Raw genomic sequence first — 72089 nt, 5'->3', positions numbered from 1 at the left:
ACGAGGAGGAGGGCTAATCAGCCGAGGAGAGGGATAAGTGCAGCGAGATGTGGCAGTTCGAGAGAGAGAAAGCCACATGCAGCTGCCATGTGTGTGTTTGTGTTGAGTGTCTTTTTGTTTCATTAAATATTATTGTTCAGCCAGTTCCCACCTCCTCCTTTCCAATTCTTAACCTTTGTGGCTTGGTGCTGAAACCCGGGAAGGAGGAGGGATGCGCTGTCGTGGAGTCCTCGCCACTGCCATCCATGCAAAGGAGTAGCTGGGTTCCCCGGCCTGAGGCAAAGGAGGGAGGAGTGTGACAAGGAGGAGGGCAAATCAGCCGAGGAGAGGGATAAATGCATTGGAACGCGGCAGTTCGGGAGAGAGAGAGCCACATGCAGCTGCCATGTGCATTTATGTTTTTGTTTCTTTTTGTTTAAGTTCTTATTAAAATATTATTTTGACTGTTCAGCTGGCTCCCGCCTCCTCCTTTCCCATCCTTAACCTTTGTTACAACATAATTACATGGAATATTTTGTTTAGTGTTTTACATAAGATGTCAAAAGAACTTGATTAAGAATGCCATCAAATGGGGGGGGCCTGGGTAGCTCAGCAAGTATTGAAGCTGACTACCACCCCTGGAGTCAAGAGTTTGAATCCAGGGCATGCTAAGTGAATCCAGCCAGGTCTACTAAGCAACCAAATTGACCCGATTGCTAGGTAGGGTAGAGTCACATGGGGTAACATATCACGAAGACCACAACAAATATATATATATATATATTTAATCACATTTAGCGCCCACTATTACCCCTCCCAAACTTCCCTTCTTATCACGGATGCTAATGGTTCCAGGGCAAGACAGAACAATAATGGGCAAAGAGAACAACCCTGCTGGGTGCCCCTCTCCAGAGTAAAATAATCTGAAATTAACCCATTTGTTTGTATCGCTGCTACCGGGTGTCTATAAAGTAACTTAATCCAACCAATAAAAGTATTCCCAAACCCATATATTTCCAAAATCTTAAAAAGATAATCCCATTCTACCATATCAAACGCCTTTTCAGCGTCAATTGAGTTGGCCAAGACCGGAGTCTGACCATTCGCCACTGACCACATAATATTGATGAGACGCCTTATGTTATCAGAAGAACTGCGGCCCCGAATAAACCCCACCTGATCTATATGTATAAGAGATGTCATAACTTTTTTTAATCGGTTAGCCAGAATTTTTAACAATATTTTAACGTATAGCTGGATTGGGGAAATTGGACGATAAGTCTTACACCCACTTTTTAAGAATCAAACTGATCCAGGCTTGTCTCATGGTTGGCGGAAGCTTTCCATTCTTTAATGATTCCGTATAAACTTCTAGCAAAAGTGGAGCCAGTTCTGTAGCATAAGATCTAAAAAATTCTGCAGCAAAGCCATCTGGCCCTGGATTACCTCGCCAAGCTCCTCTGACGTTATCTCAGAATCAAGAGTATTGTTTTGCTCATTCGTCAATTTAGGGTGTTCTAATGGTTCCACAAAGTTTCTAATGTCTTCATTAGTAGACGAAGATGTGGAACTATAGAGATCAAGATAGAAATCTTTAAAAGCATTATTAACATCAATAGCTGAGGTAAATATTTCACAACCAACAGATTTCACTGAGGGAATGGTCAAAATCTAGCCAAAAGCTTCCCTGCTTTGTCCCCCGACTCAAAATATGACTGTCTTGCCCTAAATAGCCAAAACTCCACCTTCAGCGACAAAATAGTATTGTATTGTATTTCAATCGGGTCAATTAAATTAGACGACAATTAGACGACATTCGGTGCTTCAGCTCTGCCTCTGCACTTTTAATATTCTCTTCCAACTCCACGAGTTCTCGTGCTTTAGATTTTTTTGATGAATGAGGCATACTGTATGATCCGACCCCTAAGAACCGCCTTAAGTGCCTCCCGAGCCACGGCCACAGAGGATACTGAGGACCAGTTGGTCTCCATGAAGATATTGATTTCAGGCTTTAGCATTTGTTGGAATTCAGGATTTTGCAAATGGGATACATTATAGCGGCAACTATATGATTTCTTTTTCTCCATATGTGGCAACACCTCTAAACTCACCAGGGCATGATCTGAGACTAAAATGTTCATTTGAACAATCAACAACAGTTGAAATGCGGGACTTAAATATATATATATAAAATCTATTCTAGAATGAATCTTATGGACTGATGAAAAAAAATTATAGTCCCTACCAGATGGGTTCAAAAGTCTCCAAATATCTGTAAGACCAAGATATTTACACATCCTGTGAAGAGTCACTGTTGCTCTAGGTGGCTTACACACTTTTGCTTCACTATGATCAAGGACTGAGTCTATCAGTAGATTAAAGTCTCCTCCCAATATTATATCATGAGGGGTGCCAGGGGCTTGCAACATCCCTTCAAGATCTATAAAAAAGCCCTGATCATCAGCGTTAGGTGCGTAAATATAAGCCAAAATCAACCTTTGCCCCTGAATTTCTGCTAAAACAATAATGACTCGACCTAATTTATCTTTAATCTGTTTGAGACATTTGAATTGTTGATGCTTACTTATCAATGTAATGACTCCCCTGCTCTTACTTGCACCAGTACTTAAGAAAACATGTCCACCCCATATCTTCCCAAATGTTTCAGCTTCCTGCAGGGAAAGATGTGTTTCTTGAAGAAACACTATATCATATTTCTTACGTTTAAGAAAATAAATAACCTTCCTTCTTTTCATGGGGTGACCCAACCCATTCACATTCCACATGGAGAGAGACAATCCACTCATATTAACATTTTACATTTTGACATATTAGAAAAAATAGATTGTGTGTCAAAAATAAAATTAAAATGACCACATTCCAACATTAGTGAAACAATCAAACCCCGAACTTCCCCTCGAACAAAAAACACTGAAAAAAGAAAAACATGCGCATTAACCCCACGCACGACAGCGCCAACCGGCGTCCATCCCTCTAAACTCAAACAGTCCATGTATGCCTACGAGAGCCCCTGCGACATATTTGCCATCGGATTGCTTAAGTCCAGTGTTTCTATACAAATTTTGTGAGACAGAATTACACAACAGAAAATAATCTATAAAACAAACTCCAGCCAATAGGAGGCATAAGCACAAAGAACGTGTAGATTCATCCACATAACTGTTCTGAAGGTGTGTTCCTCCACAAAACAAACTCCAGCTGCTAGGCGGAACCAGCACAAAAATAAACAAAAAAGGCGCCCAGTTTCCTCGGACAGTCAAGTGAATGTTCAGTGAGTCAGGCCCACTCGGCTGTTACATGAGTGCAACAGATGCCCTAATCACTCCAATGTTTTGCAAGAAATATTCCACAAAACAAACTCCAGCCAACAGGAGGTGTAAGCACAAAGAATGTGCAGATTCATCCACAAACTGTCCCGAAGGAGTGTTATCCCAAAAAACAAACTCCAGCCACTAGGTGGAACCAGCACAAAAAGAAACAAAGGCGCTCAGTTTCCTCGGACGGTCAAGGGAATGTTCAGTGAGTCAGGCCCACTCGGCTACATAGAAAGTATCACACAATGACCTACTCACTCCATTGACTTTATGAAGGATATCGCTTGCTGTGGGCATGTAAATATTTTGTGGCCATCCTTAGTATCTATTCTCAATTTGGCCGGGAACATCAGTGCAAAAGCGACCTTCCATTGATGTAAGAGTTTCTTGCATTCCTTGAATTGATCACGTTTCTCTCTTGTCGAATTCGCAAAGTCTGGGAACAAGAAAATGTTGTGGTTCTTCCAAGAAAGCCTTCCTTTACTCCTTGCGTAACACAAGATCTTTATCAGATGATCTCAGAAATTTGGCTAGAATTGATCGGGGTTGATCATGCGTGGGGTTAATGCGCACATTTTTCTTTTTTCTGTTTGTTTGGTTTTGGGGGAAGTTCGGGGTTTGATTGTTGCTCTAATGTTGGAATGTGGTCTTTATAATTGTATTTTTGACACACAATCTATTTTTTCTGATATGTCAAAATGTCAAATGTTAATATGAGTGGATTGTCTCTCTCCATGTGGAATGTGAATGGGCTGGGGCACCCCATAAAAAGAAGGAAGGTTATTTCTTTTCTTAAATGAAAGAAATATAATATAGTGTTTCTTCAAGAAATGCATCTTACCCCACAGGAAGCTGAAAAATTTGTGAAGATATGGGGTGGACATGTTTTCTTTAGTGCTGGCTCAAGTAAGAGCAGGGGAGTTATTATATTGATAAGTAAGCATCTACAATTTAAATGTCTCAAACAGATTAAAGGTGAATGAGGAAGAGTCATTATTGTTTTAGCAGAAAATCAGGGACAAAGGTTGATTTTGGCTAATATTTACGCACCTAACATTGATGATCAGGGCTCTTTTATAGATCTTGAAGGGATGTTGCAAACCGCTGGCACCCCTCATGATATAATATTGGGAGGAGACTTTAATCTATTGATGGACTCAGTCCTTGATCATAGTGAAGCAAAAGTGTGTTAACCCCCTTGAGCAACATTGATGCTTTACAGGATGTGTAAAAATCTTGGTCTTGTAGATATCTGGCGACTTTTGAACCCATCTGGTAGGGACTATACATTTTTTCATCAGTCAATAAGATTGATCCTAGAATTGATTTTTTTTTTTTTTTTTATATCTAAGTCCCTCATTTCATCTGTTATGGATTGCTCAACTGGAAACATCTCAGATCATGCCCTGGTGAGTTTAGAGATGTTTCCACATACGGAGAAAAAGAATTCATATAGTTGGCGCTTTAATCTATTCCTTTTGCAAAATCCTGAATTCCAACAAATGTTAAAGGCTGAAATCAATGTTTATATGTAGAACAACTGGTCCTCAGTATCCTCTGTGGGCGTGGCTTGGGAGGAACTTAAAGTAGTTCTTAGGGGTCGGATCATACAGTATGCCTCATTCATCAAAAAATCCAAAGCACGAGAACTTGTGTAGTTGGAAGGGAATATTAAAAGTGCCGAGGCATTTTTCAGGTTACATTTCAACAAGTTACATAGGCCGATTGACATAGGTGGGCTAGGCTTACCGAAGATTTTGTTTTATTATTATGCATTTGGTCTCAGACATCTGGCTCATTGGTCACTTCCACCTGAGAGAGCCCCTCCCTTGTTTCATATTGAACAGGAAGTTCTTGCCCTTATTTCACCATTGCAAAGCCTTTCTATCAAACTAAGCGAAGAAGTTAAGTTACACCCTGTTATCTCTCATTTGCATGTGGTTTGGACAAAAGTCTCCAGAGTGTTTAATTCTGACATTTATTTAAATGTTGCCTCAAGCATATGGATGAACCCTAAATAACATATTAATAAGTCACCTTTCTGTTTGTCAGAGTGGATTGTGAGGGGGGTTACTACACTCAGTGACCTATATGAGAGTGGAGTGTTGAGATTTTTTGAGAATTTGGTTCAACATTTTGGGATTCCCAGATCTCAGTTTTATAGGTATTTACAGCTGCGCCACCTGCTCTGTATTGTTTTTGGAAGTAGCACACACCCCCCTAAAGCGGCAGATACTTTGGAAGAGGTGATTACCCCTTTTGGAAAAGGACATGAGGCATCAGTGTATTACTTCCTGCTAATTCAGGGTTTGGAGGACGGAGCTTCTATCAAGAGATTATGTGAGAAAGATTTGAATTTGGTATTGGAGGATGGAGTGTGGACTAGGATTCTAAAAAATGGCAAGTCTGCATCTAGAGATGCAAGGGTTCACCTTATGCAGTTTAAGATTTTATATAGATTTTATTGGACCCCCTCTAGATTATATAGGCTTGGTCTTAAAGACACACCCACTTGCTGGTGATGCCAATCAGAAGCTGGAGACACAACTCATGTCTTTTAGGGGTGTGTTAAGATTCAAGATTTTTGGTTGAGGTTTCAGAGTTATTTGTGTGATGTTTTGGGCACTCAAGTTTTACTTTGCCCCAGATTTTGTATTTTGGGCGATGGGGCAGTCATAAATTTGGGGGACAAATGTATAAAAAATTGGGTTCTGACTTAGTGTTATGATTGGCAGACAAGTTATTTTAAAAGGTTGGAAGTTGGACGGATGTGTATGCGGGTATTTATCACTTTGTAGGGACCAAATGTCCCCATAGGGATAGTAAAACCCGAAATGTTTGACGTTGTGGGGACATTTTGTCAGTCCCCATGAGGAAAACTCATGTAAATAACACTATGTTTTTTTGAAAATTTAAAAATGCAGAAAGTTTTCTTTGAGGGTTAGGTTTAGGGGTAGGGTTAGGGGATAGAATCTATAGTTTGTACAGTATAAAAACCATTATGTTTATGGAAAGTCCCCATAAAACATGGAAACCAGTATGTGTGTGTGTGTGTGTGTGTGTGCACGCGCGTGTGCTTGTGAGTGTGTGTGTGATTGTGCGTGCGTGCGTGCGTGCTTGTTGTGCTGCTGCTCTCTAGTGTCAGTCAGTCATTATGCAGGTCTGTATGAACTGAAGATCATTCACTGTGTCATGAAGAAAGGAGAGTTTGACAGACACGGGAGGTTTTTAGGGAAGCTTTCCTTTATACTTCTGTGGTCAAATGCTTCTACTCTCATCAACTGATCTGTATATATGCTCTTGGAATCTGAGTGTTTCAAATGAGAAGCAGATTCAGCATCAAACAGACAGAGTAGACACATGATCTGTCACTTACTCAGGCAGGATGTCTCACTTGTAAGTTGTGTACATTCTTTAAAGCTGAAGTGTGTTTTCAAACACATTCCAGCTTTTTACAACACACATCGTTTCCAAACAGCTTTACAGGACATCATGCTGTAGTGTCTGTAATGTCTTAAATTTCCTTCATTGAAAAACTTCACTGAAAATCATGCATTCAAGTTTTAAGGGTGTCATTTAGGCCCCAGCAAGCAAGCCAGCGGAAGCTGTGGCAAAGAACAAAAACTCGAATAAAAACTCGTAACTCTTACAAAACCTTTACAGAATCAATAACAAATGCACTTGATACATTTGGTAAAAAAACTGTATGCTTGCTGAAAAAAACCCAATCCATGCAGTAGCACAATATATCATAGCTATCTTTCCTCTGAAATTATTTTCTGTCTATATTCAGTCCATCTGTTTAACAGTCATCCATCTTCCTCAGGCTGTCAGAGAGATGTCGTGAGGGGTTTATTAGCTCGTCCTCTTCATCCCTTTCACGAGCACTTCAAAAGAGCAGGACTGCGGTGGGTCATCAGCCTTTTCAAATGGACAGTAGAGAAATGCAGACAGAAAGGAGTGTGTTTGTGCTCCTGGGTTGGAGGAACAGGAACCATCTGTAGACCTTCAACTAGCAACAATTCCTGCAGCCTTTACATGTTACTTGTCTCATGACTGTAACTTTTCCCCTAAACAAACTGTAGAGCAGTTTACTCTTGCAGTTCATAGTTCACTTGTATGACCGTTGCAAAATACTAAACATCCACTCAATGGTGCAGTAACTAGTTTTAGTGTTCATATGTACCTGTACATCATGCGAGGATGTAACCTAATATTCCAGATTGGAAGCAAATGCAAAAGTTTAAGCAATTATCACTGAAAAAAAAAATATTTTGATGAAGTACTAATCTGAATATTGTGTAGTGGATGCATTCGCCTCAATGTCTATGGTGCTCACGTCTCTAATGCGTGAGATTAATATAATTTTTTTTAGCTACTCGTGAAAATGTTTTGATGATTTAATCAACACGGATCTGGTTTACATACACATTCTAGACCCTTTTCACAGACTGTGATGATGTGTTTCTGCCATATTTAGCAGTGTAAATCTATCAAACTTTGATATTTTCCATTTTTACCTTAAGTGTAAATTTATAACATTATGCTTTGTGATATCGGTCCAAACTTCGTTTTAAAAAACAAGTTACCACAACTGCGATGAGGTTTATAATCCAGCTGCTGAACGAGTGACAGTAAATTTGTCATCTTTCTCTCATCTGACTGTCATAATCCAGCCAGCGCTCTCTATTTTTCTTTCTTTTGGAAAGTTGTGGAAATCTAATAGTACATTTTTTTTATTTTGCTGCTGGAGCAAACGGGAAAGCAGAAGTAATATTTGCTGTGGTTTCTCATTCATCACTAGAAAGTTTACCTGCTTCTGCATTTCATAAGCTGGAAATGTGAAAAGGGTCTATCGTGCTTAATAAGCCGACAATGTGTGCAGTCATGCAACACCTTTAACTGTGTTCCTTTAATGGGGTAATGGTTTAAGCAGAAACTGATCTGCTCAGGTAGATTTTTACCCATTACCCAGATTTTGCATTGCATGAAAACAGTTTTACTGGCATTCTTATCGGCTTATCCAATGTACGGATGTGTTGTGCGCATTTACTGTATGTACTGATGTCAACAGCAGAGAATAACCCGATGATTTCAAGTCTAATTTAAATGTGGCTTTCTTGTGTTGTTTTTTTAAATAAGCTGATATTTGGTAGTTATCATCAGTGTACTGGTGTGCATGTAAAATTGCTCATGGATGCTAACGGAGCTGTCCAGGTCTATATTTCCCATCACTTTGTGTACAAGAACCATTTAGTGGCAGTGAGCAGAGCTGAAGTACCGGGCCGTTTGTTTGAGTTTACAGTCTGGACAACTGCTCTTCATCTAAAACTAGTCTGACAGGGGGAGGTGTCTCAACAGGACGATAGGTAGCCCCGCTTGCTTTTCCCCTCTCAATGAGGGCCGGAGCTCAATTAGCATTTCACAAGTCCCTTTTTCCTTTTCTTTTGCAACCTTCCCCGCGGTGCCAGTGCTTCTTGCGGGGATTGTCCTGTTTGTGGCCCTTGTTGCCGTTGGCAGGGTGACAGTATTTGAGTGTGCAAACTTGTGCTATTGTCCCCAAGCCAGAAGGAGCCATGGAGACCCACTAATATGACACAGGAAAATGTTTGCTGATGGCGATTCTATGGGCTTTGTCTAACTCTTTCTCTTTCACGAGGACTCGATTTAAGTCTCCAAATGTTTGACTACAAATGCGAGAGTGCTATCCAGCTCTTCCGCCTTTGTCCCGTGAGGTTTGAATGAGTAATTCAGCTTTTGTGGCGCTCGATTGAGAGGGCAAACAGAAAGACAAGATTCTTGAGCGCTCAAGCCCCCTTTCCATGGTTATGTGCACATCTCTTAGTGTCCCCTCCCCCTCCAATTCTGCTTCTCTTGACATCACTCTGAGGTAAAGAAGAGAACTTAAGATCAAAATAGTTAAAAGTGACCCAAAACAAGGCCTGAAAGCTCACGTTATCCTGCTGCAGCCAAGCATGGCAGTGGCCCAGCTTACAGACCGTGCGGCTGTTGTCAAAGCACCCATCGCACACCGTTTCCTGGCATCTTTAGAAACTCTGACAAATCAAAAACAGATTTTGCCCAAGAAGAATCCGGCAAGCGCGGAGAGGATAAGACAGCAGTCTCTACGAAAAAATATTGCATCTGGTCGCTATTTTCCCTAAGGGATTTCCATGACAACAATTTGGGATGGTGAGGAATTCAGCACTGGGGATCTCGGTGGCTCATTGGGGTGCATTGTGAGGAAAGTGAGGTTGCTGATTGGTTCGAGGAAAGGACCATAACTACACTGAGTGTATATTCATTCAGCTTGTTTGAGTGTTTTGACTATTGTAGAGGCCAGGCGAGCTGGACATTACTTCAAGAGCTTCTCTCTGCAAATATGGAAAAGAGGTGCTTCATGAGACGTGAAATACTCCTAATTCTTCATTCTTCGATGGATGACTTTTGACAATTTTACTCTAAAAATGGATGAAAGGATGTCACAGTAATGTAAATTACACAAGTAAATGCACCTCTTTAAAAGACAGAAGGAGGTGACGAGATGGCAAACTCTGACAGCGAGGTGAAAACACTTCTGAACTTTGTCAATTTGGCTTCGAGTGACATCAAGGCAGCGCTTGACAGATCGGCACCCTGCAGAAGATCTGTAGACCACCGAAAGTACCTGCAGAAACAACTGAAGCGATTCTCACAGAAATACTCCAAGATGCCTCGCTGCTATTCACACAGGACCAATGACTCTTTGACTTTTACGAAAACATCAGAGGATAAAGCTGCTGCGTTCATGCATGAGGGCGTTCAGGGAAACTTCCGGCAAAGAGAGTTAAACTTTGCAGAGGAACATTTACACTTGGATTTGAACCCGAACGTGGAGAATGAAGCGTGGTCAGGTCAGGTGCCCATGCGCAAACGGCAGCTTCCCGCGTCTTTCTGGAAAGAGCCTCAATCTTCACCGGGCAGCCGAGAGTGTTTGGAGCATTTCCTTAAAAACAATACGAATGGAACCGGCAGAGATCCAGCCATGAACGGTGAGAAAAGAAAGATGATTAGTGACGACTTGAGCCCAAACCTGTTTGGTGATGTGGATCCACTGAGGAGTGTGATGTGCACGTGCTGTCCTCTTCAGTTCCACGGGAATCACGCGCGTCATGGCTGCTTTATCGTCCCTTACGTGAACGCGGCAGCGTTCCAGAACAAAACGACTGAGACGAATATTGAAATATCGCACAACATTATCGACGGCATTCACAATAACACCTCACATGTGGTTGTCAAGCCAATTCCCACTAAACCAGCCGTTTCCCCCTCCATTTTCAGTGTGTTCGGGTTTATCTAGCATTCATGTTGGATAGTGGACTACTAACTCCAAAACTTTGTCATTATTGTTGTATTATGCTCACATTAATGGACTGTTTTTGATGTTTTAGGTTGTTACTTACATGTTCCGTAATTGAATGGGAAGGTTTTAATTAGCGATCACTTTGAAACACTTAAAATAGAAATGTAGCAACAGTAACGTGCATTACGAGGATGTGATTTTGATTTTCTATGGGCTTTTGTGAAGATAATGCTCTTTTAGACAGTGAGTTGAGTTTCTATGATCGCTTAAACAGGCTTTCAACTCTAATTTCATGCAAGAAAGAAAAAGTAGGAATTTCAAGCTACACTATAGTATGATGTTATGGTTTTACTGCAGTTTTGACGAAACATTTGCGTCAAACTGTTTTGATCTTCTTAACAACAGGTGCAGTCACCTTCTGTCAGACAGTCTTTGGTGCATTTATGTATCTTACATAGCCTTTTTATTTAACAAGCTAAAAGTCACATTTCCGTGTTCCATCATAGTTCATACAGAAATCTGAAATATGGCAATACCGATATGCTAAACACATATATGAAATATATTTACATATATTGTTTTCACTGATATAAAAAAGTCGCATACTTGTACGTTACATACTTTATTTCAAAATACTACAAAAACTGTCGTTTTCATATATGTAACCTTTTCCCAAATATGAGTGGAATTATTATAAATATATGCTCAAATATTTGAACTGTAATTTTTGTTCATATATGGCCATATATTAGATTTCTGTATGGGCATTATTTCATTGTGATGTAAAGATTTATTTATTATTTTTAGTTTTGATGTTTTTTTTGTCAAATTAATAAATCTGATTATAATCCTGGTCTTGTGCATTAGCTCATTAAAATATAACAATTGTTCCCTAAACGCCGAGCACGTCTGTGAAATTAATTGATCTTCATATCAGACACACTTAAACCAGCACATGAACAACAACATTACTGTACATAAATAAATACTGTAATCAAAGAGAGGATAAACTCCAGCACTTTTACTAATACTGTTCACAGTAACAGTACCTCCAGTGTGTTTTTAGATTTACATCTTTTTTTAAAAAACAAACCTGATTATTATGTTACAAAACAGTTATAAGTAAACTTAATAACACAACACATAAACAATCCCTGATTAAGAAAACAGCACAACATCTCATATGCACCAGTCATTTTTCATGACTTTGTTCGGGCTTCATTTGAATTAAACGTGCTGTTGCACTGGACTGTGTTTGTCCATGTCAACATAAGCCTGGTTCCCTTACGACTCAGTACACTTGACATTGCATGCTAATGCATATGGGGAGTTGTCCTTCCACACGACCTAGTTGAAACCTCTCTACAATAACGCCAATATTCTAATATTGGATATGGTGTTTGAGTCCGCCCTTTTAGGCGCAAAGCTGTCTGCTATAAAAGCAGGTGCACAAACACCATTCCTATAAATTTTCTTCAAGACAGTGATTCATCTCTCGTCTAGAAGCCCTCTACTGCTTCGCCGTCGACTACACGAGTCAGCGGGTGGAATCTTCATGGCAACGAGAAGAATCTCTGCTCCCCTGTGGTGTTCCAGCGAACATCACTCCGCCTCGCCGCTTCGCTGGTGAACAGGCCACTTCAGCATCCTGATTCCCCACAGTGCTTCAGCAGGTGTTGTGTATCCTTACAAAGCAATGGCATATTGTATATTGTGTGAAATATAAATATTTATATCTTTCTAAGCCGTGTCGACTAACGTCCGCACTGGCTGGAAGAGCATACTCAGTGGCGGGCCAAACTGGTTCAGCACTCCATGTGATGATGGTGCTCCAAGTTTTCCAAGCTAAGCTCCTCAAACAAATGGACAAGCAAGGCTACAATCCAGAGACGTTCAAAGAGCTCCACACCGCTATGGACTTAGCGCTGCAAGCCACGAAAGTCACTGCACAGGCCATTGGCAAATCAATGAGCAACCTGGTGTTTTTGGATCGTCACAGCAGGCTGACCCTCACGGAAATGCGTGACATGGGAAAAGCCTCTCTATTTGATGCGCCGGTGTTTCCAGCCGGCCTTTTCGGAGGCTCTGTGAATAGAATTGCTGAGCGCTATGTCTTGACTTAGCAACAATCACAGGCTATGAGACATTTTATGCCAAAACGGAGCAGTACTTCATCACAACCGGCTCGCTCCTGCTCTGTCTCGGTCAAGCGCCCAGCTTAAAACCCCACACCAGCTGTCTCAGCACCGCCAAATGTTGCCGCTGAGTCGCTGGTAAAGCCACGGCCCAAACGTAGGCAGCCACCTCAGCGCAAGCCCTGCGCCGACGGGAAACCCCCCCCCCAGCAAAGTGCTCCTGACACAAAATACTGTTCCCCTCTTCCCCACTGCTGTTTGTTGGGAAAGGAATATTGTTGTTCAAAACATTGTTCAAAATGTTGTTTTCTGTGTCTCACATTAATCACTTGCAATAAAGTTTGCATATTATGCACAACCACTTACCAATGGTGAGCGGCACATTATATCATGTATGAGCATACAAAGATTGTAAAAGAGTACAGCGACTGCATGAGATGCTCACACTTTTTCAAAAAAGGGCTTTCCCACTTCAAAGCCCACATATTTTGCACAACCGCATCTCAATGGTGAGCGCCGCATTATATCATGTTATGAACATACCAAATTGCCCTCTGTCCCGTTACACGGACGTGTGGTGAGCTCTTACTGGCATTCCGACTGGGTGCTTCTGTCATCAGCAAAGTCCTGGTGGACATGGAAACAGTTCCGTTAATTGCACCGAAATGGCCCAATCAGCCATGGTTTCCAGAAATGATAGAGATCGTTATACAGCTCACCATGGGAAATACCACTCTCCTCTCTCAGGCACAAGGCACAATCTGGCATCCCCAGCCCAAACTGTGGAACCGGCATGTGTGGCCCCTGAATGGAGCACACTAAACACATCAGAACTGATGCATTCAGTCATGAACACCATTTTACAGGCCAGAACACCATCCACAAGATGCCTCTATGCGCTAAAATGGAATGTGTTCACTGATTGGTGTCTTTCACATGGCAAAGACCCAGTAAACTGCCCCATCCATGAAATTCTCATATTTCTTCAAGAGCGATTAGACGCAGGACCCACTCCGTCAATGCTCAAAGTTTATATGGCAACTATATCTGCGTATCACGCACTTGAAGCCAGTGTCACTACAGGCAAGCATGATTTGATCATAAAGTTCCTTAGAAGAGCAAGACAATTAAATCCACCTTGGTCAGCTACAGTCCTGACTTGGGACCTAACTTTGGTCCTAAAAGCACTCACAGGGCCCACCTTTGAGCCTTTGGACTCTGTTGATTTGCGCATTCTTTCCATTAAGACCGCACTACTGCTGGCTCTGGCCTCAGTAAAATGGGTCGGTGACTTGCATGCACTATCAATTGACAATTCATATCTAGAATTTGGCTCCGGTCTTTCAAAAGCCACTGTCAAACCCAGAAAAGGCTAAGGTTCTAACCACGCCCTTCAGAGCGCAGGTGGTTCACCTTCGAGCTTTCTTCTCTCCTCCATTTATTTCGGATGAGGAACAATCCTTGCATTTGTAATGCCCTGTGCGGGTGCAACACGCATCCATTGAGTTAACCCGCCAGTTCAGACTGTCTGATCAGCTCTTTCTAGATCAAAATTTCTCAAGCTTGTTTCTCCAAGCAAAGACTTTCTCACTGGATAACTGATACGACTGCCCTGAGTTGCAGGGTAAGATCTGCCCAATTGGTGTTAAAGCACACTCAACTAGAGGCATGGCCTCCTCATGGGCATTGACGAATGGTGTATCTTTACAAGACATATGTTTTGCAGCAGGATGGTCTTCTCAAAACACATTCGCAAAGGTTTTACAACCTAGACGTAACGTCTCTCTCTTCACAAGTCCTCTCTGTTTAGAGCGCTTGCTATTTCGTTTGCCAAACATATACTTATGCCATTCCCCTTAAGTACGGGCTCCCCATCATTTTACACAACTGCCTGCATCAGGTAATTTACCATAAAGTCACAAGCACTTTCATTATAAATAACTCCCTTACCGACTGGGTTCGTGAAGGGGTTAATTCATACTATATGACTATAGTTCATATATTCATTTGAGTGCTCCCCTCCTGTCCCAACATGAGGGTCACTCACTTGCGGCATACTCATGTCGGTCGCTGTCCCGCGGGACTGCGGTGTCATGTTTCCTCTCTGGAAGGTTATGTTGTGTAGTGTGCTGTGATGGGTTTCTGTTCCCCATATACGTTAGCACGCAATGTCAAGTGCACTGAGTCGTAAGGGAATGTCTCGGTTACGTAAGTAACCTCGGTTCCCTGAGACGAAGGGAACAAGACACTGTGAACGCTGGCCGCACTACAAGATTCAGAGTTCTTCTGAGGTGCGAGTGATGTGCCCCTTGTCCCTCAGTCAGAAAATTCTGAGGAATGGTGTTTGTGCACCTGCTTTTATAGCAGACAGCTTTGCGCCTAAAAGGGCGGGGCTCAAACACCATAGCCAATATTATAATATTGGCATTATTGTAGAGAGTTTTCAACTAGGTCGTGTGGAAGGACAACTCCCCATATGCGTTAGCACGCAATGTCTCATTCCCTTCGTCTCAGGGAACCGAGGTTATGTACGTAACCGATACATTTTAGTGTGTGATTTGAGCCGGTCAGCTGGTTTGAGGGGTCTCTGATGGTTTTGGAGCTCAAGTAATGCAGTAGTCTGTCCAGCAGTGGAAGTGTGTTTACAGACGGTAGTCTTTCACTTCCCATCTGCTCTTGGATCTTCAGTCAACAGAGATGCATTAGAGGTCGAGGAGATGCTGTTAAAATACAAAACTGTCATGTTAAATCTGCTCAACGTGTAGAGGCATTAGAACTGTAGCAACATCAATCCTTTAATCACCTTTCCTTCACCGTTAAACATTCTGACCTTCAGAAGCAATTCAATCATTTACTGTATAATGCGAATGTAAAATATTTTAGGGATAATGTACAGTTAGCTGGATGTTATGGCAAAATAATCCCTGACAGGCTGATCGGAGGACTCTTATATCACCCTGTTTATTTTGTAATTAATAACCGTGTGACTGCTCATAATGCCACTTACTACAAGACTACTTTACAAATATATACATAAATGGACATAAAATATTGATTTGAGTTAAAGTTATTTTATTATCTTACTTGTAGAGATCACACAGTGACATAAGAAGTAGGAAAGATGACTTGAAATACCTGAATGAGCGGTCGTTATTAAAAAATATCAGACTACTGGATGGCGTTATTGACCAATCACTATCAAGTATTCCAAAGAGCCATGTAATAATTTAATTAAAATAATTCAACAATTACATTTTCCGATTAACATTTTTTATTGATTCGTACATACACTACCGGTCAAAAGTTTTGAAACGCTTGACTGAAATGTTTCTCATGATCTTAAAAATCTTTTGATCTGAAGGTGTATGCTTAAATGTTTGAAATTAGTTTTGTAGACAAAAATATAATTGTGCCACCATATTAATTTATTTCATTATAAAACTAAAATGTAATTAAAAAAAAAAAAAAACATTTTGAAATTGATGACTTGGACCAAATAATAAAGAAAAGCAGCCAATAAGTGCCCAACATAGATGGGAACTCCTTCAATACTGTTTAAAAAGCATCCCAGGGTGATACCTCAAGAAGTTGGTTGAGAAAATGTCAAGAGTACATGTCTGCAAATTCTAGGCAAAGGGTGACTACTTTGAAGATGCTAAAATATAACACAGTTTTGATTTATTTTGGATTTTGTTTAGTCACAACATAATTCCCACAGTTCCATTTTTGTTATTCCATAGTTTTGATGATTTTACTATTATTCTAAAATGTAAAAATAAATAAATAAATAAAAATATAATAAAGAATAAGTGTTTCAAAACTTTTGACCGGTAGTGTATAACAAAGAAAAACAAAACTGAATCAACATTTACCCCCACTAATACCCCTCCCCAATTACCAACCCCACCTGACCCTCAACGAACATCCCTGTGGTCACATATATGTATACACACACACACACACAAAAAATATATATAGATATATAGATATAAACAGCATTATATATATATATATATATATATATATATATATATATATATATATATATATATACACACACACACTGTATATATATATCACTGATGCATCACTGACAATGATGAAACAGCCTACAGAGAGGAGGTGCACACTCTGACACACTGGTGTCAGGAGCACAACCTCTCCCTCAACGTCAGTAAGACAAAGGAGCTTGTGGTGGACTTCAGGAGAAAAGACAGAGAACACAGTCCCATCACCATCAATGGAGCACCAGTGGAGAGAGTCAGCAGCTTCAAGTTCCTGGGTGTCCACATCACTGAGGAACTCACATGGTCCGTCCACACTGAAGTCGTTGTGAAGAAGGCTCATCAGCGCCTTTTCTTCCTGAGACGGCTGAGGAAGTTTGGAATGAACCGCCACATCCTCACACGGTTCTACACCTGCACTGTAGAGAGCATCCTGACTGGCTGCATCTCCGCCTGGTACGGCAATAGCACTGCCCACAACCGCAAAGCACTGCAAAGGGTGGTGCGAACTGCCAAACACATCATCGGAGGTGAGCTTCCCTCCCTCCAGGAAATATATACAAGGCGGTGTGTGAAAAAAGCTCGGAGGATCATCAGAGACTCCAGCCACCCGAGCCATGGGCTGTTCTCACTGCTACCATCAGGTAGGCGGTATCGCAGCATCAGGACACGCACCAGCCGACTCCATGATAGCTTCTTCCCCCAAGCAATCAGACTTCTGAACTCTTGATCTCCCACGATCAAAATACATCATCCCTGCACTTTATTACTCTTATCTCACACCGGACCGTCATAAATTATATTACTGTCATTATATTATGTCTCTCTTAACAACTGACTATCAACCGACAGCCTGAATGTCAATACAGTACAATACTGTACATTCTATATATATACTTTTTTCATATATATTTTAATTTTTATTGAATAATGTGTATCTATATAGTATCTATATAGTAAAAAAACAACAAAAAAAAAAAAACAAAAACAGCATATTGTATACTGTGCAATGTATGTTATTATTGTATATTGTTGAGTGTAATTGTGTATAACAGATGTTTAAATTGTGTTGTGTTAATTTGATGTTTTAAGTTGTGTAATTATGTATAACAGATGTTTAAATTGTGCTGTGTTAATTTGATGTTTTAAGTTGAGTGTAATTATGTATAACAGATGTTTAAATTGTGCTGTGTTAATTTGATGTTATTGTAAATTGGTACTGTCTCATCACTGTCACGACTGCTATGTTGATCGGAACTGCACCCAAGAATTTCACACACCATTGCACTTGTGTATATGGCTGTGTGACAATAAAGTGATTTGATTTTGATTTGATTTGATATATATATATATATATATATATATAAAATCATACACATTTAAAACTATACTTCTCTCTCCACAGCCCCTCACCGGGAGTCCCCCAAAAACACCAAATAACTGCTCCATTTCCCATCAAACAAATCCCAGATCCCCAGCCTTCTACATGACACCTCCTCGAAAGCTGCCACCCCCCCCACCTCCGCCCACACTCCCTCTTCCAATACCAAGTTTAAATCTTTCTCCCATAATCTCTTGATAGAAGTTAAAGCTCCATCCCCCAGACTCTGAATTAGCAGGGAGTAATACACTGATGCTTCATGACCTTTTCCAAAAGCAGTAATCACCACTCCCAGAGTATCTGCCGCTTTAGGGGGGTGTATGCTACTCCCAAAAATAGTACAGAGCAGATGGCACAGCTGTAAATACCTAAAGAACTCAGATCTGGGAATCCCAAAATGTTGAACCAAATTTTCAAAAGGATATCAACACTCCACTCTCATATAGGTCACCGAGCGTATTAACCTCCCCCACAATCCACTCTGACCAGCAGAAAGGGGACTTATTAATACATAATTTTGGGATCAGCCATATGCTCGAGGCAACATTTAAATAAATGTCAGAATTAAACACTCTGGATACTTTTGTCCATACCGAGTGCAAATGCGAGATAATGTATGTAACTTAACTACTCCGATTAGTTTGATAGAAAGGCTTTGCAATGGCAAAATAGGGGCAAGAACTTCCTGTTCAATACAAAACCAGGGAGGGGCTCTCTCAGGTGGAAGCGATCAATGAGCCAAATATCTGAGACCGAATGCATAATAATAAAACAAAATCTTGGGTAGGGCTAGCCCAAGTTTGTCAATCGGCCTATGTAACTTGTTGAAATGTAATCTGGGGCATTTACCATCCCAAATGAAGGTCTTTGCTACGCTATCAAATTGCTTGAAATAAGAGAGGGGGACATATACAGGGAGAGATTGTAGCAGGTAGTTGAATTTTGGAATACAATTCCTTTTAATAACATTAACCTTCCCAATCATAGATAAATGTAATGAAGCCCACCAGCCCACATCACTCAAAAACCTTTTTATTAAGTAAATAAATTAACTCTAACTAAATCACACAAATTTGCTGGGAAAAAAATACCCAAATACTTAATGCCCTGTTTGGGCCACTGGAAGTCTTGGTTCCAGGGCAAGTCAGAACAATAATAGGATAAGAGGGCAACCTTGCCGGGTGCCCCTATCCAGAGTAAAATAATCTGAAATTAATCAAGTTGTTTGTACCGCTGCTACCGGGTGTCTATAAAGTAACTTAATACAGCCAATAAACATACTCCCATACATTTCCAAAATCTTAAAAAGATAATCCCATTCTACCATATCAAATGCCTTTTCAGCATCATTCGCCACTGACCACATGATATTGATGAAATGCCTAATGTTATCAGAAGAGCTGCGGCCCCGAATAAACCCCACCTGATCTATATGTATAAGAAATTTCATAATTTTACTTAATCGATTAACCAAAATATTTGACAATATTTTAACGTCTAGCTGGATCAGGGAAATTGGACTGTAACCCTTACACTCGCTTGGATCTTTGTCCTTTTTAAGAATCAGACTGATCCGGGTTTGTGTCATGGTTGACGGAAGCTTTCCAATCTTTAATGATTCCGTATAAACTTCTAACAAAAGTGGAGCCAGTTCTGTAGCATAAGAGGGAATGGTAGAAAAAGACTCTCTCTGCTTTATATATCTAGCCAAAAGTTTTCCTCCTTTATCCCCCCACTCAAAATATGACTGTCTTGCCCTGAATAAACAAAACTCCACTTTCCGCGACAAAATAGTATTATAACTGTATTTCAATCGGGTCAGTTCTCTGAGGCCATCAGACGACATTCGGCGCTTCAGCTCTGCCTCGGCACTTTTAATATTCCCTTCCAACTCCACGAGTTCTCGTGCTTTGGATTTTTTGATGAATGAGGCATACTGTATGATCCGACCCCTAAGAACTGCCTTAAGTGCCTCCCAAGCCATGCCCACAGAGGATACTGAGGACCAGTTGGTCTCCATATAAACACTGATTTCAGCCTTTAACATTTGTTGGAAATCAGGATTTTGCAAAAGGAATACATTAAAGCGCCAACTATATGATTTCCTTTTCTCCATATGTGGCAACACCTCTAAACTCACCAGGGCATGATCTGAGACCAAGATGTTTCTGATTGAGCAGTCAACAACAGATGAAATGAGGGACTTAGATATATATATATATATATATATATATATATATATATATATATATATATATATATATATATATATATAATTCTATTCTAGAATAAATCTTATGGACTGATGAAAAAAATGTATAGTCCCTACCAGATGGGTTCAAAAGTCGCCAAATATCTGCAAGACCAAGATTTTTACACATCCTGTGAAGCATCAGTGTTGCTCTAGGGGGCTTATACACTTTTGCTTCACTATGATCAAGGACTGAGTCCATCAATAGATTAAATTCTCCTCCCAATATTATATCATGAGGGGTGCCAGCAGCTTGCAACATCCCTTCAAGATCTATAAAAAAAAGCCCTGATCATCAGCGTTAGGTGCGTAAATATTAGCCATAATCAACCTTTGCCCCTGAATTTTAGATAAAACAATAATGACTCTTCCTAATTTATCTTTAATCTGTTTGAGACATTTGAATTGTAGATGTTTATTTATTAATGTAATGACTCCCCTGCTCTTACTTGAGCCAGCACTAAAGAAAACATGCCCACCCCATATCTTCCCAACATTTTCAGCTTCCTGCGGGGAAAGATGTGTTTCTTGAAGAACCACTATATCATATTTCTTACATTTAAGAAAAGAAATAACCTTCCTTCTTTTTATGGGGTGCCCCAACCCATTCACATTCCACATGAAGAGAGACAATCCACTCATATTAACATTTGACATATTGACATATTAGAAAAAATAGATTGTGTGTCAAAAACAAGATTACAAAGACCACATTCCCCATTAGTGCAACAATCAAACCCCGACCTTCCCCCAGAACCAAACAAACAGAAAAAAGAAAAACATGCGCATTAACCCCGCGCACGACAGCACCAACTGGCATCCATCCCTCTAAACTCAAACAGTCCATGTACGCCTACAAGAGTCCCCGCAACAACTTTGCCGTTGGATTGCTCAAGTCCGGTGTTTCTATACAAATTTTGTGAGGCATAATTACATAACAGAAAATACACTGTAAAACACACTCCAGCCAATATGCAGAATAAACACAAAGAACGTGTAGATTCACCCACAAACTATCCCGAAGGAGTGTTATTCCACAAAACAAACTCCAGCCACTAGGCGGAATCAGCACAAAAAGAAACAAAACAGGCATCCAGCTTCCTCGGACGGTCAAATGTATGTTCATCGAGACAAGCTCACTTGGAGGCAACGTGAGAAACACACCATGACTTCCTCAGTCCATCAATTTCGTGAAAGACATCGCTTGCTGTGGGCATGCAAATACCCTGCGGCCATCCTTAGTATCCATTCTCAATTCGTACGGGAACTTCAGTGTAAAAGCGATCCTCTGTCAATGCAAAAGTTTCTTGAAGGAGTGTTATTCCACAAAACAAATTCCAGCCGCTTGGCAGAACCAACACAAAAAGAAACAAAAAAGTCACCCAGCTTACTCAGACAGTCAAGTGTATGTTCAGCGAGACGAGCTCACTTGGGGGCCACATGAGAAACACCAAATGGCTTACTCACCCCATTGTCTCTATGAAAGTCAATGCTTGGCCGGAAACATCAGTGCAAAAGCAATCTTCCGTTGATGTAAGAGTTTCTTGCATTCCTTGAATCGATCACGTTCCTCTCTTGTCGAATTCACAAAGATTGGGAACAAGAAAATGTTGTGATTCTTCCAAGAAGGCCTTTCTTTGCTCCTCGCCTCGCGTAACACAAGATCTTTATCAGATGTTCTCAGAAATTTGGCCAGAATTGATCAAGGCCTGTTTCCCTCAGTGGATCTCCGAGCTGGGACCCTGTGAGCTTGCTCAATTTCCAGCTTATGGCCTGTTATGTTGAGCAGACTCGAAAAGAGCTCATCTAGGAATTTCACCATATCTCGGCCTTCTTCATGCTCAGGAATTCCAACAATTCTGACATGTTTTCACCGATTACGATGCACCAAATCCTCCAGTTTTTCCCAAACACGTTCCAAGTCTGTCTCGGTTGCTAGCAGATTAGCAGCTAATTCCCTCTCCGATGACTCCGGATAATCTATCTGCCTCTCGACGTCCGACAATCTTGTAACCAAGAATTTTGCCTCCATTGCCGTAATCGATCGACGTATTACAGCAAGATCCTCCAGGTCAGCAACAACCTTCGTCAGCATCACAGACATGCTCGCCAGTTGTCGCTAGATTTCTCCCATCCAAATTGAGTCCCTGGTCTGCGGCCCTGTCTGGAGTATCAGCTTGAGCACGTAAGTGTCTTTTAATATCTCCAGAGCCCGAGGATTTTGAATTCTTTGCCATATTGACTTCATAGAACAGTTATGTAGCAGGGTGTATCGAATCTCACCGGTTTATGACATAAAAATAATTAAAAACTAGCAAAGTGTGCAGAGCTTGCTGTTTACACGTCCAACCCCGTATGGTGCCACGCGACTCTCATGAAGATGCAATTTCAAAACAACTTAAAATATATATATATATATATATATATATATATATATATTTGGAGAATGATTGCAAAAAGTCTTATCTAAAACACTTGTGTCACACAAGCCTGTCCTTTTACCATGTTTGTTTACTCACAAACGTCCAATACTGAGTGAAACACTTAAGATGTTTCTAATGTCTTCAATCGTTCTAATCAACCCGCTTCAGTCAGAACGACAATACTCATTATTAAAATACTCACTGAAAGATTCAACAGATTCTCAGGCATCTGCACTTTGTCAACTGACAGAAATGACACACATCGACACAGTAACCGAGTACTACATATGAACATTTATTAATGTCTCTAAAAAAAAACTTTGCAGTTGAACAAAAACTGCTTTCTCTAAAACTGGAAATAAATGGTAAATTGGAAATAGGTCTAAAATTGGATAAGACTGTCACATTGAGATTTGGCTTTTTAAGCAGGGGTTTGGCAGATGCATGTTTAAGGTATTCCGGAGCAGTCCCTGCAAGAAGACACTTATTTATTATTGCTAAAATACTAGGCCTGACGACGTCGAATACCTGAATAAGAAAACGTGTTGGAATGATGTCAAAAGGAGACATAGTGGGTTTTAATTGCTTAATTCATTCTTGAAGTGAATTCATTAAAAAAAATGATGAACAAGGAGAAACAGATGGATCATTACTAGAAGGAACAATGAGCTGTCTAATATCACTTATTTTATCTGTAAAAAACCTAAGGAAACTTTCACAAGCTGTAGCTGATGCGATCACGCATGAAACACAGAAACATGCGGGATGCTTGAAAAAAACTGTCCGACAGTCTCCAAATAATTCCAGGAAAAAGAATGAACATCCACTCAAGGGAGAGATAAACAGATTTATTAAAGAAACAGAAAATATCAACAACTGTGAATGGAAGTGAATAATAAATCACTCGAGTCAAATGAGTTTAAAAAGCTGCTGCTGATCTGCCAGCAAACAACTCAAATCAATGAAAATCATGAAAAATCACAACACCGCTGCAGTCTAGCACAGTGAACAACTGAATGACACAAAAACAGATTTCATTTCCCAATGTGCACTGGACACTCATATGATTATACAAAGTCATCATTATTTTAGATTATCAGTTTTATTTACTATATTTAAGTGCATTATTAAGTGTGAAGTCATCTCGCCTGTACACGATCTGTGAGCCCTTATTTTCATGCTGATCTCCATGAACAACAGACACACGATGACGCAAAGGAATCCTGTTGTCAGACTCAGCTGTACACATCCTGTACGAGTGCAGTCATGTGTTCTCTCTGTAGTCCGTTAAATGTGGCCAGTCAAACAGAGAGTGAAGCGGATTAGAAATAACATCAGATCCTGGTGCAGTCGCGTGTAATGCTGGTAAAGACGGGGAATTCACTACAGTCCACAGACAAGAATAAAAAAAACCCTCAATGGTCCCAAACTGAGTGACGTCAGCTATAGAACTTCCTCCTTATGTGAGCCACTTCCTGTCTGTGTGCAGCTGTCGTTACACTGCACATCACGAGGGGATGAAAGATAACTGATGAAACACACTGAAGGCCAAACGAGACGTGTTTGGAATGTAACGCTCACCCCCTGACAGAGGTCACGTGAGGTCAACTTAAGTCCAGGAGTCCATCGAGACTCAGAGAGAGTTTGAACAGGTTCAGTCATGTGACATCATCACTGGTCAGGTTTGGTCCCGCTGTCCTTCAATCCACCTGAGAACAACAAAACCACACGTGTCACGACAGCTGAGCAAATCAGTGTACACTGTTCACTTAAATATCACCTAAATTACAATTATACTGATTATAAAGATATTATTTCAGTTGTAAAAATAATAGTCATGAAAGTTCATATTCTGAAATCTTACATAAAGTAAAACAAGGAATAACAGGCTTGAATAGACAGTTCTATGACATAATTGAGCTACAGCGCTTCGTTTATGTGTTTTTGAGCTTCAAATGTTTGAAGAAAGGACGTCACTCTTCCGTTAAGAATTATCTTTAAGCACAGTACAGTTCGGCAGTTCTTTTCCATTTTTTGAAGCTGTTCATTTGGCTGAGTCTCTCTCTTCCATCACTGACATATGCAATGCAACGTAATGTTTTATTGCGGCGTAAATGTACTTACACAGGAATCACAACAGTGGGGAACAATTATCATGCGGCACGCTCGGATGTTATATTTTTGACACAACACTGCAGTTTTAATTCTAATGTAGTAGTGGTAGTGTGTGTTTGAGAACCCATTTCTCTCGACTTGTTTTCCATTCTCACAGCAATTCTTAATTAATTGACAAATGAATGTGAAGATAGATCAAATGCGAATCCTAAAACATTTTTAGCTTTTTAGAATGCGAGACGTGAAAATACGAGACAAACACCGTGCCGTATGGATTTAATATGAGAAACACTCTTGTTTTCTTAAATACAGGATGACGCCATAATACGCTGGACAACTGGCAACACTTATCATGTGCCGCCTGTCTTTTGGGGGAATGTGTACAACGGCAAGACCGTGTAAACATGCTGGATAAGGTCGAGCTTCATCACATTAAGTCCTGTTAGTCAGAGTCTGCAAAAATCAGACTGGAAAGATTTCAGTCGGATTAAAGTGTTTACATGACATTTTAAAAAGACAAATGATAGTTTTAGACCGACTGATAGTGAACTTTTAAAGTGCATGTAACGGGCAGTGACATAGTGTTGTTCAGGTATGTTTGCTAGTAATATGCCAAGATAGTGTTGCTATCCGGTTGTGAAGCATCATTTGTGAGTAGCATCTGTTCTAACAGGACACTAGGTGAAGATAAACAGACTAGAACACACTTTTGCACAGTACTGTCTGTGAGTGTAAGAATATTTCAGTTGCTGCTCTGGTCAAGCTTTTCACCATTTTAATCCCTTTTTTTCCAGTTCAATATCAACATTAAAAAAAAGCAGAAAATGCAGGTCAATATAGTATCACAATAACTGTTCGTTTAGATACTGAATCCATAAAATGACTATGTCAAATAACATTTTAAACATCCTAAATGAAATCACTTAACATCCAGCAGCAACAGGATTCATTTTATTTTCTGATGTTAAAGAAATATCCCAGCATGCAGCTGTGCTGGAGTCACTGCTGCAGTTTCTTGAATCATGATTGAATTGTGATGAATTGAACAAGTTCTTACCAGCACTTTGACAGTCATGAGCAGCAGAATGAGGGAGCTGTTGCCTGTGTCCAAAACACACATTACACAATACAGCAGGACTTCATCAATCGATCAATCAATCAATCAAAATTAGACAGCAAAGGTTACAGGACTTTATCAATTAAACCTGCTAGTACAATGTGGATTATACAGCGCTCACCTGTCAAAGTACACCTGTCTCCTCCGCCGCAGCTCTTCTGCAGTCAGTGTCTCACTGCTCGACGTGTCATGTGATGAGCCAGCTGTCTCACTGGGGCTTCTGGGACTAACACTGCCTACAGCCATTTAACATTATACAATACCATCACATCAGATGATGTTTGGGCTTTTACCAGTGTTAAACTGTGTCATCTACAGATGTGTGTGTATCTCTCTCTCTCTCTCTCTCTCACCCTGCATGCTGAGTTGAATGGCTCTGCGCAGATCTGCTTCTTCATCTTCCACCTCCATATGCTGTCTACTGAGAGCCAGAGCCTTCCTCAACTCCTCCTCATCCTCGTCCAGCACGCCTTCATCTGTAGTGTGTGTGGTGTCTAATACCTGCTGCACGGACACCCTAAACAACATACAAACTCATTATATGACATACTAACTCATTATACTGCACACTATTTCATTATACTACATACTAACTCGTAATACTGTACGCTAAGTCATTATCCTGCACACTAACTCATTACACTGCACAATAACTCATACTACACTATTTAATTATACTGCATACTAACTCATTATTCTACACACTATTTCATTATACTACATACTAACTCATTATACTGCACATTAACTCGTTATACTCGATATTACCATCATGATGGCGCCGCGGATGGCCGCCTCGGTGTGGAGCGCTTCTATTGTTTTGTTGTTTTTGTTTGTTTGTCCTGTGTTTAGTAATATTTTTCAGTCAGTTTTACCAGAGACGAACTGCTGAACATTCGACAGCATACACCAGTCAATATTTTCCTGGATTTTGAATATTCTGACATTTTGTTTGACATTCTAGTCTGAGGTTGTTTTGTTTAAACGCGCTATGAGACGCAGGCGAGGGAGACGAGCAGGCGCGCTGGTCAGGCTCTGTGGGCGCGGCTTTCGAACAACACTGCCGAGCATTCATCTAGCAAATCTCCGCTCTCTCCCTAACAAAACGGACGAACTACATCTCCTCACCTGCACAAACAAGGACTTTCAACCTCTGCTGCCTTGTGCTTCACAGAAACCTGGCTGAGTGAAGCCATTCCGGACAGCGCGTTACATCGGCCGGGCTTCCAGCTGTTCAGAGCGGATCGCATCGTGGAGTTAACGGGGAAAACGAGAGGTGGTGGAACATGCTTTTACATCAATGAAAGTTGGTGTACAGATGTAACAACGTTAAAGAAGATGTGCTGTCCTAATTTGGAAGCGCTCTTTATTAACTGTAAGCCTTTCTACTCGCCGCAGGAGTTTTCCTAATTTATTCTGGTGAGTGTGTATATCGCACCAAACGTGTGTTTGAATGTCGCGCTGCAACAGCTAACTGATCAAATCACAGACATGGAACAACAATACCCGGACTCAGTTATTATAATTCTTGGGGATTTTAACAAAGCAAACTTCACACGTGAACTGCCCAAATACAAACAGCACATTACATGCCCCACCAGAGACAGAAACATACTGGATCATTGTTACACAACAATAAAGGATGCACATCGCTCTGTCCCTAGAGCAGCTTTGGGACTCTCTGATCACTGTCTGGTTCATCTTCTTCCAACCTACAGACAGAAATTAATATCTGCTAAGCCTGTATTAAGGACTGTAAAGAGATGGACCAACGAAGCAGAGCAGGAACTACAAGCCTGCTTTGTCTGCATGGATTGGAGTGTTTTTGAGGCTGCAGCCACAGACCTGGACGAGCTCACAGATACTGTTACATCATATATCAGTTTCTGTGAGGATATGTGCATTCCTACTAGGACTTATTTAAAGTTCAACAATGACAAACCGTGGTTTACAGCAGAGCTCAGGCAGCTTCGTCAGGCCAAAGAGGATGCTTACAGAGTTGGGGATAAAGTCTTGTACAATCAGGCCAGGAACACACTGAATAAGGGAAGAGTGGCTAAAAGAAGATACTCCGAGAAGCTGAAAAACAAGTTTTTCAACACTTGAATGTGTTCTACTGCAGATTTGAAAGGCCCAATCTCACACCCCACACCCACTCTGACCTTCAATTCACACAAACACCAACACCTCCTGCAACCCCCCTCTTCCCCCCTCCTGCTACTCAACCTGCACTTAAGATCTGTGAAGATGATGTGAGCCGCATCTTTCAGAAACAAAGGAGATGGAAAGCACAGGGCCCAGATGGCGTCTCACCTGCATGTCTTCGATCCTGTGCTAACCAGCTGGCCCCCATCTTCACACAGATCTCCAATAAATCACTGGAGCAGTGTGAAGTCCCATGCTGCTTCAAATGCTCAATCATTAATCATTAAATCACAGGACTTAATGACTACAGACCTGTCGCCCTGACGTCTGTGGTCATGAAATCATTTGAGAGACTGGTGTTGGCCCACCTGAAGAACATCACTGGACCCTTTCTAGAGCCCCTTCAATTTGCTTATCAAGCAAACAGGTCTGTGGATGATGCAGTCAACATAGGATTGCATCATATCCTGCAACATCTGGACAGACCAGGGACATATGCAAGAATCCTTTTTGTGGACTTCAGTTTGGCTTTCAACACCATCATCCCAGCTATACTCCAGAATAAATTACACCAACTCTCTGTTCCCTTGTCTATCTGTCAGTGGATTACCAGCTTTCTGACAGACAGGCAGCAGCTTGTGAGACAGGGGAAACTCACTTTTAGCACCTGTACAATCAGCACTGGTGCCCCCCAGGGATGTGTGCTCTCCCCATTACTCTTCTCCCTCTACACCAATGACTGCATCGCCAAGGACCCCTCTGTCAAGCTCCTGAAGTTTGCAGACGACACCACTGTCATCGGCCTCATCCGAGATGACGATGAGTCTGCATACAGAAGGGAGGTTAAACAGCTGGCTGTCTGGTGCAGTCAAAACAACCTTGAGCTGAACACGCTCATAACGGTGGAGATGATTGTGGACTTTAGGAGGAACCCCCCAACACTGATCCCCCTCACCATTCTAAACAGCACTGTGGCAGCAGTGGAGTCATTCCTGGGCACTACCATCTCACAGGACCTGAAGTGTAGACCATCTCACAGGACCACGGCGAGTAGAAATGCTTACAGTTAATAAAGAGCACTTCCAAATTAGGACAGCGCATCTTCTTTAACGTTGTTACATCTGTACACCAACTTTCATTGATGTAAAAGCATGTTTCACCACCTCTCATTTTCCCCGTTAACTCCGCGATGTGATCCGCTCTGAACAGCTGAAAGCCCGGCAGATGTAACGCGCTGTCCGGAATGGCTTCACTCAGCCAGGTTTCTGTGAAGCACAAGGCAGCAGGGGTTGAAAAGTCCTTGTTTGTGCGGGTGAGGAGATGTAGTTCGTCCGTTTTGTTAGGGAGAGAGTGGAGATTCGCTAAGTGAATACTTGGCAGCACTGTTCGAAATCCATGCCAATGGAGTTTGACCAGCGCACCGGCTCGTCTCCCTCACCTACGTCTCATAGCGCATTTAAACAACACAGCCGTGCTAACACACTAACTCATTATACTGCATAATAACTTATTATACTGCACACTAACTCATTATACTGCATACTAGCTTATTATACTGCACACTAACTCATTATACTGCACACTAACTTATTATACTGCACACTGACTCATTATAGTGCACACTAACTCATTATACTGCACACTAAAACTCATTATACTGCACACTAATTCATTATACTGCATACTAACTTATTATACTGCACACTAACTCATACTGCACATTATTTCATTATACTGAATACTAACTCAAACTGAACACTAACTCATAATACTGCACACTGGCTCATTATACTGCACACTAACTCATTATACACTAACTCATTACACTGCACACTATTTCATTATACTGCATACTGACTCATTATACTGCACACTATTTCATTATACTGCATACTAACCCATTATACTGCACACCATTTCATTATACTGCACACTAACTCATTATACTGCACACTAACTCATTACACTGCACACTAACTCATTACACTGCACACTAACCCATTACAATGCACACCATTTCATTATACTGCACACTAACTCATTACACTGCACACTAACTCATTATACTGCACATTATTTCATTATACTACACACTAACTCATTATACTGCATACTAACTCATTATACTGCACACTAACTCATTATACTGCACACTAACTCATTATACTGCATACTAACAGCTGAAAGCCCGGCAGATGTAACGCGCTGTCCGGAATGGCTTCACTCAGCCAGGTTTCTGTGAAGCAAGGCAGCAGAGGTTGAAAAGTCCTTGTTTGTGCGGGTGAGGAGATGTAGTTCGTCCGTTTTGTTAGGGAGAGAGTGGAGATTCGCTAAGTGAATACTTGGCAGCACTGTTCGAAATCCATGCCAATGGAGTTTGACCAGCGTACCGGCTCGTCTCCCTCACCTACGTCTCATAGCGCATTTAAACAACACAGCCGTGCTAACACACTAACTCATTATACTGCATAATAACTTATTATACTGCACACTAACTCATTATAGTGCACACTAACTCATTATACTGCACACTAAAACTCATTATACTGCACACTAATTCATTATACTGCATACTAACTTATTATACTGCACACTAACTCATACTGCACATTATTTCATTATACTGAATACTAACTCAAACTGAACACTAACTCATAATACTGCACACTGGCTCATTATACTGCACACTAACTCATTATACACTAACTCATTACACTGCACACTATTTCATTATACTGCATACTGACTCATTATACTGCACACTATTTCATTATACTGCATACTAACCCATTATACTGCACACCATTTCATTATACTGCACACTAACTCATTATACTGCACACTAACTCATTACACTGCACACTAACTCATTACACTGCACACTAACCCATTACAATGCACACCATTTCATTATACTGCACACTAACTCATTACACTGCACACTAACTCATTATACTGCACATTATTTCATTATACTACACACTAACTCATTATACTGCATACTAACTCATTATACTGCACACTAACTCATTATACTGCATACTAACAGCTGAAAGCCCGGCAGATGTAACGCGCTGTCCGGAATGGCTTCACTCAGCCAGGTTTCTGTGAAGCAAGGCAGCAGAGGTTGAAAAGTCCTTGTTTGTGCGGGTGAGGAGATGTAGTTTGTATGTTTTGTTAGGGAGAGAGTGGAGATTCGCTAGATGAACGCTGCACAGTAACTCATTATAATGCACGCTACTTCATTGTACGGCATACTAACTCATTACACTGAACACTATTTCATTATACTGCATACTGACTCATTATACTGCACACTAACTCATTACACTGCACACTAACTCATTATACTGCACACTATTTCATTATACTGCATACTAACCCATTATACTGCACACCATTTCATTATACTGCACACTAACTCATTATACTGCACACTAACTCATTACACTGCACACTAACTCATTACACTGCACACCATTTCATTATACTGCATACTAACTCATTATACTGCATACTAACTCATTATACACTAACTCATTACACTGCACACTATTTCATTATACTGCATACTGACTCATTATACTGCACACTAACTCATTACACTGCACACTAACTCATTATACTGCACACTATTTCATTATACTGCATACTAACCCATTATACTGCACATCATTTCATTATACTGCATACTAACTCATTATACTGCACACTATTTCATTATACTGCATACTAACTCATACTGCACATTGTTTCATTATACTGCATACTAACTCATTATACTGCACACTATTTCATTATACTGCACACCATTTCATTATACTGCATACTAACTCATTATACTGCACACCATTTCATTATACTGCATACTAACTCATTATACTGCACACTATTTCATTATACTGCATACTAACTCTGTTTGATGTACTGAAGCACCTGGACATGACACTGTTGTTTGGCAAATTCGACAAGCTGTACCACAACAGTGCAATCTACTTGCCGTTTGCCATCGATCTTCTCGCCTATGTACTGTAAGTGTTGCTCTGTTTTCCTGTGAGTGCACAGTGCCATCTCTCCAGGGAGGAGACTGTTCCGCAGCTCTCAATATTGCACTGCTTGGTTTTAATTACACTATAATGTGTTTGTTTATGTATCGTATAATACATATGGTATTGTATAGTGAGCGTTGATTCAATACAATACAATATTTTTTTATACCCCTAATGTTAACATGTTAGGTTTTTCTGTGTGTTTTTGATTTTATGTTTTGTGAAGCAATGTGTGTTAATCACTAAAAGGTGCTATATAAATTTAAATTATTATTATTCATGCATTTAACATGAATGCAAATGTGATAAATCATAAGATGAATGTATGATTCTGCGCTTCTGGCTAAAGGTTGAGAAAATGTTCGTAACATATAACAAAAGTCTTTCATCAGGATCTTGAATCAAAAAAGTGATGGTAAATATCTAAGTGTTTTAAGTATATATTTCAGTGTTTTGTTATGTCACATTACTTGTACAGCTGATAAAGATTTTAAAATGATGTTGATATAACTGAATCAGAATGCAAACTGTCATCGTGTATCCACAGATCGTCCTGGTGTGAACAAAGTTTCGACTTATTCAAAATTATTTTGACAACGTTTATCAAGCTTTTTGTTTTAAGCAAATCTTATGAATGTCCTAGAGGACTTTGAAAAAGTGTTTTGAAGAAAATTCAAAATGCCGGAAATGTTTTCTTGTACAAATGAAAACATTTAAATACAGATGAAGGAAGCGATTAAATTCGAACCCATTCAGTATATTAGATATAAGCAAAAACATAAACGTAGAAATTGGAAAATGTTTTTAGATGGAAAACAATTTGATTCCGGCCCAAACAGTTCTGAAGTTAAGAGTGAAAACATAAATTTACTTTGATAGCGGCACCTGCAGCCCTCTACACATCATGTGATGACAGTGAGTTTGATTGACAGCTGTACCTCTGAGCCTCATCTTCTCCGATGAGTTTCGGCCTCTGCTGCTGCTCCACTCGCATGATCCGCAAAGTCTGATCCGCTTCACAGTCCGGCAGATTCCCACGAATCACAAATATAGAATATCCTACAGAGAGATACGACACAATTCAAGCACACCAGCTCAGAGTCATGGGTCAAACGTGTGTGTGGACAGTGAATAAATGATGTTAAATCTGAGATGTTTTACCTTCCTGCTGTAGTTGTGCTAAGAACAGTGCCAGATACGTGTCTGATATGAGCTCTGGTCCGGTTAACAGCGAGTTCAGATTAAACCACTAGAACAGACAGAACCAGGCTGGTAAACTCAACACCTTCAGATTAACACGGACAATAAAACATTAGAAACCGTACCTGCTGGCCCAGTTTCCGCACTGTAAACCAGTGCTCCTTATAGTTACATATAAACGCCTTCTCGTTTCTGGAACAACAGAGGTTAAAGGTCAATAAAAGCAGATGAAGTGTTCCTGTTGACTGCTAATGCTAATGCCGTCTGACTTACATGGGATCTATTCGTAACTGCTGGTATTCTCGGCTGTTGAACAGAACGATTTCCAAACCCCAAACACCCAGAGCGTTACTGATCACCTGCAACACACACAGCACATCAACATTCAGAGCTTCACACAACAAACACAGACGCTTTAAAGTCAACATGAAGCACCGTTCGCAACACATAACATGACGGATATTGGAGTGAAACAAGATATTCAATAAGAAAGAAATGTTATTGATCAGATGGTATAGTCTGTTCTATAAGACAGCTGGATGAAGAATAAGAGGCCTGGATGATGTCAGATGAACAGGAAAGTCGTTTCAGAGGCGGAGCAATGTATTATTATTATTTTAATAAAAGATTATGAAGACAAACAGTCTATTTGTAAGAAAGGGATAACATACAGTTATTATCACAGGATTAACCCGACAGAGTGATCAGGACTCTTGTGTCACCCTGAAGGTGTTTATTCTGCAATAATGACCGCACATTATCCCACTTACTACACGGCTACATACCAATTCTTTTTTTTTTCAATAAATACTGTACATGGACATGAAATACTGATTTGTGTTGAAATGATTTTATTAGCTTTTTTATAAAAATGTATTTGAAGTTTAATTATTCTACTACAAGAGATCACAGAGTGATACAAGAAGTAGAAAAGTGAAATATGAACTGATAAATAGAGCACAATAAGATGTTTATTTAGAAAGTAAAGAGTCCATTTTGATTTCATGTTCACTTTAAAGCTTAAGTGTGTCAGTTCTGCACCACTGAGCGAAATTACAAAAATAAATATTGTTTTCAAATGGCCTTCTGAACACACCATTGGTTGAGCTATTGTTGTTGTGTCGGGCAGGACGGGCCGCTCTAAAACGAACTGAGTTTTCATAGCGCCGCAGAGACACAGTGTTTACAGTTTTTGAGAAAATTAACAAGTGAATGGCTCACTTACAGTTGTCTCTGCTGGGATACGAGAAAGTATTTTAACATATTTCATCTTTAATTAAAAGCTCTGAAGTTCTCTCCCACGTACAATGAGTGTTCTTCTCTGATGAACATGAAGAGTGATATTGTGTCTGATGTGAGCAGTCACTCACTTGAATTGAGAAGAAGCCGCTGTCATCCATGTTCCCTGACGGTTGCTAAAGACAGTTCAACACAATGAGTTAATGATATGAATAAAGGCACGAGTGTGTTAAAGTTCACAGATGTGACCTGTGCACCTGCAGAAAGGTCCTGTACTCCTCACTCTGAACACCTCCTTCTGCCATTCTCATGCGCTCTTCTTCATCCAATTGTTGAGCGATGGACGACAGCTCCACCGGACTGAAGTACTCACCCTGCAGGAGGTTATTCAGGCAGTGCTGCGCACACAAGGACCCTTCCTGCTGTAAAGACACAATAAACACAAAAAACAACACACATATGAATCACAGTACAATTACTGCTAATCACAGCTTCTGATAAAATAACACAATTACTACAGTTACTTCCTGCTGTAAACACAGATTCAACATTAAAACAGAAGCTCACGGAACAGGAAACAGATCACAGTCATCGGTGTGTGTTGATGACGTCACGTGTTACAGAGTAAGTTGAACAGGAAACAGATCACAGTCATCGGTGTGTGTTGATGATGTCACATGTTATTGTGTAAGTTGAACAGGAAACAGATCACAGTCATCGTGAGCGTTGATGATGTCACATGTTACAGTGTATGTGGAACAGGAAACAGATCACAGTCATCAGTGTGTGTTGATGATGTCACATGTTAGTGTGTAAGTGGAACAGGAAAAAGATCACAGTCATCGGTGTGTGTTGATGACGTCACGTGTTACAGAGTAAGATGAACAGGAAACAGATCACAGTCATCGGTGAGCATTGATGACGTCACATGTTATAGTGTAAGTTGAACAGGAAAAAGATCACAGTCATCGGTGTGTGTTGGTGATGTCACACGTTACAATGTAAGTTGAACAGGAAACAGATCACAGTCATCGGTGTGTGTTGATGACGTCACGTGTTACAGAGTAAGATGAACAGGAAACAGATCACAGTCATCGGTGAGCATTGATGACGTCACATGTTATAGTGTAAGTTGAACAGGAAACAGATCACAGTTATCGGTGAGCATTGATGACGTCACATGTTATAGTGTAAGTTGAACAGGAAACAGATCACAGTTATCGGTGAGCATTGATGACGTCACATGTTATAGTGTAAGTTGAACAGGAAACAGATCACAGTCATCGGTGTGTGTTGGTGATGTCACATGTTACATTGTAAGTTGAACAGGAAACAGATCACAGTCATCGGTGTGTGTTGATGTCACATGTTAGTGTGCATGTTGAACAGGAAACAAATCACAGTCATCAGTGTGTGTTGATGATGTCACAAGTTACTGTGTAAGTTGAACAGGAAACAGATCACTGTCATCGGTGTGTGTTGATGACGTCACATGTTACAGTGTAAGTGGAACAGGAAATAGATCGCAGTCATCAGTGTGTGTTTATGACGTCACATGTTACAGTGTAAGCTGAAACGGAAACAGATCACAGTCATCGTGAGCATTGATGACGTCACATGTTACAGTGTAAGTGGAACAGGAAACAGATCACAGTCATCGGTGTGTGTTGATGACGTCACGTGTTACAGAGTAAGTTGAACAGGAAACAGATCACAGTCATCGGTGTGTGTTGATGACGTCACGTGTTACAGAGTAAGTTGAGCAGGAAACAGATCACAGTCATCGGTGTGTGTTGATGATGTCACATGTTATTGTGTAAGTTGAACAGGAAACAGATCACAGTCATCGTGAGCGTTGATGATGTCACATGTTACAGTGTATGTGGAACAGGAAACAGATCACAGTCATCAGTGTGTGTTGATGATGTCACATGTTAGTGTGTAAGTGGAACAGGAAACAGATCACAGTCATCGGTGTGTGTTGATGACGTCATGTGTTACAGAGTAAGATGAACAGGAAACAGATCACAGTCATCGGTGAGCATTGATGACGTCACATGTTATAGTGTAAGTTGAACAGGAAAAAGATCACAGTCATCGGTGTGTGTTGGTGATGTCACACGTTACAGTGTAAGTTGAACAGGAAACAGATCACAGTCATCGGTGTGTGTTGATGACGTCACGTATTACAGAGTAAGATGAACAGGAAACAGATCACAGTCATCGGTGAGCATTGATGACGTCACATGTTATAGTGTAAGTTGAACAGGAAACAGATCACAGTCATCGGTGTGTGTTGGTGATGTCACACGTTACAGTGTAAGTTGAACAGGAAACAGATCACAGTTATCGGTGAGCATTGATGACGTCACATGTTATAGTGTAAGTTGAACAGGAAACAGATCACAGTCATCGGTGTGTGTTGGTGATGTCACATGTTACATTGTAAGTTGAACAGGAAACAGATCACAGTCATCGGTGTGTGTTGATGTCACATGTTAGTGTGCATGTTGAACAGGAAACAAATCACAGTCATCAGTGTGTGTTGATGATGTCACAAGTTACTGTGTAAGTTGAACAGGAAACAGATCACTGTCATCGGTGTGTGTTGATGACGTCACATGTTACAGTGTAAGTGGAACAGGAAATAGATCACAGTCATCAGTGTGTGTTTATGACGTCACATGTTACAGTGTAAGCTGAAACGGAAACAGATCACAGTCATCGTGAGCATTGATGACGTCACATGTTACAGTGTATGTGGAACAGGAAACAGATCACAGTCATCGGTGTGTGTTGATGACGTCACATGTTACAGTGTAAGTGGAACAGGAAACAGATCACAGTCATCAGTGTGTGTTTATGACGTCACATGTTACAGTGTAAGCTGAAACGGAAACAGATCACAGTCATCGGTGTATGTTGATGACATCACATGTTACAGTGTAAGTGGAACAGGAAACAGATCACAGTCATCAGTGTGTGTTTATGACGTCACATGTTACAGTGTAAGCTGAAACGGAAACAGATCACAGTCATCGGTGTGTGTTGATGATGTCACATGTTAGTGTGTAAGTTGAACAGGAAACAGATCACAGTCATCGTGAGCATTGATGACGTCACATGTTACAGTGTATGTGGAACAGGAAACAGATCACAGTCATCGGTGTGTGTTGATGATGTCACATGTTAGTGTGTAAGTTGAACAGGAAACAGATGACAGTCATCAGTGTGTGTTGATGATGTCACATGTTAGTGTGTAAGTTGAACAGGAAACAGATCACAGTCATCAGTGTGTGTTGATGATGTCACATGTTAGTGTGTAAGTGGAACAGGAAACAGATGACAGTCATCAGTGTGTGTTGATGATGTCACAAGTTACTGTGTAAGTTGAACAGGAAACAGATCACTGTCATCGGTGTGTGTTGATGACGTCACATGTTACAGTGTAAGTGGAACAGGAAATAGATCGCAGTCATCAGTGTGTGTTTATGACGTCACATGTTACAGTGTAAGCTGAAACGGAAACAGATCACAGTCATCGGTGTGTGTTGATGATGTCACATGTTACAGTGTAAGTGGAACAGGAAACAGATCACAGTCATCGTGAGCGTTGATGATGTCACATGTTACAGTGTATGTGGAACAGGAAACAGATCACAGTCATCAGTGTGTGTTGATGATGTCACATGTTAGTGTGTAAGTGGAACAGGAAAAAGATCACAGTCATCGGTGTGTGTTGATGACGTCACGTGTTACAGAGTAAGATGAACAGGAAACAGATCACAGTCATCGGTGAGCATTGATGACGTCACATGTTATAGAGTAAGTTGAACAGGAAAAAGATCACAGTCATCGGTGTGTGTTGGTGATGTCACACGTTACAGTGTAAGTTGAACAGGAAACAGATCACAGTCATCGGTGTGTGTTGATGACGTCACGTGTTACAGAGTAAGATGAACAGGAAACAGATCACAGTCATCGGTGAGCATTGATGACGTCACATGTTATAGTGTAAGTTGAACAGGAAACAGATCACAGTTATCGGTGAGCATTGATGACGTCACATGTTATAGTGTAAGTTGAACAGGAAACAGATCACAGTTATCGGTGAGCATTGATGACGTCACATGTTATAGTGTAAGTTGAACAGGAAACAGATCACAGTCATCGGTGTGTGTTGGTGATGTCACATGTTACATTGTAAGTTGAACAGGAAACAGATCACAGTCATCGGTGTGTGTTGATGTCACATGTTAGTGTGCATGTTGAACAGGAAACAAATCACAGTCATCAGTGTGTGTTGATGATGTCACAAGTTACTGTGTAAGTTGAACAGGAAACAGATCACTGTCATCGGTGTGTGTTGATGACGTCACATGTTACAGTGTAAGTGGAACAGGAAATAGATCGCAGTCATCAGTGTGTGTTTATGACGTCACATGTTACAGTGTAAGCTGAAACGGAAACAGATCACAGTCATCGTGAGCATTGATGACGTCACATGTTACAGTGTAAGTGGAACAGGAAACAGATCACAGTCATCGGTGTGTGTTGATGACGTCACGTGTTACAGAGTAAGTTGAACAGGAAACAGATCACAGTCATCGGTGTGTGTTGATGACGTCACGTGTTACAGAGTAAGTTGAGCAGGAAACAGATCACAGTCATCGGTGTGTGTTGATGATGTCACATGTTATTGTGTAAGTTGAACAGGAAACAGATCACAGTCATCGTGAGCGTTGATGATGTCACATGTTACAGTGTATGTGGAACAGGAAACAGATCACAGTCATCAGTGTGTGTTGATGATGTCACATGTTAGTGTGTAAGTGGAACAGGAAACAGATCACAGTCATCGGTGTGTGTTGATGACGTCATGTGTTACAGAGTAAGATGAACAGGAAACAGATCACAGTCATCGGTGAGCATTGATGACGTCACATGTTATAGTGTAAGTTGAACAGGAAAAAGATCACAGTCATCGGTGTGTGTTGGTGATGTCACACGTTACAGTGTAAGTTGAACAGGAAACAGATCACAGTCATCGGTGTGTGTTGATGACGTCACGTATTACAGAGTAAGATGAACAGGAAACAGATCACAGTCATCGGTGAGCATTGATGACGTCACATGTTATAGTGTAAGTTGAACAGGAAACAGATCACAGTCATCGGTGTGTGTTGGTGATGTCACACGTTACAGTGTAAGTTGAACAGGAAACAGATCACAGTTATCGGTGAGCATTGATGACGTCACATGTTATAGTGTAAGTTGAACAGGAAACAGATCACAGTCATCGGTGTGTGTTGGTGATGTCACATGTTACATTGTAAGTTGAACAGGAAACAGATCACAGTCATCGGTGTGTGTTGATGTCACATGTTAGTGTGCATGTTGAACAGGAAACAAATCACAGTCATCAGTGTGTGTTGATGATGTCACAAGTTACTGTGTAAGTTGAACAGGAAACAGATCACTGTCATCGGTGTGTGTTGATGACGTCACATGTTACAGTGTAAGTGGAACAGGAAATAGATCACAGTCATCAGTGTGTGTTTATGACGTCACATGTTACAGTGTAAGCTGAAACGGAAACAGATCACAGTCATCGTGAGCATTGATGACGTCACATGTTACAGTGTATGTGGAACAGGAAACAGATCACAGTCATCGGTGTGTGTTGATGACGTCACATGTTACAGTGTAAGTGGAACAGGAAACAGATCACAGTCATCAGTGTGTGTTTATGACGTCACATGTTACAGTGTAAGCTGAAACGGAAACAGATCACAGTCATCGGTGTGTGTTGATGACATCACATGTTACAGTGTAAGTGGAACAGGAAACAGATCACAGTCATCAGTGTGTGTTTATGACGTCACATGTTACAGTGTAAGCTGAAACGGAAACAGATCACAGTCATCGGTGTGTGTTGATGATGTCACATGTTAGTGTGTAAGTTGAACAGGAAACAGATCACAGTCATCGTGAGCATTGATGACGTCACATGTTACAGTGTATGTGGAACAGGAAACAGATCACAGTCATCGGTGTGTGTTGATGATGTCACATGTTAGTGTGTAAGTTGAACAGGAAACAGATGACAGTCATCAGTGTGTGTTGATGATGTCACATGTTAGTGTGTAAGTTGAACAGGAAACAGATCACAGTCATCAGTGTGTGTTGATGATGTCACATGTTAGTGTGTAAGTGGAACAGGAAACAGATGACAGTCATCAGTGTGTGTTGATGATGTCACAAGTTACTGTGTAAGTTGAACAGGAAACAGATCACTGTCATCGGTGTGTGTTGATGACGTCACATGTTACAGTGTAAGTGGAACAGGAAATAGATCGCAGTCATCAGTGTGTGTTTATGACGTCACATGTTACAGTGTAAGCTGAAACGGAAACAGATCACAGTCATCGGTGTGTGTTGATGATGTCACATGTTACAGTGTAAGTGGAACAGGAAACAGATCACAGTCATCGTGAGCGTTGATGATGTCACATGTTACAGTGTATGTGGAACAGGAAACAGATCACAGTCATCAGTGTGTGTTGATGATGTCACATGTTAGTGTGTAAGTGGAACAGGAAAAAGATCACAGTCATCGGTGTGTGTTGATGACGTCACGTGTTACAGAGTAAGATGAACAGGAAACAGATCACAGTCATCGGTGAGCATTGATGACGTCACATGTTATAGTGTAAGTTGAACAGGAAAAAGATCACAGTCATCGGTGTGTGTTGGTGATGTCACACGTTACAGTGTAAGTTGAACAGGAAACAGATCACAGTCATCGGTGTGTGTTGATGACGTCACGTGTTACAGAGTAAGATGAACAGGAAACAGATCACAGTCATCGGTGAGCATTGATGACGTCACATGTTATAGTGTAAGTTGAACAGGAAACAGATCACAGTTATCGGTGAGCATTGATGACGTCACATGTTATAGTGTAAGTTGAACAGGAAACAGATCACAGTTATCGGTGAGCATTGATGACGTCACATGTTATAGTGTAAGTTGAACAGGAAACAGATCACAGTCATCGGTGTGTGTTGGTGATGTCACATGTTACATTGTAAGTTGAACAGGAAACAGATCACAGTCATCGGTGTGTGTTGATGTCACATGTTAGTGTGCATGTTGAACAGGAAACAAATCACAGTCATCAGTGTGTGTTGATGATGTCACAAGTTACTGTGTAAGTTGAACAGGAAACAGATCACTGTCATCGGTGTGTGTTGATGACGTCACATGTTACAGTGTAAGTGGAACAGGAAATAGATCGCAGTCATCAGTGTGTGTTTATGACGTCACATGTTACAGTGTAAGCTGAAACGGAAACAGATCACAGTCATCGTGAGCATTGATGACGTCACATGTTACAGTGTAAGTGGAACAGGAAACAGATCACAGTCATCGGTGTGTGTTGATGACGTCACGTGTTACAGAGTAAGTTGAACAGGAAACAGATCACAGTCATCGGTGTGTGTTGATGACGTCACGTGTTACAGAGTAAGTTGAGCAGGAAACAGATCACAGTCATCGGTGTGTGTTGATGATGTCACATGTTATTGTGTAAGTTGAACAGGAAACAGATCACAGTCATCGTGAGCGTTGATGATGTCACATGTTACAGTGTATGTGGAACAGGAAACAGATCACAGTCATCAGTGTGTGTTGATGATGTCACATGTTAGTGTGTAAGTGGAACAGGAAACAGATCACAGTCATCGGTGTGTGTTGATGACATCATGTGTTACAGAGTAAGATGAACAGGAAACAGATCACAGTCATCGGTGAGCATTGATGACGTCACATGTTATAGTGTAAGTTGAACAGGAAAAAGATCACAGTCATCGGTGTGTGTTGGTGATGTCACACGTTACAGTGTAAGTTGAACAGGAAACAGATCACAGTCATCGGTGTGTGTTGATGACGTCACGTATTACAGAGTAAGATGAACAGGAAACAGATCACAGTCATCGGTGAGCATTGATGACGTCACATGTTATAGTGTAAGTTGAACAGGAAACAGATCACAGTCATCGGTGTGTGTTGGTGATGTCACACGTTACAGTGTAAGTTGAACAGGAAACAGATCACAGTTATCGGTGAGCATTGATGACGTCACATGTTATAGTGTAAGTTGAACAGGAAACAGATCACAGTCATCGGTGTGTGTTGGTGATGTCACATGTTACATTGTAAGTTGAACAGGAAACAGATCACAGTCATCGGTGTGTGTTGATGTCACATGTTAGTGTGCATGTTGAACAGGAAACAAATCACAGTCATCAGTGTGTGTTGATGATGTCACAAGTTACTGTGTAAGTTGAACAGGAAACAGATCACTGTCATCGGTGTGTGTTGATGACGTCACATGTTACAGTGTAAGTGGAACAGGAAATAGATCACAGTCATCAGTGTGTGTTTATGACGTCACATGTTACAGTGTAAGCTGAAACGGAAACAGATCACAGTCATCGTGAGCATTGATGACGTCACATGTTACAGTGTATGTGGAACAGGAAACAGATCACAGTCATCGGTGTGTGTTGATGACGTCACATGTTACAGTGTAAGTGGAACAGGAAACAGATCACAGTCATCAGTGTGTGTTTATGACGTCACATGTTACAGTGTAAGCTGAAACGGAAACAGATTACAGTCATCGGTGTGTGTTGATGACATCACATGTTACAGTGTAAGTGGAACAGGAAACAGATCACAGTCATCAGTGTGTGTTTATGACGTCACATGTTACAGTGTAAGCTGAAACGGAAACAGATCACAGTCATCGGTGTGTGTTGATGATGTCACATGTTAGTGTGTAAGTTGAACAGGAAACAGATCACAGTCATCGTGAGCATTGATGACGTCACATGTTACAGTGTATGTGGAACAGGAAACAGATCACAGTCATCGGTGTGTGTTGATGATGTCACATGTTAGTGTGTAAGTTGAACAGGAAACAGATGACAGTCATCAGTGTGTGTTGATGATGTCACATGTTAGTGTGTAAGTTGAACAGGAAACAGATCACAGTCATCAGTGTGTGTTGATGATGTCACATGTTAGTGTGTAAGTGGAACAGGAAACAGATGACAGTCATCAGTGTGTGTTGATGATGTCACAAGTTACTGTGTAAGTTGAACAGGAAACAGATCACTGTCATCGGTGTGTGTTGATGACGTCACATGTTACAGTGTAAGTGGAACAGGAAATAGATCGCAGTCATCAGTGTGTGTTTATGACGTCACATGTTACAGTGTAAGCTGAAACGGAAACAGATCACAGTCATCGGTGTGTGTTGATGACATCACATGTTACAGTGTAAGTGGAACAGGAAACAGATCACAGTCATCAGTGTGTGTTTATGACGTCACATGTTACAGTGTAAGCTGAAACGGAAACAGATCACAGTCATCGGTGTGTGTTGATGATGTCACATGTTAGTGTGTAAGTTGAACAGGAAACAGATCACAGTCATCGTGAGCATTGATGACGTCACATGTTACAGTGTATGTGGAACAGGAAACAGATCACAGTCATCGGTGTGTGTTGATGATGTCACATGTTAGTGTGTAAGTTGAACAGGAAACAGATGACAGTCATCAGTGTGTGTTGATGATGTCACATGTTAGTGTGTAAGTTGAACAGGAAACAGATCACAGTCATCAGTGTGTGTTGATGATGTCACATGTTAGTGTGTAAGTGGAACAGGAAACAGATCACAGTCATCAGTGTGTGTTGATGATGTCACATGTTAGTGTGTAAGTGGAACAGGAAACAGATCACAGTCATCGGTGTGTGTTGATGATGTCACATGTTAGTGTGTAAGTTGAACAGGAAACAGATCACAGTCATAGTGAGCGTTGATGACGTCACATTACAGTGTATGTGGAAAAAGGAAACAGATCACAGTCATCGGTGTGTGTTGATGACGTCACGTGTTACAGAGTAAGTTGAACAGGAAACAGATCACAGTCATCGGTGTGTGTTGGTAATGTCACACGTTACAGTGTAAGTTGAACAGGAAACAGATCACAGTTATCGTTGAGCGCTGATGATGTCACATGTTACATTGTAAGTTGAACAGGAAACAGATCACAGTCATCAGTGTGTGTTGATGTCACATGTTAGTGTGTAAGTTGAACAGGAAACAGAACACAGTCATCGTGAGCATTGATGACGTCACATGTTACAGTGTATGTGGAACAGGAAACAGATCACAGTCATCGGTGTGTGTTGATGATGTCACATGTTAGTGAGCATGTTGAACAGGAAACAGATCACAGTCATCGGTGTGTGTTGATGATGTCACATGTTAGTGTGTAAGTTGAACAGGAAACAGATCACAGTCATCAGTATGTGTTGATGATGTCACATGTTAGTGTCTAAGTTGAACAGGAAACAGATCACAGTCATCGGTGTGTGTTGATGATGTCACGTGTTACAGAGTAAGTTGAACAGGAAACAGATCACAGTCATCGGTGTGTGTTGATGACGTCACGTGTTACAGAGTAAGTTGAACAGGAAACAGATCACAGTCATCGGTGTGTGTTGATGATGTCACATGTTATTGTGTAAGTTGAACAGGAAACAGATCACAGTCATCGTGAGCGTTGATGATGTCACATGTTACAGTGTATGTGGAACAGGAAACAGATCACAGTCATCAGTGTGTGTTGATGATGTCACATGTTAGTGTGTAAGTGGAACAGGAAACAGATCACAGTCATCAGTGTGTGTTGATGATGTCACATGTTAGTGTGTAAGTGGAACAGGAAACAGATCACAGTCATCGGTGTGTGTTGATGACGTCACGTGTTACAGAGTAAGATGAACAGGAAACAGATCACAGTCATCGGTGAGCATTGATGACGTCACATGTTATAGTGTAAGTTGAACAGGAAACAGATCACAGTCATCGGTGTGTGTTGGTGATGTCACACGTTACAGTGTAAGTTGAACAGGAAACAGATCACAGTCATCGGTGTGTGTTGATGACGTCACGTGTTACAGAGTAAGATGAACAGGAAACAGATCACAGTCATCGGTGAGCATTGATGACGTCACATGTTATAGTGTAAGTTGAACAGGAAACAGATCACAGTCATCGGTGTGTGTTGGTGATGTCACACGTTACAGTGTAAGTTGAACAGGAAACAGATCACAGTTATCGGTGAGCATTGATGACGTCACATGTTATAGTGTAAGTTGAACAGGAAACAGATCACAGTCATCGGTGTGTGTTGGTGATGTCACATGTTACATTGTAAGTTGAACAGGAAACAGATCACAGTCATCGGTGTGTGTTGATGTCACATGTTAGTGTGCATGTTGAACAGGAAACAGATCACAGTCATCAGTGCGTGTTGATGATGTCACAAGTTACTGTGTAAGTTGAACAGGAAACAGATCACTGTCATCGGTGTGTGTTGATGACGTCACGTTACAGTGTAAGTGGAACAGGAAATAGATCGCAGTCATCAGTGTGTGTTTATGACGTCACATGTTACAGTGTAAGCTGAAACGGAAACAGACCACAGTCATCGTGAGCATTGATGACGTCACATGTTACAGTGTATGTGGAACAGGAAACAGATCACAGTCATCGGTGTGTGTTGATGACGTCACATGTTACAGTGTAAGTGGAACAGGAAACAGATCACAGTCATCAGTGTGTGTTTATGACGTCACATGTTACAGTGTAAGCTGAAACGGAAACAGATCACAGTCATCGGTGTGTGTTGATGGCATCACGTTACATTGTAAGTTGAAGAGGAAACAGATCACAGTCATCGGTGTGTGTTGATGATGTCACATGTTAGTGTGTAAGTTGAACAGGAAACAGATCACAGTCATCGTGAGCATTGATGACGTCACATGTTACAGTGTATGTGGAACAGGAAACAGATCACAGTCATCGGTGTGTGTTGATGATGTCACATGTTAGTGTGTAAGTTGAACAGGAAACAGATGACAGTCATCAGTGTGTGTTGATGATGTCACATGTTAGTGTGTAAGTGGAACAGGAAACAGATCACAGTCATCGGTGTGTGTTGATGTCACATGTTAGTGTGTAAGTTGAACAGGAAACAGATCACAGTCATCAGTGTGTGTTGATGACGTCACATGTTATAGTGTAAGTTGAACAGGAAACAGATCACAGTCATCGGTGAGCATTGATGACGTCACATGTTACAGTGTATGTGGAACAGGAAACAGATCACAGTCATCGGTGTGTGTTGATGACGTCACATGTTACAGTGTAAGTGGAACAGGAAACAGATCACAGTCATCAGTGTGTGTTTATGACGTCACATGTTACAGTGTAAGCTGAAACGGAAACAGATCACAGTCATCGGTGTGTGTTGATGACATCACATGTTACAGTGTAAGTGGAACAGGAAACAGATCACAGTCATCAGTGTGTGTTTATGACGTCACATGTTACAGTGTAAGCTGAAACGGAAACAGATCACAGTCATCGGTGTGTGTTGATGATGTCACATGTTAGTGTGTAAGTTGAACAGGAAACAGATCACAGTCATCGTGAGCATTGATGACGTCACATGTTACAGTGTATGTGGAACAGGAAACAGATCACAGTCATCGGTGTGTGTTGATGATGTCACATGTTAGTGTGTAAGTTGAACAGGAAACAGATGACAGTCATCAGTGTGTGTTGATGATGTCACATGTTAGTGTGTAAGTTGAACAGGAAACAGATCACAGTCATCAGTGTGTGTTGATGATGTCACATGTTAGTGTGTAAGTGGAACAGGAAACAGATGACAGTCATCAGTGTGTGTTGATGATGTCACAAGTTACTGTGTAAGTTGAACAGGAAACAGATCACTGTCATCGGTGTGTGTTGATGACGTCACATGTTACAGTGTAAGTGGAACAGGAAATAGATCGCAGTCATCAGTGTGTGTTTATGACGTCACATGTTACAGTGTAAGCTGAAACGGAAACAGATCACAGTCATCGGTGTGTGTTGATGACATCACATGTTACAGTGTAAGTGGAACAGGAAACAGATCACAGTCATCAGTGTGTGTTTATGACGTCACATGTTACAGTGTAAGCTGAAACGGAAACAGATCACAGTCATCGGTGTGTGTTGATGATGTCACATGTTAGTGTGTAAGTTGAACAGGAAACAGATCACAGTCATCGTGAGCATTGATGACGTCACATGTTACAGTGTATGTGGAACAGGAAACAGATCACAGTCATCGGTGTGTGTTGATGATGTCACATGTTAGTGTGTAAGTTGAACAGGAAACAGATGACAGTCATCAGTGTGTGTTGATGATGTCACATGTTAGTGTGTAAGTTGAACAGGAAACAGATCACAGTCATCAGTGTGTGTTGATGATGTCACATGTTAGTGTGTAAGTGGAACAGGAAACAGATCACAGTCATCAGTGTGTGTTGATGATGTCACATGTTAGTGTGTAAGTGGAACAGGAAACAGATCACAGTCATCGGTGTGTGTTGATGATGTCACATGTTAGTGTGTAAGTTGAACAGGAAACAGATCACAGTCATAGTGAGCGTTGATGACGTCACATTACAGTGTATGTGGAAAAAGGAAACAGATCACAGTCATCGGTGTGTGTTGATGACGTCACGTGTTACAGAGTAAGTTGAACAGGAAACAGATCACAGTCATCGGTGTGTGTTGGTAATGTCACACGTTACAGTGTAAGTTGAACAGGAAACAGATCACAGTTATCGTTGAGCGCTGATGATGTCACATGTTACATTGTAAGTTGAACAGGAAACAGATCACAGTCATCAGTGTGTGTTGATGTCACATGTTAGTGTGTAAGTTGAACAGGAAACAGAACACAGTCATCGTGAGCATTGATGACGTCACATGTTACAGTGTATGTGGAACAGGAAACAGATCACAGTCATCGGTGTGTGTTGATGATGTCACATGTTAGTGAGCATGTTGAACAGGAAACAGATCACAGTCATCGGTGTGTGTTGATGATGTCACATGTTAGTGTGTAAGTTGAACAGGAAACAGATCACAGTCATCAGTATGTGTTGATGATGTCACATGTTAGTGTCTAAGTTGAACAGGAAACAGATCACAGTCATCGGTGTGTGTTGATGATGTCACGTGTTACAGAGTAAGTTGAACAGGAAACAGATCACAGTCATCGGTGTGTGTTGATGACGTCACGTGTTACAGAGTAAGTTGAACAGGAAACAGATCACAGTCATCGGTGTGTGTTGATGATGTCACATGTTATTGTGTAAGTTGAACAGGAAACAGATCACAGTCATCGTGAGCGTTGATGATGTCACATGTTACAGTGTATGTGGAACAGGAAACAGATCACAGTCATCAGTGTGTGTTGATGATGTCACATGTTAGTGTGTAAGTGGAACAGGAAACAGATCACAGTCATCAGTGTGTGTTGATGATGTCACATGTTAGTGTGTAAGTGGAACAGGAAACAGATCACAGTCATCGGTGTGTGTTGATGACGTCACGTGTTACAGAGTAAGATGAACAGGAAACAGATCACAGTCATCGGTGAGCATTGATGACGTCACATGTTATAGTGTAAGTTGAACAGGAAACAGATCACAGTCATCGGTGTGTGTTGGTGATGTCACACGTTACAGTGTAAGTTGAACAGGAAACAGATCACAGTCATCGGTGTGTGTTGATGACGTCACGTGTTACAGAGTAAGATGAACAGGAAACAGATCACAGTCATCGGTGAGCATTGATGACGTCACATGTTATAGTGTAAGTTGAACAGGAAACAGATCACAGTCATCGGTGTGTGTTGGTGATGTCACACGTTACAGTGTAAGTTGAACAGGAAACAGATCACAGTTATCGGTGAGCATTGATGACGTCACATGTTATAGTGTAAGTTGAACAGGAAACAGATCACAGTCATCGGTGTGTGTTGGTGATGTCACATGTTACATTGTAAGTTGAACAGGAAACAGATCACAGTCATCGGTGTGTGTTGATGTCACATGTTAGTGTGCATGTTGAACAGGAAACAGATCACAGTCATCAGTGCGTGTTGATGATGTCACAAGTTACTGTGTAAGTTGAACAGGAAACAGATCACTGTCATCGGTGTGTGTTGATGACGTCACGTTACAGTGTAAGTGGAACAGGAAATAGATCGCAGTCATCAGTGTGTGTTTATGACGTCACATGTTACAGTGTAAGCTGAAACGGAAACAGATCACAGTCATCGTGAGCATTGATGACGTCACATGTTACAGTGTATGTGGAACAGGAAACAGATCACAGTCATCGGTGTGTGTTGATGACGTCACATGTTACAGTGTAAGTGGAACAGGAAACAGATCACAGTCATCAGTGTGTGTTTATGACGTCACATGTTACAGTGTAAGCTGAAACGGAAACAGATCACAGTCATCGGTGTGTGTTGATGACATCACGTTACATTGTAAGTTGAAGAGGAAACAGATCACAGTCATCGGTGTGTGTTGATGATGTCACATGTTAGTGTGTAAGTTGAACAGGAAACAGATCACAGTCATCGTGAGCATTGATGACGTCACGTTACAGTGTATGTGGAACAGGAAACAGATCACAGTCATCGGTGTGTGTTGATGATGTCACATGTTAGTGTGTAAGTTGAACAGGAAACAGATGACAGTCATCAGTGTGTGTTGATGATGTCACATGTTAGTGTGTAAGTGGAACAGGAAACAGATCACAGTCATCGGTGTGTGTTGATGTCACATGTTAGTGTGTAAGTTGAACAGGAAACAGATCACAGTCATCAGTGTGTGTTGATGACGTCACATGTTATAGTGTAAGTTGAACAGGAAACAGATCACAGTCATCGGTGAGCATTGATGACGTCACATGTTATAGTGTAAGTTGAACAGGAAACAGATCACAGTCATCGGTGTGTGTTGGTGATGTCACACGTTACTGTGTAAGTTGAACAGGAAACAGATCACTGTCATCGGTGTGTGTTGATGACGTCACGTTACAGTGTAAGTGGAACAGGAAATAGATCGCAGTCATCAGTGTGTGTTTATGACGTCACATGTTACAGTGTAAGCTGAAACGGAAACAGATCACAGTCATCGTGAGCATTGATGACGTCACATGTTACAGTGTATGTGGAACAGGAAACAGATCACAGTCATCGGTGTGTGTTGATGACGTCACATGTTACAGTGTAAGTGGAACAGGAAACAGATCACAGTCATCAGTGTGTGTTTATGACGTCACATGTTACAGTGTAAGCTGAAACGGAAACAGATCACAGTCATCGGTGTGTGTTGATGACGTCACGTTACAGTGTAAGTGGAACAGGAAACAGATCACAGTCATCAGTGTGTGTTTATGACGTCACATGTTACAGTGTAAGCTGAAACGGAAACAGATCACAGTCATCGGTGTGTGTTGATGACATCACGTTACATTGTAAGTTGAACAGGAAACAGATCACAGTCATCGGTGTGTGTTGATGATGTCACATGTTAGTGTGTAAGTTGAACAGGAAACAGATCACAGTCATCGTGAGCATTGATGACGTCACATGTTACAGTGTATGTGGAACAGGAAACAGATCACAGTCATCGGTGTGTGTTGATGATGTCACATGTTAGTGTGTAAGTTGAACAGGAAACAGATGACAGTCATCAGTGTGTGTTGATGATGTCACATGTTAGTGTGTAAGTTGAACAGGAAACAGATCACAGTCATCAGTGTGTGTTGATGATGTCACATGTTAGTGTGTAAGTGGAACAGGAAACAGATCACAGTCATCAGTGTGTGTTGATGATGTCACATGTTAGTGTGTAAGTTGAACAGGAAACAGATCACAGTCATAGTGAGCGTTGATGACGTCACATTACAGTGTATGTGGAAAAAGGAAACAGATCACAGTCATCAGTGTGTGTTGATGACGTCACGTGTTACAGAGTAAGTTGAACAGGAAACAGATCACAGTCATCGGTGTGTGTTGGTGATGTCACACGTTACAGTGTAAGTTGAACAGGAAACAGATCACAGTTATCGTTGAGCGCTGATGATGTCACATGTTACATTGTAAGTTGAACAGGAAACAGATCACAGTCATCAGTGTGTGTTGATGTCACATGTTAGTGTGTAAGTTGAACAGGAAACAGAATACAGTCATCGTGAGCATTGATGACGTCACATGTTACAGTGTATGTGGAACAGGAAACAGATCACAGTCATCGGTGTGTGTTGATGATGTCACATGTTAGTGAGCATGTTGAACAGGAAACAGATCACAGTCATCGGTGTGTGTTGATGATGTCACATGTTAGTGTGTAAGTTGAACAGGAAACAGATCACAGTCATCAGTGTGTGTTGATGATGTCACATGTTAGTGTGTAAGTTGAACAGGAAACAGATCACAGTCATCGGTGTGTGTTGATGATGTCACGTGTTAGTGTGTAAGTGGAACAGGAAACAGATCACAGTCATCAGTGTGTGTTGATGATGTCACATGTTAGTGTGTAAGTGGAACAGGAAACAGATCTCAGTCATCGGTGTGTGTTGATGATGTCACATGTTAGTGTGTAAGTTGAACAGGAAACAGATCACAGTCATCAGTGTGTGTTGATGACGTCACATGTTATAGTGTAAGTTGAACAGGAAACAGATCACAGTCATCGGTGTGTGTTGGTGATGTCACACGTTACAGTGTAAGTTGAACAGGAAACAGATCACAGTCATCGGTGTGTGTTGATGACATCACGTGTTACAGAGTAAGATGAACAGGAAACAGATCACAGTCATCGGTGAGCATTGATGACGTCACATGTTATAGTGTAAGTTGAACAGGAAACAGATCACAGTCATCGGTGTGTGTTGGTGATGTCACACGTTACAGTGTAAGTTGAACAGGAAACAGATCACAGTCATCGGTGAGCATTGATGACGTCACATGTTACATTGTAAGTTGAACAGGAAACAGATCACAGTCATCGGTGTGTGTTGATGATGTCACATGTTAGTGTGTAAGTTGAACAGGAAACAGATCACAGTCATCGTGAGCATTGATGACGTCACATGTTACAGTGTATGTGGAACAGGAAACAGATCACAGTCATCAGTGTGTGTTTATGACGTCACATGTTACAGTGTAAGCTGAAACGGAAACAGATCACAGTCATCGGTGTGTGTTGATGACATCACGTTACATTGTAAGTTGAACAGGAAACAGATCACAGTCATCGGTGTGTGTTGATGATGTCACATGTTAGTGTGTAAGTTGAACAGGAAACAGATCACAGTCATCGTGAGCATTGATGACGTCGCATGTTACAGTGTATGTGGAACAGGAAACAGATCACAGTCATCGGTGTGTGTTGATGATGTCACATGTTAGTGTGTAAGTTGAACAGGAAACAGATGACAGTCATCAGTGTGTGTTGATGATGTCACATGTTAGTGTGTAAGTTGAACAGGAAACAGATCACAGTCATCAGTGTGTGTTGATGATGTCACATGTTAGTGTGTAAGTGGAACAGGAAACAGATCACAGTCATCAGTGTGTGTTGATGATGTCACATGTTAGTGTGTAAGTGGAACAGGAAACAGATCACAGTCATCGGTGTGTGTTGATGATGTCACATGTTAGTGTGTAAGTTGAACAGGAAACAGATCACAGTCATAGTGAGCGTTGATGACGTCACATTACAGTGTATGTGGAACAGGAAACAGATCACAGTCATCGGTGTGTGTTGATGACGTCACGTGTTACAGAGTAAGTTGAACAGGAAACAGATCACAGTCATCGGTGTGTGTTGGTGATGTCACACGTTACAGTGAAAGTTGAACAGGAAACAGATCACAGTTATCGTTGAGCGCTGATGATGTCACATGTTAGTGTGTAAGTTGAACAGGAAACAGATCACAGTCATCAGTGTGTGTTGATGTCACATGTTAGTGAGCATGTTGAACAGGAAACAGATCACAGTCATCGGTGTGTGTTGATGATGTCACATGTTAGTGTGTAAGTTGAACAGGAAACAGATCACAGTCATCAGTGTGTGTTGATGATGTCACATGTTAGTGTGTAAGTTGAACAGGAAACAGATCACAGTCATCGGTGTGTGTTGATGTCACATGTTAGTGTGTAAGTTGAACAGGAAACAGATCACAGTCATCGTGAGCGTTGTTGATGTCACATGTTAGTGTGTAAGTTGAACAGGAAACAGATCACAGTCATCAGTGTGTGTTGATGATGTCACATGTTAGTGTGTAAGTTGAACAGGAAACAGATCACAGTCATCGGTGTGTGTTGATGATGTCACATGTTAGTGTGTAAGTTGAACAGGAAACAGATCACAGTCATCGTGAGCGTTGATGATGTCACATGTTAGTGTGTAAGTTGAACAGGAAACAGATCACAGTCATCGTGAGCGTTGATGACGTCACATGTTACAGTGTATGTGGAACAGGAAACAGATCACAGTCATCGGTGTGTGTTGATGACGTCACATGTTACAGAGTAAGTTGAACAGGAAACAGATCACAGTCATCGGTGTGTGTTGATGACGTCACATGTTACAGTGTAAGTGGAACAGGAAACAGATCACAGTCATCAGTGTGTGTTTATGACGTCACATGTTACAGTGTAAGCTGAAACGGAAACAGATCACAGTCATCGGTGTGTGTTGATGACGTCACGTTACAGTGTAAGTGGAACAGGAAACAGATCACAGTCATCAGTGTGTGTTTATGACGTCACATGTTACAGTGTAAGCTGAAACGGAAACAGATCACAGTCATCGGTGTGTGTTGATGACATCACGTTACATTGTAAGTTGAACAGGAAACAGATCACAGTCATCGGTGTGTGTTGATGATGTCACATGTTAGTGTGTAAGTTGAACAGGAAACAGATCACAGTCATCGTGAGCATTGATGACGTCACATGTTACAGTGTATGTGGAACAGGAAACAGATCACAGTCATCGGTGTGTGTTGATGATGTCACATGTTAGTGTGTAAGTTGAACAGGAAACAGATGACAGTCATCAGTGTGTGTTGATGATGTCACATGTTAGTGTGTAAGTTGAACAGGAAACAGATCACAGTCATCAGTGTGTGTTGATGATGTCACATGTTAGTGTGTAAGTGGAACAGGAAACAGATCACAGTCATCAGTGTGTGTTGATGATGTCACATGTTAGTGTGTAAGTTGAACAGGAAACAGATCACAGTCATAGTGAGCGTTGATGACGTCACATTACAGTGTATGTGGAAAAAGGAAACAGATCACAGTCATCGGTGTGTGTTGATGACGTCACGTGTTACAGAGTAAGTTGAACAGGAAACAGATCACAGTCATCGGTGTGTGTTGGTGATGTCACACGTTACAGTGTAAGTTGAACAGGAAACAGATCACAGTTATCGTTGAGCGCTGATGATGTCACATGTTACATTGTAAGTTGAACAGGAAACAGATCACAGTCATCAGTGTGTGTTGATGTCACATGTTAGTGTGTAAGTTGAACAGGAAACAGAATACAGTCATCGTGAGCATTGATGACGTCACATGTTACAGTGTATGTGGAACAGGAAACAGATCACAGTCATCGGTGTGTGTTGATGATGTCACATGTTAGTGAGCATGTTGAACAGGAAACAGATCACAGTCATCGGTGTGTGTTGATGATGTCACATGTTAGTGTGTAAGTTGAACAGGAAACAGATCACAGTCATCAGTGTGTGTTGATGATGTCACATGTTAGTGTGTAAGTTGAACAGGAAACAGATCACAGTCATCGGTGTGTGTTGATGATGTCACGTGTTAGTGTGTAAGTGGAACAGGAAACAGATCACAGTCATCAGTGTGTGTTGATGATGTCACATGTTAGTGTGTAAGTGGAACAGGAAACAGATCTCAGTCATCGGTGTGTGTTGATGATGTCACATGTTAGTGTGTAAGTTGAACAGGAAACAGATCACAGTCATCAGTGTGTGTTGATGACGTCACATGTTATAGTGTAAGTTGAACAGGAAACAGATCACAGTCATCGGTGTGTGTTGGTGATGTCACACGTTACAGTGTAAGTTGAACAGGAAACAGATCACAGTCATCGGTGTGTGTTGATGACGTCACGTGTTACAGAGTAAGATGAACAGGAAACAGATCACAGTCATCGGTGAGCATTGATGACGTCACATGTTATAGTGTAAGTTGAACAGGAAACAGATCACAGTCATCGGTGTGTGTTGGTGATGTCACACGTTACAGTGTAAGTTGAACAGGAAACAGATCACAGTCATCGGTGAGCATTGATGATGTCACATGTTACATTGTAAGTTGAACAGGAAACAGATCACAGTCATCGGTGTGTGTTGATGATGTCACATGTTAGTGTGTAAGTTGAACAGGAAACAGATCACAGTCATCGTGAGCATTGATGACGTCACATGTTACAGTGTATGTGGAACAGGAAACAGATCACAGTCATCAGTGTGTGTTTATGACGTCACATGTTACAGTGTAAGCTGAAACGGAAACAGATCACAGTCATCGGTGTGTGTTGATGACATCACGTTACATTGTAAGTTGAACAGGAAACAGATCACAGTCATCGGTGTGTGTTGATGATGTCACATGTTAGTGTGTAAGTTGAACAGGAAACAGATCACAGTCATCGTGAGCATTGATGACGTCGCATGTTACAGTGTATGTGGAACAGGAAACAGATCACAGTCATCGGTGTGTGTTGATGATGTCACATGTTAGTGTGTAAGTTGAACAGGAAACAGATGACAGTCATCAGTGTGTGTTGATGATGTCACATGTTAGTGTGTAAGTTGAACAGGAAACAGATCACAGTCATCAGTGTGTGTTGATGATGTCACATGTTAGTGTGTAAGTGGAACAGGAAACAGATCACAGTCATCAGTGTGTGTTGATGATGTCACATGTTAGTGTGTAAGTGGAACAGGAAACAGATCACAGTCATCGGTGTGTGTTGATGATGTCACATGTTAGTGTGTAAGTTGAACAGGAAACAGATCACAGTCATAGTGAGCGTTGATGACGTCACATTACAGTGTATGTGGAACAGGAAACAGATCAAAGTCATCGGTGTGTGTTGATGACGTCACGTGTTACAGAGTAAGTTGAACAGGAAACAGATCACAGTCATCGGTGTGTGTTGGTGATGTCACACGTTACAGTGAAAGTTGAACAGGAAACAGATCACAGTTATCGTTGAGCGCTGATGATGTCACATGTTAGTGTGTAAGTTGAACAGGAAACAGATCACAGTCATCAGTTTGTGTTGATGTCACATGTTAGTGAGCATGTTGAACAGGAAACAGATCACAGTCATCGGTGTGTGTTGATGATGTCACATGTTAGTGTGTAAGTTGAACAGGAAACAGATCACAGTCATCAGTGTGTGTTGATGATGTCACATGTTAGTGTGTAAGTTGAACAGGAAACAGATCACAGTCATCGGTGTGTGTTGATGATGTCACATGTTAGTGTGTAAGTTGAACAGGAAACAGATCACAGTCATCGTGAGCGTTGATGATGTCACATGTTAGTGTGTAAGTTGAACAGGAAACAGATCACAGTCATCAGTGTGTGTTGATGATGTCACATGTTAGTGTGTAAGTTGAACAGGAAACAGATCACAGTCATCGGTGTGTGTTGATGATGTCACATGTTAGTGTGTAAGTTGAACAGGAAACAGATCACAGTCATCGTGAGCGTTGATGATGTCACATGTTAGTGTGTAAGTTGAACAGGAAACAGATCACAGTCATCGTGAGCGTTGATGACGTCACATGTTACAGTGTATGTGGAACAGGAAACAGATCACAGTCATCGGTGTGTGTTGATGACGTCACATGTTACAGAGTAAGTTGAACAGGAAACAGATCACAGTCATCGGTGTGTGTTGATGATGTCACATGTTATTGTGTAAGTTGAACAGGAAACAGATCACAGTCATCGTGAGCGTTGATGACGTCACGTTACAGTGTAAGTGGAACAGGAAACAGATCACAGTCATCGGTGTGTGTTGATGATGTCACATGTTAGTGTGTAAGTGGAACAGGAAACAGATCACAGTCATCGGTGTGTGTTGATGATGTCACATGTTAGTGTGTAAGTTGAACAGGAAACAGATCACAGTCATCGTGAGCATTGATGACGTCACATGTTACAGTGTATGTGGAACAGGAAACAGATCACAGTCATCGGTGTGTGTTGATGACGTCACGTGTTACAGAGTAAGTTGAACAGGAAACAGATCACAGTCATCGGTGAGCATTGATGATGTCACATTTACAGTGTAAGTTGAACAGGAAACAGATCACAGTCATCAGTGTGTTGATGATGTCACACGTTACAGTGTAAGTTGAACAGGAAACAGATCACAGTCATCGGTGTGTGTTGATAATGTCACATGTTACAGTGTAAGTGGAACAGGAAACAGATCACAGTGATCAGTGGGTGTTTATGACGTCACGTGTTACAGAGTAAGTTGAACAGGAAACACATCACAGTCATCGGTGAGCATTGATGACGTCACATTTACAGTGTAAGTTGAACAGGAAACAGATCACAGTCATCAGTGTGTTGATGATGTCACACGTTACAGTGTAAGTTGAACAGGAAACAGATCACAGTCATCAGTGTGTGTTTATGACGTCACATGTTACAGTGTAAGCTGAAACGGAAACAGATCACAGTCATCGGTGTGTGTTGATGACATCACGTTACATTGTAAGTTGAACAGGAAACAGATCACAGTCATTGGTGTGTGTTGATTATGTCACATGTTACTCTAAGTTGAACAGGAAACAGATCACTGTCATCGGTGTGTGTTGATGACGTCACATGTTACAGTGTAAGCTGAAACGGAAACAGATCACAGTCATCGGTGTGTGTTGATGACATCACGTTACATTGTAAGTTGAACAGGAAACAGATCACAGTCATCGGTGTGTGTTGATTATGTCACATGTTAGTGTGCATGTTGAACAGGAAACAGATCACAGTCATCAGTGTGTATTGATGATGTCACATGTTAGTGTGCAAGTTGAACAGGAAACAGATCACAGTCATCGGTGTGTGTTGATGACGTCACATGTTAGTGTGCATGTTGAACAGGAAACAGATCACAGTCATCAGTGTGTTGATGATGTCATATGTTAGTGGGCATGTTGAACAGGAAACAGATCAGTCATCAGTGTGTTTTGATGATGTCACATGTTAGTGGGCATGTTGAACAGGAAACAGATCACAGTCATCAGTGTGTGTTGATGATGTCACAAGTTACTGTGTAAGTTGAACAGGAAACAGATCACAGTCATCGGTGTGTGTTGATGACGTCACATGTTAGTGTGCAAGTTGAACAGGAAACAGATCACAGTCATCAGTGTGTATTGATGATGTCACATGTTAGTGTGCAAGTTGAACAGGAAACAGATCACAGTCATCGGTGTGTGTTGATGACGTCACATGTTAGTGTGCATGTTGAACAGGAAACAGATCACAGTCATCAGTGTGTTGATGATGTCACATGTTAGTGTGCATGTTGAACAGGAAACAGATCAGTCATCAGTGTGTGTTGATGATGTCACATGTTAGTGTGCATGTTGAACAGGAAACAGATCACAGTCATCAGTGTGTGTTGATGATGTCACAAGTTACTGTGTAAGTTGAACAGGAAACAGATCACAGTCATCGGTGTGTGTTGATGACGTCACATGTTAGTGTGCAAGTTGAACAGGAAACAGATCACAGTCATCAGTGTGTATTGATGATGTCACATGTTAGTGTGCAAGTTGAACAGGAAACAGATCACAGTCATCGGTGTGTGTTGATGATGTCACATGTTAGTGTGCATGTTGAACAGGAAACAGATCACAGTCATCAGTGTGTGTTGATGATGTCACATGTTAGTGTGTAAGTTGAACAGGAAACAGATCACAGTCATCGGTGTGTGTTGATGATGTCACAAGTTACTGTGTAAGTTGAACAGGAAACAGATCACAGTCATCAGTGTGTGTTGATGATGTCACAAGTTACTGTGTAAGTTGAACAGGAAACAGATCACAGTCATCAGTGTGTATTGATGATGTCACATGTTAGTGTGTAAGTTGAACAGGAAACAGATCACAGTCATCAGTGTGTATTGATGATGTCACATGTTAGTGTGTAAGTTGAACAGGAAGCAGATCACAGTCATTGGTGTGTGTTGATGACATCACGTTAGTGTGTAAGTTGTAATATTCCTCATACTTAAATGTACCACCACACTTACCACAGTTAACAATACAAAATGAACAAAGACAAACAAATGACAGAGAATTTGAAAGCTTCTGACACAGTTTGCAGGAGATCCAGCATTACTATGATTTTAATGTAGTAACAATAACAGCAGAAGTTACGCAAAACACTTGCATGGTATTCTTTAAGTACTTTTCTGTACCGGGTAAAACTATGATTCGTTGTTATGGTAATCATTCAGTACTACGGTATACTTGTTTGTAGGAGTATGTTTACTATGGTAAATGTTTACATTCTGCCTTGTCAAACTTCATATGTAAATATGAGACTACAACTTTGTGAATTATGAATGAAAGTGTTGGATATCTACAGGAATCCTGTAAATAAACATGTTTTAAACCTCAAGATGACACATTACATTACAGATCGCTGACGTCAGAGACTCTAATAAATATTTATATTAATCACGTAAAGTTCGTGTGCGAAATATAAACATAATAAATATAAATGAGCAAAAGCGCGTCTTACTTTCTCGTGGAAAATTGCCTCCATGTTTGGAAGTGTGAGTGACGGAAGAGTCCAAAACAACGACACGACAAAACATGTCAAAATAAAAGTCACATACACAAAATCACTTACTGCTGAAACCCGTCCAAAACTCAATAAATTATCATTCTGATAATAGTTATTCATATACAGTATTCATCACAAAGGACATTTTAGTTGGATACTAATCTTTTGAATATGAAAATTCACTCCTATTAACTCAACAAACGTATAAATCATCTAGAATGTGCATATATGTCTAAATGTTGGCTTTTATAAGGATGATTCATTTCACCCAAATAACTGGTTTCTTTGCTATGACTGTTCTGTGAAATGTCAGATTCTGTAAAAGTTTATCTTATATTCATATCACCTGAATAAAAGAAAACACTAGATGAGAGAAGGCCAATGTTGTCTGCTAATAACTGTTTCAAATGAGAATCAACACTGGAAAATGATCAAATAAAATGCTCTCTTTAATCACAATGTGTGATTGGTCCATCACTGAGAAAAGTTAACATGACAATGGCTTGTGCTGAGGATGTTTAATAAACATGCAATTAACAATAAATGGCCTATAGTTATAAATATAAGACATTTCACAGCTGTTGACATTACAGGAAAGCAAGCAATCAAATCAAATCAAATCAAATCACTTTATTGTCACACAGCCATATACACAAGTGCAATGGTGTGTGAAATTCTTGGGTGCAGTTCCGATCAACATAGCAGTCGTGACAGTGATGAGACATATACCAATTTACAATAAACATCAAATTAACACAACACAATTTAAACATCTGATATACACATAATTACACACAACACAATATACTAATAATAACATACACTGTACAGTATACAATACGCACTATATAGATACACATTATTCAATAAAAATAAAAAATAAAAATAAATGTATATAAAAAAGTATATATAGTATATATAGAATGTACAGTATTGTACTGTATTGACATTCAGCTGTCGGTTGATAGTCAGTTATTAAGAGAGAATATAATATAATAATAATATAATTTATGACAGTCCGGTGTAAGATATAAGAGTAATAAAGTGCAGTGCTGATGTATTTGATCGTGGGAGATCAAGAGTTCAGAAGTCTGATTGCTTGGGGGAAGAAGCTATCATGGAGTCGGCTGGTGCGGGTCCTGATGCTGCGATACCGCCCGCCTGATGGTAGCAGTGAGAACAGCCCATGGCTCGGGTGGCTGGAGTCTCTGATGATCCTCCGAGCTTTTTTCACACACCGCCTGGTATATATGTCCTGGAGGGAGGGAAGCTCACCTCCGATGATGTGTCTGGCAGTTCGCACCACCCTTTGCAGTGCTTTGCGGCTGTGGGCGGTGCTATTGCCGTACCAGGCGGAGATGCAGCCAGTCAGGATGCTCTCTACAGTGCAGGTGTAGAACCGTGTGAGGATGTTGTGGTTCATTCCAAAATTCCTCAGCCGTCTCAGGAAGAAGAGGCGCTGATGAGCTTTCTTCACAACGACTTCAGTGTGGATGGACCATGTGAGTTCCTCAGTGATGTGGACACCCAGGAACTTGAAGCTGCTGACTCTCTCCACCGGTGCTCCATTGATGGTGATGGGACTGTGTTCTCTGTCTTTTCTTCTGAAGTCCACCACAAGCTCCTTTGTCTTACTGACGTTGAGGGAGAGGTTGTGCTCCTGACACCAGTGTGTCAGAGTGTGCACCTCCTCTCTGTAGGCTGTTTCATCATTGTCAGTGATCAGACCTACCACCGTCGTGTCATCAGCAAACTTAATGATGGCATTGGAGCTATGTGTTGCCACACAGTCATGTGTGTACAAGGAATACAGTAGTGGGCTGAGAACACAGCCCTGCGGGACTCCAGTGTTGAGGGTTAGTGATGAGGAGATGTTGCTGCCTATTCTAACCACCTGGCGTCTGCTTGACAGGAAGTCCAGGATCCAGCTGCACAGCGAGCTGTTTAAGCCCAGAGCCCGGAGTTTCTCATCTAGCTTGGAGGGCACTATGGTGTTGAATGCTGAGCTGTAGTCTACAAACAGCATTCTCACATAAGTGTTCTTTTTTTCCAGGTGGGAGAGAGCAGTGTGTATTGTAGATGCAATGGCATCATCAGTGGAGTGGTTGTTGCAGTAAGCAAACTGTAATGGGTCAAGAGAGAGAGGCAGCACAGAGCAGATGTAATCTCTGATTAGTCTCTCAAAGCATTTGCTGATGATGGGGGTCAGAGCAACAGGACGCCAGTTATTTAAACAAGTTATTTTTGATTGTTTTGGAACAGGCACAATGGTGGATGTTTTAAAGCATGTGGGGACTACAGACAAAGAGAGGGTAAGGTTGAAAATGTCTGTAAAAACACCGGCCAGCTGGTTCGCGCACGCTCTGATGACGTGGCCCGGAACCCGTCGGAAGGATCGGGTTACATCCGCTACAGAGACGGAGAGTGAACTAACCTCTGTAGCTTCAGCCGCGAGAGCTCTCTCCGCGAGGGCAGTGTTATTTCCCTCGAAACGAGCATAAAAAGTATTTAGCTCATCCGGGAGAGAGGCAGCGGTGTTCATGGCGGAGTTTTTATTCCCTTTAAAGTCCGTGATGATGTTAATTCCCTGTCACATGCTTCTAGAGTTGGTGGTGTTAAACTGTCCTTCAATCTTGCTCCTGTACTGGCGTTTTGCGGTTCTGATAGTTTTTCGGAGGGCATAACTGGCTTGTTTATGCTCCTCCACGTTCCCGGAATTAAAAGCGGAGGTCTGCACATTAAGTGCCGCGCGAACATCGCAATTAATCCAAGGTTTCTGATTCAGATAGATCCGTACTGTCCTGGTCGGAACCACGTCCTCTACGCATGTTCTGATGAAGCACATTACGCTATCAGTGTAAAGCTCGGTGTCGTCATCAGAGGCGGACCGGAACATCTCCCAGTCCGTGTGATCAAAACAGTCCTGTAGCATAGAGTCTGATTGGTCCGACCAGCACTGGATCGTTCTGAGGGTGGGTGCTTCCTGTTTCAATTTCTGCCTGTAAGCGGGCAGAAGCAGAATGGAAGAGTGGTCCGATTTGCCAAATGGTGGGCAGGGGAGGGATTTGTAGCCATCCCGGAAGGGAGAGTAGCAATGGTCCAAAACCCGGTCCACTCGTGTGTTGAAACTAATGTGCTGGTGATATTTTGGTGCGACTGATTTGAAACTGGCTTTATTAAAGTCCCCGGTCACAATGAACGTGGCCTCAGGGTGCGCGGTTTCCTGCTCACTTATACTCCTTTACAGTTCCTTGAGTGCCCGGTCTGTGTCGGCTTGTGGGGGGATGTACACAGCTGTGATAATGACCGCTGTGAATTCCCTCGTTAGCCAGAATGGTCGACACAGAAGCATAAGAAATTCCAGACCAGGAGAGCAGAAAGACTTGATAGAATGAACGTTCCTCTGATCACACCAGGATTTGTTGATCATAAAACATACACCACCTCCTCTAGTTTTACCTGAGAGGTCTTTCGCTCTGTCCGCTCGGTGCACGGAGAACCCCGTGGGTTCAATGGCTGAGTCTGGAATCTCCGCAGACATCCAAGTTTCCGTAAGGCAGATAATGCAGCAGTCCCTTGTATCTCGTTGGAAAGAGATCCGCGCTTTCAGCTCGCAGAGCTTGTTATCCAGAGACTGAACATTTGCCAGAAGAATAGTTTGCGCGGCGTCTTACTCTGATGAGAACGCCGGCTCTGTTTCCCCTTTTCCTTTTGCGTTTCCGCGTCCGGACTGCCCAGACAAAGGGCTCCGCTTGCGTGTTTGTAAACAGCGGGTCGGCATTGAGGAATGTGAAGTCCGGTTTACGGTGTGAGATTGCTGAACCAATGTCCAAAAGTGTTTGTCTGTCGTAGACAATAAGGCAGACAACATCCAAGACAAAAAACATAAGAATTGTGAACAAAACAAACAAAACATTGCTATGTTGTGTCGGAGCTCGCAACGCAGCAGCCATACTCGGCGCCATCTTGAGTCCAGCATCATCGTAACTGTCTAATCAGAAATATCCAGTGGGATCTGAGATATTGACTTGATATCTCCGATCTGTGGCCATGAAAGCATTCCATTGCCTGATGCCTGAAGATGACTTTTAAACAAACAAAACTGCAATGCTTTTTTCGCCAGTGGAGGTCACTATCAAGCACCACAAGTCAGTCAGGGGAATTATGATGGAGAAAAGAGGAGAAATGCCACACACAGCTGAGGATAATGTTACCATCTGTTAACAACAATCACAACACTGTGTTATATAACTGATTATGTGAACAGTTGTGAATTATACAACTGTTTATGTATTTTATTCACAGCAAAAGTTAAGGAGACAGTTAGAAGTTCCAGAGATAAATGCAGGAGACGACCCACTCAACTGACTACATTGGTAGTACACAGGTCACTTTTCCTGCCCTGTCCGGCCAAATGGTTTTGAACACGTTGAGGAACGGTTCCAGTAGCATTTCCACTTGAGTAAGTTACAAACGTTCTAGGCACGGTTCACTAACCCTTGCTGCTGTTCATCACCACCATATGTTGTGGTTTGAGTGCTGGTCCTCTAGAGATGCTGGTATTCCCACCAGGCTTCATAACTAACTTAACCAGCTTCTCCAGAAAGACCATGGTGGTCAACAAACCTCACCAGTTAGGTTTGGCTATGCTAGTCCACCAGCTAAACTAGCATAGACCAGCTTAGACCAGCATGGGAATTGCATGCTGGTTAAGCTGGTCTTTTTAGGCAGGGACCGTGCTCAACCGTGCTGGTGAAATGGCTTTAGTACGTAACGACCCACAATTGTCAATTTGCCAGCGGCAAGGTAACTCAATTGTTTCTTGGTAGCTGGCCAAATTCGCAAATATTTGGGTGAAGGTAATAAAAGTTAGTGTATGTTTGGTGTCTTCATGATTTTACGATGATGGTTTTACTAGTATGAAATGAAAATGGGGTTTGTGAATCTCATCTTTGGACACACAATATACGGAAAGAGCCAAAAGGAAACTTTTAATTGCATAATGTGTGTTGACTTGCATGTACAAATATTTATTGTACACGTTCTCAAATTCAAATCTACAGGTCCTCGAGTTTTGCAACACTTTTACCTTCTAACAGACGTCAAGTAGGCGCATTACACGTCTGTAGACATACTTCGGATAAAAGTATAAGCAAAATTAGAGTTTGACATGTTTAAATATGATGTAAATGTAACTATGGCATATCGCATGGCTCAACTAGTGATGGTGGCACCGCACTCCTTGAGTCCGGACCCACTGCAGCCAAATAAGGTCAGTTTTCTTCAGAGTGTGCACTCACGAGACACAACACATAGTATACAACGGTTACCACGTGTAGTATGCGGAAAATAAGGATGGAATCACAGAATCAAATGGCTAAAAAATAGCTATAAAACGCAGAATGTCATTGTGATGAGGAGGAGGGCGAGGCCAGGATGGATGCCTGGCGCTGAGTTAACTCAATCAGCCGGGAGAGGGATAAAGAGGAGAGAGAGAGGGAGGTGCACACAACCGCTAAACGTGTGCATTCCGCCTTTTGGACTGAAAAGTCATCAGAATGAGAGAGCACACGGAGCTGTGTGTGTGCTATGGTTTTGTTACGCTGAAAAGCAGTTTTATGTTGTGTTGAATTAATAGTCTTTTGGTTGTAAACCCGGTTCCCGCTTCCTCCTTTATGATGAGCAAGAGACCTGTCTCCCACATTCATGGAATATGACTTATTTTGATGAAAATGAATGTTTGAATGCACAATTAATCAAATTAAAATTGTGATATGTCCTAGTGTGATAATAAATATGCAAAAGTCTGATTTAATTAAATAAATATATAATCTGCAAATGATGTGTGCTTCAAAATGACTGTGTGAAGCACTCATACACTGAAAACACCTCATCATGAGTATCACACGCTCAGAGAGAAGAGCACTCTGAAGTGCACAGCACATACAGACTATGTATTTATTTAATTAAAACACAGCTTTTCAGGAATTAATAATCACACTGGGCTATGTAGCAGACTGCTTATCTGGAGGTGAGAAACTACTGTCAAAAACACACAGAAATGCCAAAATGAAAGCTTGATTTAAATAGATGCATGTATTTTTGCTTAAATATTACACTTGTAGGGCACATAAAATGTCCTGGAAAACTGTGCCTTCAAAAGAGTGGGAACCCTGTGAATATTTACTTGCCAGTGGCTAATAACGGACACATTTTAGTCACATAGTGCAAAATTTTGTCGCACGTGTGAGTGATTACTCGCAACATAGAGGGCTAAGGTATTCATAGGAAAATTTGTGTTCGTCTTGTGTTTCTGTAAATTTGGCTCATTTTGAAGCTTTGATTGATTTGAAAAGTATTACATTTTCTTTCTATAAACTGGTAATAATGAGCACAAAAACAGAATAACAGAATAACTGCCCTGGTATAAGAAACAAAATGAGTTGTATCGTAATACTTCAGCTGGTGTAGTATTCTAAGATATGATATTATGGTATTGTGATAACACTAGCAGGTACGTTCTTACACACAAACTCTGTCAGGATGTCCAGTCCAATCTGACGACACACTCTTATGATGATGTAATGATGACCAAATAGCCTTTTCAAAATTAGAGTGAAGTTTCTTTTCAAATGCATTTCAAAAAACATCTTCAACACAAATAGAACATATTTAGAAAAATACATTTGTATTTTTATAGACCCTTTCATGAAAAATGCTGTGAAACCTCAAAACAATGGACACATCTCCATGAAGTCCTCTGTTGGTTCTGTCATGTAGTCGACCCTCTAGAGTAAATGACAATAGATCTGACTGGTTGCATTTTGTGTTGATCAAAAATTATAGTAAACAAGCATTTTGACATCTGTCACTGGCAGCAAAGTGTGTAATTGACAAAAGCATTTTTAAGGGTGCACTAAGTTTGTAGCTTCCTTTTCGTCCCAATAGTATCAGTGGTTTTGCACTTGGATGCCCAACGTTTGTTTACTAACTACTGCCGCTTCAGACCGAAGCTGTTTGTTTATCTCCGTCTCATACTACACACATCTGAATAATGGACCATCTTAGTTTGAATCATTTTCACACATTGTTGCGCACTGTGACCGGACTGCATTGAGCTCTCTCTATGTTTGATGTTGAGGCGTATCAGTGATCTGCAGGTGGTAGCGGTTTGTTTCATCGCTCCTTGTTTGTTTAGGGTTAGGGTTAACCGATTCTAGGGCTATGGCTTACCCATTCTTTTTAAAATTACAGTACTCTGTGCTAAAATGGGTGAAATACCTGTTACAGTGTTGCTAGATCTTACAATTCAAAACAAGCGACATAGAGAAATCATAACAAGCATTGTATAAAGTATATAAAATAATGTCTTTTAAATAACTATTTCTTAATATTTAAATAAATCACAACAAATTCTTCAAAAATACTAAATAAATCACCAAAAATCTCTCCTGAGCTGGGACAGAAATAAACTTCAGCAATTAACAATGACATTGTGCGGATAAGGGGTATCAAACTCATTTTAGCTGTCCATATTATTATTATTATTATTTTATTAAACCTTGGTGTACCCATATAGAGCACATGCACAGTACATATTCTTCTGCAGCTAATAAAGTCCTGAATCAACTTACTGCTTTAATAACCACTATTGGGAAGCACACAGTCAGCAGCCATGTCACCCTGCAGCTCTAGACTGGTTACCCACTGAAGCTGAGCAGGGTTGAGTCTGGTCAGTACCTGAACTGGAGATCTCCTGGGGAAAACTAAGGTTGCTGCTGGAAGAAGTATTAGTGAGGCCAGCAGGGGGTGCTCACCCTGTGGTCTGTGTGGGTCCTAATGCCCCACTGTAGTGACAGGGACACTATAATGTAAAAAGGCACAGTCCTTTAGATGAGATGTTAAACCGAGGTCCTGACCCTCCGTGGTCATCAAAAATTCCAGGACACTTCTCGTAAAGAATAGGGGTGTAATCCCGGTGTCCTGGCCAAATTCCCCTATGGCCCTAGTTGATCATGGACTCCTAATAATCCCCATCCATTAACTGGCTGTATCACTCCACTCTCTCCTCTCCACCAATAGCTGGTGTGTGGTGAGTGTACTGGCGCACTATGGTTGCCGTCACATCAACCAGGTGGATGCTGCACACTGGTGATGGTTGAGGAGAACCCCCTGTTCACTGTGTAAATTGCTTTGAGTGTAGTGTCAGAAATCTGTAATCGTTGGACTCTACCTGTCAAGCAGCCTCTTTATTTATGTTTCACTTTGTACTCTAATAGAGTGAAGTTATAAAGAAACTCATTGCTAAAATTATTTGCTCGTCCATTGAGAATAATCAGTGTAGCACCACCCACATTGAGGTCAATGCCAAACCAAGCAACTTCCTATTGGTCATTGAACCGAATTAAAAGTTCACAAATTTGAACTCCACACAAAAGTTATGTAGACAAAATGCTAAGGTACGTTTGACTGAACATATCCAGACAAAAATAAATGCATTTCTTGACCCATAGGTGGCGCTGACACCAATCTTGGCATGTACCCTCAGATCATGGTCCTAATGAAGCATGGCAAGTTTTGTTATGATAGACCAAAGTGTTGCTGAGATACACAGCCTTATTCTTGTTTTAAATTTGCATTCCCATAACTTTTCAATAAAGGCAAAAAAATCAGCATTTTATTCAGTAATTTCTGTGCAGCTCACTCTGAAGATCACCTGAGCCCTTTTTTGTGCGAATTGGACCAAGTTTGTAGGAGTAGTGGAAAAAAAGATAAATGTCACAAACCAAAATGGTGGCCAATGTAAAGGGCAGTTTTAATATAAAGGGTTAATTACAATTATCAAACTGTTTAAAAGGTAAGCACAAAAGAAAACTATTTTTTTTTTTAAATGGTAGAGGTGCTTTAGTGTTTGCCTTCGGTCAGGGGGCTTTTAATACCCACCCCTATCTGTGTATCAAATATTATAATTTTCCTATGAACGGTTCATAGGGCTGCCAAAGACTCCCATTTGGGAGGAAAACATTTTCAAGAACCAAAACAATGGGAAATATAGCTGCAAGCGGCAATCATCGGGGTCCAAGCACATGTGAAGAAATAAACAATATAATCAGAATTGACAGAAATGATCCAGTGGATGCCAAATAATACAAATTGACAGAACAGATCCTCCCTAACCAAAATTTGTTGAAAATTGTGTACCAAAATTTTGAAGCTGTAAAACGCATATAAAGGAATCATAAAATTAATCCATATGGTTGAATCCATTGGTTGAATCCATCTCTTTTGTAGCTAAGTAATTCAAGAGTTATGTCCCAAAATGTGATTTTTGTTTGTTTTATTTGTTTTGTCGGAGTCAAATGAATGAAAACGGAAGTCTCTACTATGTTCTGGTGCAGAGATATGTGATTTGTTACATGGTTGCTAGGGTAACCCAATCTGGTTGCTAGGCAGTTACCATGGTGATACTCAAAAGGCTCCTTGCTATTCTGAGTCAAATGAACGAAACTGTAAGTCTCTACATTGTTCTGGTGCAGAGATATGTGATTTGTTACTTGGTTGCTAGGGTAACCCCATCTGGTTGCTAGGCAGTTACCAAGGTGATACTCAAAAGGCTTCTTGCTACCCTGAGTCAAATGAATGAAACCAGAAGTCTGTACGATGTTCTAGTGTAGAGATATGTGATTTGTTACTTGGTTGCTAGAGTAACCCCATCTGGTTGCTATGAAGTTACCAAGGTGATACTCAAAAGGCTCCTTGCTACCCTGAGACAAATTAATGAAACCGGAAGTTGCAACGATGTTCTGGTGCAGAAATATTTGATTTGTTACTTGGTTACTAGGGTAACCCCATCAGGTTGCTTGGCAGTTACCAAGGTGATACTCAAAAGTCTCCTTGCTACTGTGAGTCCAATGAAATAAACCAGAAGTCTTTACGACATTCTGATCCTGAGATCCCCATCTAAGCATTTTGAATGGAAGTTAAAAGGGTTTGGTTACTAGGGTGTTCTAAATGGTTGCTAGGGCATGGCTAAGTAGTTTCCATGATGACACTTGAAGAATGATTGCTCACCCAAGTTAAACAAGCCAATTGTCATTTCTCTAGGACATTCTGATCCACAGATATCACTCTCAGCCATTTTGAATGGAGGTCAATGGGGTTTGGTTGCTAGGGTCTGTAAATGGTTGCTAGGGCGTGGCTAAGTAGTTTCCATGATGATACCTGAAGTCTGATTGCTCACCCAAGAAAAACAAGCCAACTGTCATTTCTCTAGTATATTCTGATCCAAAGATATCATACTCAGCCATTTTGAATGGAAGTCAATGGAAGGTTGCTAGAGTACTCTAAATGGTTTCTAGGGCGTGGCTAAGTAGTTTTTCAAGTGGATACATGAAGACCGGTTGCTCACCCAAGTGAAACAAGCCAACTGTCATGTCTGTAGTCCATTCTGATCCAAAGATATCCCTCTCAGCCATTTTTAATGGAAGTCAATAGGGCTGGTTGCTAGGGTGCTCTAAATGGTTGCTAGGGCATGGCTAGCCAGTGACCAGAGAGATTCTTATTGGCTGATTATTAACCTGACTCAAAAGATCCAATCCCCAAGTGTCTACAAAATTCTGTTCTGAAGATATCCTTCTGAGCCATTTTGAATGGAAGTCTATGGGGGTGGTTGCTAAGGTGCCGTAAATGGTTGCTAGGGCGTGGCTACACCATTTCCAAGATGATACTTAAAGACTGATTGATAGCCCAAGTGAAATGAGCCTGCCCCTATGTCTCTACAACATTCTGACTGGGAGATATATGATCCCACAAAATTCATTGTCTTGTCATAGTAGGAAAAAAAACTACTGTTTTCATGGGCAAGAGCCTTGCCATAGTATGCCTATGGGGCATTTTTAGTAAACTTTTAGTATGTTTATTTTCAAGTAAACATATCCCTAAAACAATGTGACAGTTAATCATGTCTGGCAACTTGACAAATATGTTTTCAATATTTTTAGGATATGTAAAATTAAGGTGACATTTGTTTATCTATAATCATTTTGGAAATCACAAATTTATTTGCAAACTAATATTATAAAAGTCAGAAGACATTGTCAGTGTACCACATTTCTTCAAATAAATGTATATGCATTCATACACTTATGAAAAGCTTAGACTTAAAAGGATTTCTTATCCTGTGGCTCCCTCTGGTGGACAGAAAACAGTATTACATCTTTCATTTCATTAGTATTACAGCTTTTCATTGAAATGGCTGATTATTAAAAATTTGCTGTTAGCCCCCCGTTCATCATAAATCCATGAAATTTGATACGATTATTCAGAATGTCCTGTTTTCCATATTTACACAGTTTTGTGAAGTTTGGTATTTGTGCACACAAGATACAGGAATATTAGTCATAATGGGCCACACTACTCAAATATATCGGATTGTATCTTCTAGACGATTTAATGGATCAAAATTATTTTGATAACTTTTTGCCTGGCGCTGACCTGGGCC

The 72089-nt window shown here is 41.0% G+C and overlaps 2 protein-coding genes across 2 annotated transcripts; one reads left to right on the top strand and one right to left on the bottom strand.

Moving 5' to 3' along the window:
* The first annotated feature begins 9652 nt into the window (after positions 1-9652).
* On the top strand, positions 9653-11541 carry LOC127411014 (protein FAM181A-like). Its single transcript, XM_051646323.1, has one exon. It carries the CDS (start codon positions 9859-9861, stop codon positions 10651-10653), a length of 795 nt encoding a protein of 264 aa, XP_051502283.1. The 5' UTR covers positions 9653-9858; the 3' UTR covers positions 10654-11541.
* Positions 11542-23677: 12136 nt separating this feature from the next.
* LOC127411013 (ataxin-3-like) lies at positions 23678-60592 on the bottom strand. Its single transcript, XM_051646322.1, has 11 exons — positions 60545-60592; positions 34973-35137; positions 34847-34891; positions 33750-33835; positions 33602-33668; positions 33438-33525; positions 33215-33335; positions 26436-26599; positions 26204-26318; positions 26023-26066; positions 23678-24559 (listed from the first exon to the last, which is right to left on the bottom strand). Exons 1-11 carry the CDS (start codon positions 60566-60568, stop codon positions 24522-24524), a joined length of 957 nt encoding a protein of 318 aa, XP_051502282.1. The 5' UTR covers positions 60569-60592; the 3' UTR covers positions 23678-24521.
* Positions 60593-72089: the final 11497 nt, after the last annotated feature.

Source organism: Myxocyprinus asiaticus, chromosome 20 (assembly GCF_019703515.2).
Source record: "Myxocyprinus asiaticus isolate MX2 ecotype Aquarium Trade chromosome 20, UBuf_Myxa_2, whole genome shotgun sequence".
In the NCBI taxonomy this organism is placed as follows: domain Eukaryota; kingdom Metazoa; phylum Chordata; class Actinopteri; order Cypriniformes; family Catostomidae; genus Myxocyprinus; species Myxocyprinus asiaticus.
The sequence above is the reverse complement of the archived record's forward strand: the minus strand, read 5'-3'. Positions and strand labels throughout refer to the sequence as shown.

Excerpts from the sequence above, each read along its gene's own strand:
- LOC127411014 (XM_051646323.1), top strand. The coding sequence starts at position 9,859 with ATGGCAAACTCTGACAGCGAGGTGAAAACACTTCTGAACTTTGTCAAT.
- LOC127411013 (XM_051646322.1), bottom strand. The coding sequence starts at position 60,568 with ATGGAGGCAATTTTCCACGAGAAA. Across the intron at positions 35,138-60,544 it reads AGGCAATTTTCCACGAGAAA|CAGGAAGGGTCCTTGTGTGC; the intron begins GTAAGACGCGCT and ends GTGTCTTTACAG. Across the intron at positions 33,836-34,846 it reads GCGGCTTCTTCTCAATTCAA|GTGATCAGTAACGCTCTGGG; the intron begins GTGAGTGACTGC and ends TGTGTGTTGCAG.